The sequence below is a fragment of the Acomys minous genome (assembly GCF_964271855.1).
Source record: "Acomys minous genome assembly, chromosome: 9".
Taxonomy (NCBI): domain Eukaryota; kingdom Metazoa; phylum Chordata; class Mammalia; order Rodentia; family Muridae; genus Acomys; species Acomys minous.
In genome coordinates, this window is record NC_140490.1 from 20,919,977 (window position 1) to 20,992,065 (window position 72,089).

General features: G+C 45.6%; 1 protein-coding gene and 1 long non-coding RNA gene across 6 annotated transcripts in view; both read right to left on the bottom strand.

Moving 5' to 3' along the window:
- Positions 1-1,144: 1,144 nt before the first annotated feature.
- On the bottom strand, positions 1,145-45,671 carry LOC311604782. The gene is made up of 3 exons (XR_014781676.1): positions 45,479-45,671; positions 43,415-43,578; positions 1,145-1,187 (listed from the first exon to the last, which is right to left on the bottom strand). It is a non-coding gene; the product is annotated as an uncharacterized lncRNA (long non-coding RNA).
- A 6,964-nt stretch (positions 45,672-52,635) lies between these two features.
- WNT5A (Wnt family member 5A) overlaps positions 52,636-72,089 on the bottom strand; it is a 22,474-nt gene continuing 3,020 nt past the window's right edge. Inside the window, exons 1-5 of one of the 5 annotated variants that reach the window (XM_084796398.1) lie at positions 70,052-70,755; positions 67,716-67,849; positions 66,242-66,492; positions 61,229-61,521; positions 52,636-57,461 (exon numbers count right to left, since the gene is read on the bottom strand). In XM_084796398.1, the coding sequence (XP_084652524.1) occupies positions 57,003-57,461; positions 61,229-61,521; positions 66,242-66,492; positions 67,716-67,795 (1,083 nt within the window). In that variant the 5' untranslated portion in view covers positions 67,796-67,849; positions 70,052-70,755 and the 3' untranslated portion in view covers positions 52,636-57,002. Of the gene's footprint in view, positions 57,462-61,228; positions 61,522-66,241; positions 66,493-67,715; positions 67,850-68,040; positions 68,226-68,249; positions 68,393-69,819; positions 69,902-70,051; positions 70,756-72,089 lie in introns of those variants that run through there. The other 4 variants (XM_084796399.1, XM_084796396.1, XM_084796400.1 and 1 more) reach the window with 4 other exon arrangements.

Sequence of the window (72,089 nt, forward strand, 5' to 3'; positions counted from 1 at the left end):
CACAGTGACTTCTCTGTTAGTAATCATTCTCAATATAAAAATAAGAAAGAAACAAGCAGCAGAAAGGATTTGGTCTACAGGCATAGGGACACTTTATTCATAAGAAAGTTTTGGAGGCCAGACTACCCAAAGGGCTCTGCATCCTGCCACAGAGACACTTGCTCATCCATGGTTTTTGCTGCTCTATTTTCAATGGAAGGAAGTGGAAACACCTAGATGTCCATCAACAGAAGAACAGATAACGAAAGTGTGGCAGGTATGTGACACATGGGGTATGTGAGCAGATACACACATACATATGAATAATGAAAATTCATATCATATTTCATTCATCTTTTCCTGAAGAATCCAGTGCAATTGAGGAACACTCTTTAGCCTCAAGCTTGGTGAGTAGCTCCAGACCTACAAAGCCAGAAGTCGGCTTTCCCTCTGCCTTGGACAATATGCATGCAAACGGTGAACAATATGAATAATGAAAATGTGGATTGTGGGGGTATATGAACACACATGCACATATCACACACACACACACACACACACACACACACACACACACACACACACACGGAAATTGCATGGATTTGGATATGATTAAGGTGACCCGACCCAGAAAGACAAACATATGTTCTCTTAGACATCTGGATCTTAGCTTGTGTGTGTGTGTGTGTGTGTGTGTGTGTGTGTGTGTGTGTGTATGCGTGCAAGGAAATTATGAGGGGTAAAAATAAGGTATTGAGGAGGGGAGGAAGGCATGTGAGATACATGGGGCAGGAAACCAGAGAAGAGGCTTCTGGGAGTGTAGATGCACAACTGGGGACAGGAGGAGGATGGAGAAAGAAGAAGGGAGGAGAGTTTAATACAGATTTTGATGCAGAAGAACATAATGAAATCTCATACTTGGTTAAACAGACAAGAAAGAAAAGAGAAAGAAGGAAGGAAAAGAGAGAGGAAGAGGAGGGGCTGGAGGGGAGAGAGGAGGGAAAATGGATCTAGCCGTCTAAAGCAACTTCACGTAAGAGTTTGGAATGGTGCCTGATGCTGTCTGCTTCTTTTCTTTTTCTCCTTCCTCTTCCCTTGGTCTTTTCATCCACTCGTTTTAGGTTCATTGTCTCTAAACAAGATAAGTCAACAGAATAAGAAGAGTCTCTTCCTGTTTGGAAGTTCAAAGTCCGGTGTCTTTGGTTCTCCTAAGAATGAGGAAAGGAAAGACGCTCCACGTGAGCACAGACACGGGAAGGACAGTGGCGGGCCCGTCTGTCAGAGCTCATCAGGGTGAGAGATGAACCTGAATGCGGTGTGTCACAGGAAGGGCGCCAAAGCAGAACCGTTCCCACGCTCTCCCAGGCCAGGTGCCATCTGGGAAAGAAGAAACCTCAGGACCAGAGTGTACAAGTGGCTTTTATTCACCTGGTATAACTATCATCTCCGAGGCTAACTTCCTCCTTCTGCTAACCTAGGCTTAGTCCTAAAAGCTTCTAGCCTCCGTGCAATCTAACCTAGGTCTAGACTGTTTCAGCCTCTGAGACTTACTGCTGAATAAGCAATAAGCTCACCCTTACTTGTTCTGAGCTCTGGGCTGGCTGGTTCAACTCAGCTGTTCTGGCTCAAAGTCTTCTTCCAGCTGACTTCTTTAATCTGGCTTCTCTCTTGGCCTGGAATTGCTCTGCTTGGCCTCAAACTAACTCAACAATCTGCTCTAATCTTCTGGCTTTTTATTCTCTGACTCGTTCCATTTTCACTTGAGTTCTCTCTCTGTAGCCCATCTCTCTATTACCGTCCTGGTGAAACTGCCTTTCAGGTAGCTTCCCTTTCCTCTCTCTTCTTGTGAGAGTTGGGAGTATCCTACTCTGTCAAATCTTCTCTGATTTGTCAGCATTTCTGCCACTCACTTGCACATCACTTTTTTCATGTGCATTTTTATATTTTATTTATTTCTTGAGTGTTTCATACAATATATTTTGAGTAGAATCTGTCCGCTCCACTAACTCCTTTCAGATCTTCTTCTATTTCCTACTCACCCAAATTTTTGCTTTCTTAGAAAAAAATAAAACAAACAAACAAACAAAAAGCATAAAAATGCATAGAGGCCATATCATTGACTATCTGTTCATGGGCAAGAGACATCCCTTGTAGTGTGGTTGATATATTCACTGTCACTCCATTGGAGAAAACTAAGTTTTCCTCACCCAGCAGATATCAATTACAAACTATTTCTTGGTTAGTATGTGACTTTGAGCCTAATTCTCCATGCTATGATTTTTGTCTGGATTGAACTTATACAGATTTTGTGCATACCATCATAGTCTTTATGAATTCATAAGTGTATCAGTTCTGTTACATCTGGAAATCTCTGTTTTCTTGGTGACATCACCGGTGGCTCTTACAATCTTTCCAACTCCTGTTCCTCATTGAACCCTGAGCCTTGAGGGGAAAGGAATGCTAAAAATGTCCTATTTATGGCTGAGTACTTCAAAGTTTCTCACTCTCTGCATGCTGTCAAATTGTGGGTCTCTATGGTGATTACCGTCTACTGTAAAAAGAAGCTTCTTTGATGAGAGTTGAGCAATGTTCGCTGTGTGGGTATAACTATATGTCCCTAGGTTACTCCCATAACTTAGGCATCACTTTCAAACATGGGTGTTGCCTTCTACAAACTAACTTTACCTTCATTTGGGATTAAAGCTGTATATCACCACACCTGGATCTAAGCTTTTCTTTACCTGTTACTTGCTCTATACCAGGCTGGCCTTGAACTCAGATCTGCTTGCCTCTGACTCCTGGATTAGAGACGTGTTTGTATTCCAGCTGGATCACACAGACCTAGAGATCTTTGGCTGTCATCTCTTGCCAGCTGGATCACACAGACCTAGAAGGTCTCTGGATGTGATCTCTTGCCATAACAACCATGTGCTGGATCTGAAAAGAGATGAATCCTGAACCCCAGATTCTAAACAAAGGCTCTGAAAAGCAGCAGAGAAAAGGTGACTCCTTGGTGCACAGAGCAGCCCTTACTCTAAACGAACACCTCAAAAATGGCAGGGTGACTCACTTTCTTGGAGCATGGGTGGCTATGAAGGGACTTTGTAGATGCTAACATGGAGTGCCTAAGTGGCTAACTCTATGAACCAGGACCAATAACCAGAGGAGACGAGGGACATGTATGAAGGTGCCAACAAGTCAACAGAGGAATGACCACTGAGGAACAGGGGATGGCTGGCAGCTCTGAGAGATGGCCTATAGAAGGAACTCCTGAGATGGATGACCTATGCCTGCCCCTCCCATGTGTGGAGAATGAGATGCCACCACAGGAGGAGATCTCAAAGTCGATGGAGCTACCTCCATGCAGAGATGACTGGACCAGAAGCCAAGCAATAGTGATGGCTGCTTATAGCTGTTCCTCTGCTGAATCGGAAGAGGCACGGTGCTGAGGACTAAAATGGATAGACAAAAACAAGACAATCAATTCTGCTGGCTAGTTATGGACCTTTAACCCTGTTTCCCAGATGTGTTCAAAGAAGAATTGTCCAAGGGGGAATGCAGGTTCCTTCTGTGAGGACTAGACTCTGTCAACTGGGAACTACTGACTAAGCTTGGGGTGAAAGAATGTTCCTCAATTGCACTGGATTTTTCAGGAACTTTGCACTAATGATGCCCGGGGAGAGAAGGGAAACACAAACATGCTCATCTTACTGCTGGGCAGTCACGTGATCTCTGAGGTCCCCTTGAATTGAGAAAGCTATTCAAAATGAATGATGCCACCAGTAGAATCTTGAACTGGGAAACTGGAATGTTCCACCCAGCTTTGTGTGGGAGTGACGCAAGTACTGTAGATAAAGACAGCATGAACAGGACACCAAGCTGAGCTAAAGCTTGCGTCTCACTTTCAAAGACTCGCGTAGGAACGTAGAATGAGCTCTCAGTATAGTTTCTACTTTTCACAGGGGGGTGAGGTGCTGCTGGCCCCCTGAGCTCAGCTGTGTGTGTGTAAGATATCAGGCTCCAGAGAAGGATAATCAAAAAAGACAGCAACTAGGGAACGTGCGAGCCATACAGCAGGCACACAATAATTGCCTGAATTTTCTCTTACACAGTAGGAGCTGTGTTTTCCAACACGAAGGCAGTCTACAATCAATCTAAGATAATTATTTTCAAGGTTTTCAAGGTACATACAGTTTAATGTGTGGTTTGTTTTTGTAAATTGATCTTGGACCTTCCTAAGAATTGTAGAAAGAGCTTTCTTGAAATGCAGGTTTCAAGACACAGCATTGGACGGAATGCGGCATCTCTAGGGCTGGCAGCTGGGAAACTGTATGCTACCACAATTCCCACACCCACTGAAACGCCAGACTCCAGCTGCACAGGTGCTTACGATCTCTCTAGCTCTTCACCCCCTCCATGAGCCCTTTCCTGACCACAATATTTAATACATATCCATCTTTCACCCAACTCCTGTGTCCCTCACCTCCCTCCTACTTCCCCACAATCGTCTTCAGTTGCCCTGTCATTGGTATATTTCATTCTTCTTTTCTTATCCACCCATCCAGGATGTCAACTTTACAAGGGGAAAGCACCTTGCTTTGTTCACTGTCACTTCTCAGAGTCCAGGCCAGTGCCTGGCACACAATGGGCACTAGGTAAATATTTTTAGAATATTATTTGCTGTATTCTATGCTCTTTTTTAATTCAGAGAACCCCAACAAAAAAGTCAAAGAGGTAAGAAAGGGACCAGTTGTGGCAGGCTATGCAGTGGCATGGTTAAAAAAAAACAACAAAAGACAAAATCTACTAATCTGGAAAATATCAATATGGAGACCCTGTGATCTTTCAAGAGAATAAAGGAAGTTAATAGTTCAAATATCCTTTAAACATGGCCATTTTCTCTACTAATCTACAGAGTCAGTGCTCAGCAGCACGCAGAGACATGGCTTAAACCCAGCGATGGAGGGCCTAAGCCTCCTGTCTTAGACCATCCGCAACTCTGTCCCTCTTCTTAAGGCTTTGGTCAGCCTGCTCCAAAGCTGATACCTTCCATGGCCCCACTGGGCACCACCCTCCTTTCCTTCAACAACAAAGAAAGGGTGTGGTTTCAAGCATCTGGACATGGGGTGGAGGGTGAGGGGCTGTGACTTCACAGAAGAGATACATCGTTATTTTCTTGTGCCAGGATCATGTTTCATTTAGCCGACTCGGCTCCACATCTACACAGCATCCCTCGGGCAAATAACACAATTAAACAAATGGAGAGGAGATTTAGTAACAACAAATTCCACGAAGCTGCTCATTGTTTCACATGCTGTTTTAAAATTCTACGAGCATTTAGAAGGCTCAATCTCCCTGTATCTCATGGGGACACACATTGTATGGAAACTGCTATTTAAAAAAAATGGAGACTTGAAAACACACACACACACACTCATGTTTTAGGAGGAGACATTTTTCACAATCCAATAAATAAATAAATAACTATTATAAAAATAGACTTAGGATATGTATGGAAACATTCAGACCAAAATGGGAAAGAAATGAAAGAAATCAAGTCTGAGACAGGAAGCATACAAATCACCAGGAAAAGAATTGTGTGCTAGACTAGAAGTATTGACTAGGGGACCAAGGACCTGGATGGTTCTCTCAATTGTACCAAGCATGCCATGCGTACTTGTAGCCTAGGATGCCGACTTCCGGGAGCATCTACCGCAGGAAACATGTTTAAATCTCATTGTTGCCGTTATGACCGTCTCCGAGCATCACGTGTGTTGCTGTTTACTTCCTGCTTTCTTTCAAGTCCACTGTCTTCATTCGGACCCAGCCACACACTATTCATTATAGTCCCTGGAGCTTGTACATCTCCCACAATAAATACATTTACTGAAAAAGGAAACTAATTAATATTAAAGGAAGGCCAGAATCACTGGTCTTAAAATAGAATGCACATCAGAAAAAAAAAAAAGTTAAGTATAAGGGACTCCTGCTTTTGGTCATAGCAGACAAGTTTGCTTCAGACTACATCTTTTGCCAAGAACAACTTTAGACACTGGATTAAACACATAAAATATAAGAAAAGAAAGACAAAGAGCCTCTGTCTGAAGACATTCAAGAGACACTAAGGCAACTAGGGCTAAAAGATCCGAGAGGAGAGAAACACAGAGATAAATCTAGCCAACAGGACTGCCGATTGGTAAACGTTACAGGACGCGAGGTCTCAAGAGTCAACCATTATGAAAGAAGAACTGGTATTTGGAGTCAAGGAGGGAGCCTGGTAGGGGTCCAAGTACCGCCATGGAAAGAAAAAGCATGAGAAATGAGGGTTAAGTTGAAACAACTCAACAAGGACCAAAACCCAATTTCTAAACCAGCTCAAAGCCGAATGAAATATGGTGACCTACTAGTGCTGAAAACACTGGACAGAGGTCCATGTTAGTGTAATTTCTCAAGGAGACGCTAACAGGAACCAGAGATTCATATTGGCTTTATACTTAGATTGTTTCCATCTTTGATTTAAAAAAAAAATACCAAACAGTCCAGAAGACCTAACCGAACAACCCAAACTAAGGGAAAAAAACATGCAGAGCCATGTGTGACCTAGTTATTAGGTACAAATTTCAAACATCCATGATTAATAAGTTCAAGAAAGCAGACAAAAAATTTAGAAGAACTAGAACTTTCTCATCAAGGGAGGAAGGAAGGAAGGAAGGAAGGACGGGAAGAGACAAGCAAGGGAATAACAGTTGAGATGTAATCTGAATAAATTACTAGAAAAGAAAGAAAGAAAGAAAGAAAGAAAGAAAGAAAGAAAGAAAAGAAACATAGAAAAAGTCCAGAGTTGAAAGTTAGTACCTGACAATAAGAACTCACTAAATGGAGCTTAAGGCAGACTAGAAGATATGTGAAGAAAATACAGACCAGAGAAGACTAAGTGTGGAGACAGAGAAAAAGTAGATTGAAATGGCACAATGAAAGTTCTAACGTGTGTATTTGGAAATCCTGAAGGAGAAACAGGAAGGAACTAAGCAAGTTCAATAGTTAGATAGTTATTAGATGAGTCCAAAGACATCAAGTTAAAGATTCAAAAATATTTACAACCTCAAATAGGATAAAGAAAACCACAAGACAGATGATAGGCAAACTGCTTAAAACAAAGACAAAAAAAAAAAAAATCAAAATCGTGCAAGCAGCCAAAGAAAAGAAACAGGGTACCTTCAAGTGAGCAGGAGTAATAGGGAAGCTGGCTTTTAAACAAAAAGGAACAAGGCTGAGAAACAACAAAGTGACATCTTCAACATGCTGAGAGCCGACCACTGCCAACTTAGAACTCTTTCTCAGTGAGAACAGCCTTCAGAAATGTCTTCAGAGGGGGAAAAAAAAGAAACATTTTCAAACAAACAAAACCTGAGAGGATTAATATCCAACAGGCATTCGCTGAAAGAAATGGCAAAGGGAGGCCTCGGAGACAAAGGAAAACAGACCAAGTGCAAACATGAAATGAAGAAAAGAACAAGACAGTACAATGTCCATGCATTTTGGGTAAAATTAAATAAATGTTGGCTCCACAAGTTCTCACGCCACCATGTAATATATATATATATATATATATATATATATATATATATATATTTTTTTTTTTTATTTTTTTTTTTTTTTAATGGCAGCATCAAGTAGGTAGAATGGTGTGACAGAAGAGGGAGGCACACGGGAGACACGGCTGACTGAGGGGCAACATTAGTTAGGGGGGAGTAAGAAGGCTAATGCAGATCCCACTATAATAAGCCAAGGGTGTATGTTTTTCAGCTCTAGTAAAATCACTGAAGAAGTAGGAAAAAAAAAGTCAACCAAACAGGCCAGTAAGGGGGAAAAAATGAGAACAACAAATGTATTCAAAAGAGAAGCAAAGGAAGAAAATTCAACAGAAAATATTGTGAAACTATAAGAAAATTGTCAGGTAGTAGTTTGAATTTACTAAATACTCTCTTCCTAAATACAAAATATGCAAACTTTTTACTTTAAGTACATGCTACTTAAAAGGAGATTATCTTTAAAAAAAAAAAACAACTTGAAAATGAAAAGATGAAAGAAAAAGAACATGATGCAAGCACTGGCCAAAAGAAAGGAAAGAAGGAAAGAAAAAAAAAAGATGAGCAGCTAATACCATACCAAGTAGATGCTTAAAGAGGAAGCTTTTTTGAAGGCAGAGAGGCGTGTTGATAACAATGAAAGAAAGGTCTTTGGGAAGATGCAAGGCTTCTAAAGGGATGTACTTAACGTGATGGCTATTCTTGGTTGCCAATTTGACTATATGTGGAACCAACTAACATACAAAAATGGTTTTGTTTTGGTTTGGTTTGGTTTGGTTTTGCCTAACTTGAATTAGGTAGAGCCACTTCTAATCCAGATCTTTGAAATAGGAAGAGACATGCTCTAATCCAGATCTTGATCTGGAAAAACACACATTTAATCTGGGGCACACCATCTGCTGAAAGACAGGAAGAAAGAAGCTTTTTCTCCTTGCCTGTTGGACTTTGCCTTGCTAGCAAGTCCACTTCTCCTCTGGCATTAGAGCCTACTTCTTAGGGACTCCAGTGTATGCTGAAGACCAGGTGAGGCATCCGGCCCTGTGGACTGCACAATGACTGGATTTGGAGGCTTTCTGTTCATAGCCAGCCACTGTTGGATTAGCTGGACCAAGACCTGTAAGTCATTCCACTAAGGCCCCTCTCCATGTATACAGAAGGGTTCATTCTGTAAGTTCTGTTACTCTAGAGAACCCTGAATAATACACTGAATAACAGTGCCTAAAAGACACCCAAAGCAAACATTGGTCAAGGTAAAATCTACAGAAGGCAAATTGGAAATTATACTGAGAGAGCTGGGCATTCTTCTTCAATAACTAATACCATCAATGGGAAAACACTTCAGTCAGGATTTGATTTGTATGTGAACATATATGCATATATGAGTCATGCCATGACTTCAAGGCAACATTACAGCAACTGCTGATGTTCCTGTAAGATGGCATTACCTAGTGGCGTCACACCAGACCTTGTATAAAAAGGGCACTCTGTGGACACACTCAGTCCTAACGCGACTTGATGAGCCTGGATGGATGGGAAGGGCGGTTTTCCTTTTCTGGTGAATAGGGGAGAGGGAGGGGGGAGATGGAGGAAGGGTGAGACTGGGAGGAGAGGAGGGACGGGGCTATGACCAGTATGTAAAGTGAACAAACAAACAAACAAAGAGGGCACTCTGTGATGTGTACACCATGATAAAAATCACTACAGATGCTTTCATTGCCAATGGCGTTTAGAGAAATTCTCCAAACACATCTTCCTGGCTTAACAATATGTGATCTCATACACACTTGACCTGACAATTATGGAAACATATTTTTCTACTATACGTTGAACATTAAAACTGACACATTCATTGGCAAAATCTGAACAAGCATCAGCAAACTGAAACCGAAGAGTGCTTATTAGCTTTCTTCTGTGCTGATGACATATTATCACAAACCCTGAGACTAAAACAATGCAAGTGTATTATCTTACTGATAGCCAGGCTACAAGCACAGGATGGAAAAAACAAAATTTAAAATAAGATAATTCCATTTACAAGAATGTAAAAAAAAAAAAAAACCACCTAAATGCGCAGAGAAAAGTTGAAGCAAGGAATATAAAAGCTGTGCATTGCAAATGACAAAACATTCTTGGAAGAAATTAAACAGTATCAAGTAGATAAAAAGGCACATCTTTTTTATCTAGAGTAGATGTTGTTAAACTCGGCACACTCCCCAAATTCATCTTTGGTTTCAGCACAGTCCCTATCAAACTTGCAACTGCATGTTTCCATAAATTAAAAAGTAGATCTTAGAATTTACATGGAAACGTAGAAAGAACTCAGCTGAAAACAACCCCTGCGGAGAATGAACAAAACTGAAATACTCTTATGTTCTAACTTCTAAACCTACACAAAGTTACACAAATTGGAGCAGTGTGGTACCTGCATTAATGATAGTCATATATATCAGCAGAACCCTGGAGTCCTTCTATGATCAATAGACTGTCAGTAAGATTGTCAGCCCCACCTGTCTTAGTTACTTTTCTACTGCTGTGACAAAACACCATGATCAAAGCAACTTAGAAAGCATTTAACTTGGTGACTCACAGTTCCAGATGGTTAGAATTCATGGCTGTCATGGCAGGACACATGGCAGCAGGCAGGCAGGCATGGAGCTTGACTAGGAGCTGAGAGCTTACCTCTGATCCTCAAGCCTGAGGCAGAGAACAAGCTAACTGGGAATGGCACGGGATATTGGAACATTAAAGCCTACTGCCAGGGACTCACCTTCTCCAAGGCCATGCCTCCTAAATGTTCCCAAATCATTCTACCAACTGGGAACCAAACATTCAAGTATGTGAGCCTATGGGGCTATTTCCATTCAAACCACCACACTCCCAGGCGGAGAAAATAATAGTCTTCCAGTTGTGTTGGGACAATTAAATATCAACTTACGAAAGGATGAATTTGGACTGTACCCCTACATCACACAAAAATTAATTCAAGTGAGTCTCAAAAGAACTTTTTAAAAGCTAGATCTAAAGAACTGTTTCGGGTTGTTGTTGTTGTTGTTGTTGTTGTTGTTGTTGTTGTTGTAGTTTGAGACAAAGTCTCTCATAATACAAGCTGGCTTCAAACATAATAAGCTGCTTTAGCTGATCTTAAATTCCTAATCCTCTCACCTTGGCTTCCCAAGTTCTGGGTTACAGGCAAGCACTACCACACCCAGCTTAGATTAACTGAACTCTAAAGAAGAACATATAGTTGTAATTCATTGTGGCCATGCAGTAGGTACGGTTTCTTAAATATGACACAAATGCATGAGGAAACAAACCAACAACAACAACAACAGCAGAACAAAACCCTGGGAAAGGGCCTAGCATTCAGAACACAGAGAGGATCTTACAATTAAAGTCTGAAAAAAAAATTCCTTCTCAAGTCTCTGATGGGATTGAAGACCAGGCAGCCTAGTTTTACAATGAAGCTTAGTTGTTTAGGGGTTAAGATGTTTTTAGGTCTAGATAGATGTTTTAAGTTGATAATGACAAGATGTGATGGAGATTGATTTACATTCAGAATTTTAGATGCACCAGGATAGGCTGCCAAATACAAATAGCCAAAATACTAAGAATGTAACATGCATATAATTCCTGATTCTGTCATGGTTCTTCTTGCTACAGATAGTTTATTGCATATATATGTAATAATATAAATGTATATGTAAAAAATAAAAAACATTTTAAAACATCTGAAAAATGGCCTAGTTTTTCAAAAAATTAATAAGGACTTTGAATAAACATTTATTTAAATGAAATAAACAAATGACAAGCACATACTTGAAAAACTTCCCCAAACCATTAATCATAAAGATAATGTAGGATTGGTAAATGGTAAAAGCTGAACAACAGGCTCATGTAACAAACTTGAAAGTTTAGAAGAAAGCCTAGAGGCATTAATAACTCATTATAAAAAATATTTATATATTAGATAACAATAACACCAAAAAAAAATCAGTGAATTAACTTCAATTCCTCTGGTATATATACTATATTAAGAACTTGTATGTCAGCTTAGGAAACAATTATCAATCATATGTATTTAATGGGTACAATATCTGACAACATATTTTGTAAATGGACCTACAAGGAGAAAAAGTGATGCTATATTTATTCCATAGTGACAGGAAATACAACTTAAATTCAATAAAAGTTTTTAAAAATTAAAAATCTACCAGGCAAGATATGGTGATACATTTGTGGTGGGTAGAGAGACAGAGGCAGGAGAATTGCAAGTTCAAAGACGGCCTTGGCCACACCACCTTTGTAGGAGGAACAGGGCCTGCCGCTGAGCAGGAACAAAGCCTGTTGCTAATAACCTGCACATGTGGCTGGGCTTCTGCATAAAGGCCACCTGAGATCTGCCTCAGCATGCCCAGTGACAGATGAGAATAGCTAGACACAAGCCAATGAGGAGGAGCCACAGCAGCAGCGTGAGCCAATGGGATGCTGGACTGAGGGAATAAAGGGGCATCCTCTTCCTGGAATAAAGGAGTCCGCTTTTGCCACTTGGCTGACACTCAGAGTCTGTGTCATTGACTCTACACCAACTAACCCCTAGGGCCTGGGTTCAAGTACACCTTATGAGACTTACCCAGCTGAGAACCACACTGGAACAGTAGTGTCACAAATGCTAAGGGAGTAACCAATTTTTCTTATTTTATTTTATTTTATTTTATTTTACCAATCTTTCTAATTGAATTTAATACCAGCTCAAGAAGACAGAATTCAAGCCTGGGAACACTAATGGGGCCAAGAACAGGTGGCTTGGTAAGTCATGGGCCTTAAGAGTGAACTACTACAATTATTCTAAAAAATATATAGTATTAAACTTACTCCCCTATTTTAAGTCAACACCTAACAAGTTATACCCATAGACAGACATCTCCCAACCCTCAGAGAAGTTTCTTTTTGCAGTAGATGACAATTAACATGGAGATTTACAACTGGCCAACATGCGGAGAGAGTAAGAGACTGCTGAGTGCTCAGAAATGGTCCACCTATATCACACACACACACACACACACACACACACACACACACACACACACACACACACACACTCCCAAGAGTCAGGGATCATCACAGAAGAAAGACGAGAAAGATTCTAGGGGCCAGAGGCAGTAGATAACTACAGCAAAGCGGATTTTTAAAACACAACAAGCCAGTAGCACATATAAATTCACAGCAGATGTGACGACATGCACAAAACCAAGCCAGGCAAAGTCGTCCCTATATGAAGGAGGGAAGTGGTCACAAAGTCTTACCTCTGTCTGAGAAGCTATTGGTAATTGATGGTTGCTGGAAGAGGGGGAGCCAGGCAGCGTTTCTCAAGGAGATGGCCCCTGAGAGGCTGCCCAGGATGCAGTGGATGGGGCGATACCCATGCACCTACAAGCAACACTAAATAAACTCACTGTTTGTTTCTGTCTTTTAATCTGATTGGGAAGGAATAGCACAGTAGGGGTAGGGACTGGGGAGGAATCGGAGAGGAAGGAATAGGAAGATGAGCTTGATCAAAGCACATCATAAGCAAAGCACTAAACTCTCAAACAATAAAAATAAAACCTGCCAATTGATAAAGTAAAACCTCAATGAGATCTAACCCCATATCTACAAGAAGCATGAACTGTGCACCTGACAAAAATATACACATATGTTAGAGTTATTTTTATAAAACCGTGTTTGCTTATCAATTTCTCTCTTAACCCCACTATCACATCAATAACTGAGGCTCTATTTTATTATTTAAGCGAAATTCACAGCACAAGAACTGTCTGTGCTGTCATTGCTCTGTTCTTTACCCTCGAAGCTAATTTGGCTTCCTCCCAGCCTACATCCCAGCAGTACTTGCGCTTTGTGGCTTCCCTGCTCCAGCTCCATTCCTGGTGTCTCTTGGACCTCCCTCATGCCTGGATCCCCTACGTCCTTGTCATTAAGTTCTAGTGAGATCCTACTGTCTTCTGTGACTCTGAGCCTGTGTTCTCATCTTTCCTGGTTAGTGAAGAAACACCAAGGAGGCCCTCAGGCATTGTCACCACACCTAGACTGCTTCTTAATGTACAAGGTCTGAAAAGGAAGTAAATCACATTCTCACGAAGCTGTGGGACACAGTGAGACATCTTAGCATCCTTGACATCTATGTTTTTGCCTGCTGACCCTCCACGACTTGCTGATCAGTGATGCTTTCCCATCAGTGAAAGCTCTGAATGGGCTCTAGCTTAGGAACGGTTTCTAACCCATGCAACGAAAGCGTCAGTACCCATACCACCATCGGCCACGCCCTCTGCCACCTGTTGGCTCATGGTCTCTAAATTTCACCTTCTATGGCTCTCTCTTAGCTCATTCTTCACCAGCCACATGGTTCTTGTTGGTAATCTTCAGCCACATTAACCATGGCTCTGCCTCAGGACCTTCACACTTGCTGTTCCTTCCCCCGAGACTCTCCACATTAGATATCCATGGCTGATTCCCTCCCGATCGCCACTCAGAATTCATCTCGGTAAGGAATCATTCCATAGCACCCTTTAAAGACGGTTCCTTCCCTCATCCCAACCCCACATTTGTGGCTGTGCCTGTTTGCTGCCTTATTCTTTGTTATAGCCTCTCCCCTATTTGAAAACAGTGCCCCACTTCTTTACGGCAGTGAGAAGGGGAGACTGCTGGACGTGAAACTCAAGAGACAGTTTAGCCAAGAACTTGAAAATGTAATACCCGCTTCTAGCTTTGGAGTGGGAACCAAGCCTGTGGTTACAGCTCTCTTAGTAACAAAGCCTTTTTCATGCTCACTGGCTGGACAAAGCCCGGATGATAGGCAAGCTGCTAAGATGAGATTGCTGTTTATCTGTCAAACCACACCATTCGTTCCAATTCCTCCCTCCTAGTTCTGGAGGCTTCTCTGATTCACTGGGGATGGTGGGGGTGGACTCTTTGCTCTGCCTCTCTCTCTGGGAGTGGAGGAGTACAACCGTCCATTCAGCAAATATTTATCCATTGCTATTTATGCACCAGACAACACGCCATGTGCCAGGAACAGAAGTGAAGCTCAGACAGGAACAACAGGAGGGGAAGAGCCAGCCAGGCCAGCATCCTGGTCAAGCCTCGGAGCCCTGATGCACAGCATCCGGCCTGATCTTGACAGGTGTCGGGTTGCTGCCAGGAATGCACAGGGAAGTACACTGTGCGGATTTGCAATCTTATGCTCTTTACTTCTAATCGGCAGAGACTTGACACTGTGTCTTTCGTGTCACTTTTACTCTCCACTACATGGCTTAACTGAGAGGAAGCAAGGTCCAGGAAGGAAAGAAGCCTGAACTTGGAATGCCTAAGAGTAGTTGTGCCAGGGCGCAGGGGCCTCTGGGTACAGATCAGGAGATGGGTGGGTACCTCTCCTGAGAACTTCTCTCCATTAGCCCACGTCTGGCTTAAATCAGAGGGGCTCCGAAGATGGTCCTCTGACTGCCAGGCCCTGGTGCCTTTAGGCTCAGTGACAGGTACTCTGGTTAAGTCATCTGAGACCTTAATACCGTAAGAAGGTAGGAACCATTTAAGCCCATTTTGCAGAAACGTTCGCACTAAAGTAAAATATGTTACCAAGATTCTATAGGTGAGATCTGAGTTTGGAATTTGAATTCAAACCCAGATATGTCTGACCCTAAACTCCTCAAATAAAATCCAAAGTCCCTCTGAAGACACCGAACTTTTCTGGAAGACTTTAGGATCACATTCTTTTGAGGAGGAATCTAATGCCTCAATGAGCCTTGGACTAAACTTAGAGCAAACTGACTAAAATAAAGTGTGGTAGAGAAATCCAGGACCCAACTGGAACTCACAGTGAGTGACAGATGTTTGGTAAATCACCACACGCATATTCGTTCATTCTTTGCGTCTCTCTGTGTCTGTCTCTAACACACACACACACACACACACACACACACACACACACACACACACACACACACACTGTTTTCTACATTAAACCAACTACCATTCATTCCTGCTAATGCATCTATCTGTATGTTGCCCAAGAAGCTCACCTGATCAAGGCTGGGTTTAGCAGATGACATCATTCTGAGTTTGTCAGCATGCCTGGCAGGTTATTTGAGAACTGGTTGTTCCAAGACGACTTTAGTCACATGTCTGAAGCTAGGCTAGGGTTCAACCTGGGGACAAGCAGCAAGTCACCCTTTGCCTATTCGTCTGATCCAATGATGTTATAAAAAGAAAGGGGGTGAGCAGGATCCAAGTACATTATATGCATGTATGAAATTGTCATGAAATCCATTCTTCTACACTATTGAAACACTCTTAAGAAAATATCCTAAGAGAAAGGAAGTAGATGAGAGCTCCACAGTCCAAGCTAAAAAAAATTAGCATTCCGTTGCTTCTATTCCAGTAGCAGATTCAAGTTGCAAGCCAGCTCAGCCTCAAGGAGCAGACAGACAGACAGACAGCCTCTAGTAGGTGGAGCCAAGAAATCATAGCAAACTAGACACATCTCATTTCTCACGTTCTCACTTCTCTAAGGCAGCTAACAGGACCACTCCTCCGCAACCAGGCAGCTTCCCATACCCAAGTTCCACCAGACAACCTTTCTGATGTCACCAATTCCCCTTTAACTTGGACTGGCAGGAACAGTTCCTTGGGATGGTTGTTTTCTCTGTAAATATGCACATACCTTCACTACCCTTTCCTAGTGGAGTTCCTACTGTTGACCTGTCATTTGGAATTAGTCATAACAAAAGACGGGAGACTCCATAATTGCGGATAAGGAAGGCATAGATCTCTGAAACAGGCAACATCACAAGCCATCCCCAAGTCATACGTGTTCTACTGGAAGAATTCTACAGACACTCATACCAGCTAAACCTACGGCCTCTACCTCACCCAGCCAAAGTCTACCCTTTATCTCCTAGCCACCATGTGCCCTCCTCCTGCCAGCTCCCAATGTCCTTCTCATCCCACCTCCATGTTGCGTGTGCTCCTAATTTGTACTTGCTGTGCCTACTGGCTAGAGCCAACATTCTACCCTCTCTTTTCCATCCCCCGAGATCCACTGGCCCTTAACAACTTGGAGTCTCAGATTTTCACACATGCAGTCATTCAACAAGTATTTGCTGGCCCATCAGGCCCAAGGGCTGCCTCAGAACTAGGGCTACACCCAGAACCTTCTCACGGAACTGTCACTCTTGTGCAAACTCCCCAGATCCCAAATCCCTGTGTCTGCTTGTCCTCGCAGACGTGTGTGTGTGTGTGTGTGTGTGTGTGTGTGTGTGTGTGCGTGTGTGTGTGCAGTCACTGTGTATACTGTTTATAAATGTGCATAGAAATATTCAGACCTACACACATGTCCTTTCGCAGCATAGATTACACTTGCTTCCCATGATTTGTCCATGAATTTTTCTTTCACATGAAACTGAAAGCTCTCCACACTCTGAGACCACGCCTCCTTATTCCTTTATTATGATTCTATCACCCAGAACTCTCCTTACTTTGAAATTCAAATAAACATTTGTTGAAATGACAAATGAGTGAGCACTGGAAGGAAAAGGGCTCTTGGACTGTATTTAGCTCATCCATTTCCTTCATCTTGCAAATGAGAAAACTTAAGAGCCAGGAAGAGAAAAACTACTTCTCGTGACTCCATCACTTCTACATTTACAATAGAGTGGCCCAGTCTCAGGGTCAGTGAAAGGGTGCAGTCCACATTCTCAGTCTAGTTTCTAAGTTTAAGAAACTTCAATTGTCTTTTTGTTAAACTGACATTTGGAGACTGACAAGGTGGTTCAGCCAGTAAAAGTACTTGACACCAAGCGTGGTGATCTGACTTCAGACCCTGGGACCCTCATGGTAGGAGGAAAAAAGTTGTATTATGACCTCTATAGTCACACAGCCACACAGCCACACAGCCACACAGCCACACAGCCACACAGCCACACAGCCACACAGCCACACAGCCACACAGCCACACAGCCACACAGCCACACAGCCACACAGTCGTATCCTCCCTCCACCCCCTCCCTCTCCTCTCTCTCTCTCTCTCTCTCTCTCTCTCTCTCTCTCTCTCTCTGTCATACACATACACACACTCCCCACAAATATAATAAAAATTTAAAAAGCAACAGAAACTTTTTAAATTAATAAAATGCATTTCATCAAAAGTGAGCAAGAAACTAGACTCTCGAACCAAATGGGATAGACACAGAATAAAATTTCAGCACAGTTTGACCTTGGACAGGCCATTTCTCTTCACCTCTAAGTTTCACATTTTGTACCTATGCAGTGGCGTTGCCCTGGCGATGTATTGGCAAACTGTAGGGGAAAAAAAAATGACACAAGGCAGACACAGAACCTGACCCTCAGCGCACTCCACAGACACATCAGCTGGTCTTTTGCTGCTCCTTGAAATCAGAGCCAGTGGATGCATTGGCAAGTGCATCGGTGAGTGCTTAACGATTCAAATCTAACCATAATTATGTTCAGGAGCATCCCACAACTGTTATTAGTGACAGCAAGCCTCCCTTGTCAGCTGCAGATGAAACAGCACCTTCTGCTCAGGGATTTGGGGTGTACTCTTACTTTTGACCACGGGATTTACCTGTAAGAATTAAAGCATTAGTGGGTCCTAAGCACACAGAAAGGAGCACATTCCAAAGTATGACAGCAAGCCCCACACCTCAGGGTGACGTGAAGGCCTTTACTTCTATGCAGAGCCTGCTCCGAATGGTCAGAAGATGTTCCTCTCCCGAGGCCGGGTGAGCCTCTTCAACCATCTTTCTTTTTTGCTCCCCTCCCACCTCTGCCCCCCCCCCCAGCATAAAAAATGGAAATGTAAAGGTTAGAAGACTACAGTTAAGAACGATTTTAAACAAGATTCTACAGCATCTGTAAGAACCCCTTTTATCTTCTGCATCTTCACTTTTATTGCCTGGACTTTTATGAGCTGTGTGCTTGAATTTGACCCAAACCCTGGGTGCCACACTCCGAATCATATGGAACATGTTCCTCTGAGTCAGGCTTGGATCCCATGTGTCAAACCCTTCTTCCTGCCACAAAGTCAACATAAAGGATAGAAAACAATGCCGCATCCAGGTCCTGATCTGAGGAAAGGTGATCTCACCACCGTCTGTGGGAATGAAGTGCAGGTCAGGAGCAGAGTCATTCTCACTGCATTTTCTGGAATCATCTTTAATGCCGGTGAGCACACAGCCTTAACCTTACTATTTCTGTGCGAGGAGGTGGGATTTTTCCCATGGTTCCTGTCGCCTCTAATAACCTTTAGGTACCAGCCATGGCCACAGGCCTGAGTTTAGACCATGCGTTTGGCTCATGTTCTCTGAGCAACATGAATTGGTTTTTCGGCATCTCAAAAATCAAACACCTACCCTTTCAACGCATTCTCAAATTCAGAATAAATTCTTCTTCCATAGTATCAAATAGCTTATGTGTGGTGGTGTTGAAAATAAAATCCAAAGTTTCACATAAGCTAGGCAAATGCTCTACCTCTAAGCTACATCCTCAACCCCAAAGAATATTCTAATGGAAACATTTTTAAACTAGCAGGAAGTCAAAGAAGGTGTTGAAGCAAGATCAAGAGCCACAATAATTCTGCTCTTTTTGTATGTGATTAAGTAAAACTTGCCAAGTAAAACAGTGACATTCATATTCATATTTTCTGTGTGTGTATATACGTGTGTATGTGTATGTATATATGTGTATGTGTATGTATATATGTGTATTTCTGTGATATTGTGGTGTGTGGTATAGTGTGTGATGCCTATGTGTGTATGTTATGCATGCATTTGTGTGAATATATGTGTGTGTGTGTGTATTGTGGTGCATGTGGTATGGTGTGTGTATGTATGTGTATTGTGGAATGTCGTGTGTGGTATGTGTATGTGTGTATGTGTGTGTGTGTGTATGGTATATTTTTCCCCATCACTCTTTACCCTGACATTTGAGATGAATTCTTTCACTAAACCCCAAGGTACTATGACCGCTAGGTGAGCTAGCCAATGAGATTCAGGGACACGCCGGTCTCCCTGCCCCCTCTTCCCACCCCACCCCACAATGCTGGGGTCCAAGCTTGCAGGGCCAGGTTTTTATGCGGGTTCTGGGGATTTGAACTCTGCTCTTCGGTGAGTGATCTCTTCAGAATTCCCTTCTTGAAGGAATTGGGTAGGGTTTTTTGTTGTTCTTGTTTTGTTGTGTTTGTTTTATTTAACCAAAAGTTAACTAAGAGCCATTGACTCTGGCTTAAGCCTATGTATTTCAGGATGGTGCTGCCAAAAGTGACCCAAACTCGGACACAATGGTTGGTGTGTAATGTGAGAAACAAGGGTTGGAGAACACAGGTGGAGAACACGGGTGGGGGCATTGAGAACAGTGGAGGGGCATCCAGGACAAATTGAAAGAAAGGGCTGGAGGTTATGCTGAAAAGATGTTACAGTAAAAGTATGAAGGGAAAAAATTTCAATGACATGCTTTAAAAAATAAAAAAAAGCAATCCTCTAAACAGTACAGGCAGCCACTGAGGTATCCGGCAATAAGCAGCCAAGCTCACATGGACTGGATTTCCCCACTCACTTCTAACCTTACAGGTCCTTGCCCATCTCACATCAAAGAGCAGTCCCATCCCACTTTCTCCTGTCCTTCCTAAGCAGCCTGCCCCACTGCCTGGTAAACACCTGTAGAGTTTGGCTTTTCCTGGGTTCTCCGGGCATGGGTCACCCTGGTGCTATTGACTCACAGCGTGGATTTCCTGAGACCATGTGGGTCTGACACCTGATCACTGACCCTCACCCACTGGGGAGAGGGGGTTGGGAGAGTCATCTGGCACCTTGTAAAGGAGGAGGATGGGGTGGGTACTGGGTACATTGGTTGTTTTCCCCCTGGCTTAGTAGCATTCTCTTCAGGTGCTCTTTTTGTAAATAGGAACTAGGGGCAGTATATTGTCATTTCCACAGAGCCTAGAATTGTAGGAGTGTGTGTGTGTGTGTGTGTGTGTGTGTGTGTGTCAGTGAACTCTATAACTGCTTTAAACTAAGACAGAATGAAATAATGAGGAAAAAACAGGATAATGAGACACTAGATTTAAAAAAAACCAAACTTATAAATTTGGGGAGGCTCTCAGCCCTTGAGGAAGCATCTCTGAGCATCCTGGGCTTTCCTGGCAGCTGATATAGCCCAGCCAGCAGTTCGTGGGGGAACAATGGCTATCCCCTTGGGTTCAAGTAAGTGGCAGGCCTGCCTCTCCTTCCATAGTACCCCCTTGGGTTATTGCAGGGATGCAGGTGAGCTAGGACGGCGCTTCCTGGGGAGGCAGTTGTGGTGTGAAGACTAATGACATGTGAACAGCCAAGAAGAAGTGGGAGTTGGCAAGGATGGGCTTCACTACTTGTAAAAATGAATTCCACAAGATAAAAACAGCTGTGCTGGTAGGGATTGACTTGGAATGCTGCCCTTGGGTAAGGAGGTAGTGCCTGGAGACAAGGGGTTATTAGAGGTGATGGGTACCAGGGGGACTTATCCCAGCTTATCACACAAAAAAATAATGTCTTTGAAAATACCAAATTAACGACTGCTTCACAGCTGCTTAGTGTATTTAGTAAACAAAGGTCCAAAAGTCTGCCATGTGCCACACAGGCACTGGCTGGTCAGCAGGCTGTCCAAGACCACAGGCAGAAGAAAAGCAAAGCTCCAGACTGGAAGCAGAGACTGCAGTCAGTCCTAATGCCTTGAGGTAGAGCGCCTTTGCCTGCAAGCCTAGTACTTACAGAGCAAAGGCAAAAGACCATGAAGTCAAGGTGAGCCTGGGCTATGCATGCCAACTCCGTCTGAAGACACAAAACCAGAAAACTTCCCTGCCTAAACTCCTGGCTTTCCTTTTAAAAAGTAAATATACTCTTTAAATAAAAATTTCATTATTGATGACTTGGAAACTTGAATTCTAGAAATAAAAACTAAGCTGCATCTAACTAAACTAGTTAAGTACAGCTACTACTAATTTGTTGGTATTTTACCACAGCTTTAAGTCTTTCTCAGTTTAGTTTCCTCCTTTTCTTGCTTTGGTGAATACCTGCACCACATTGGGTGGTAGTAGCACACGTCTTTAATCCAGCACTCACTTGGGAGGCAGAGGCAAACAGATCTCTGTGGGCTCAAGGCCAGCTTGATCTACAGAGAAAGTCCCAGGACAACTAGGGCTACACAGAGAAACCTTGTCTCAAAAAACGAAGAAGAAGAAGAAGAAGAAGAAGAAGAGGAGGAGGAGGAGGAGGAGGAGGAGGAGGAGGAGGACTCAAACTGTAGAAAACACAATTTTAAATAGTCATTTCTTCTGATCACAAAAGTATTCATATTTTATGTTTGCTTTAGAAATGCTCTTGGGTATAGAATAAGCATCACCTATGACTTTCCAACTTTCACTACCACCTGTATTTTGAAAGAAACTCTACCAGATCACTGCTTTACAAATAGGAGTTATAGTAAATACATTGAAAGAATCAAGAAAATAGTGTCCACTTTTTAAGGTTTTATTAGAGTGTGTGTGTGTGTGTGTGTGTGCAACCGCACGTGTTATATATACATGTGTGCTGGTGACTGTGGAAGCCAGAAGACATCAGGTTCTCTGGAACTGGGGTTCCAGTTAGGAGCTGTCTAACATGAGTGCTGGCAACTCAACTTCCAACCTTTGAAAAGGCACAAGTGCTAGCCGGGCGGTGGTGGCACACGCCTTCAATCCCAACAATTGGGAGGCAGAGGCAGACAGATTGCTGTGAGTTCGAGACCAGCCTGGTCTACAAAGTGAGTCCAGGACAGCCAAGGCTATGCAGAGAAACCCTGTCTCGAAAAACCAAAAAACAAAAAACAAAAAAGAAAGAAAGAAAAAAAGAAAAGCCAAGGCACAAGTGCTCTTAACCTCTAAGCCATGTTTCCAACACCGTGTCATTATTGTTTTGAACGTGTCGCATTCAATTACTAAAGTTTCTAAAAAGCTATTCTCAATGACAATTCTTCTACAGGTGTGGTTTATGCTTACTGAGCACACATCAAAGGACATAAAATGATTTCATCCTCTGAATGAACACTAAAAGTTCATGAATGGGAGGTGTTGTTTCTAATTTGTAATCTATTTGTTTAATTTTTTTTCCACTGGGGGTCCACTCTATGCCAGGAACCATTGAGGTTCTGAAACACAGAGGAGAGAGATCTCTAGTTACTGTTTTTCTGTACAGAGTTTAGATTATTTCCCAGGGATACATCTGTGACAGTAAAAATGTCAGAGCTGGGAAATGGTTCAGTGTTTAACTGCTTGCTGCCTAAGCCTGAGGGCTGGAGTTGAGGTGATCCAAAGGCAAGCTGGCTACCCAAACAATCCACACTGATGATCCCTGGGTACAGCTATGAGATCTATCTCCAGAGGAAAATGTTTACAACCATGAGCCTCTCAGCACCACAGCCCAGAGAGCTCTGCAGCAGGTAAGTGAACTTGCAGTGAGTAACTTCCTGTAACTCACTTCCTGTATGACATGTGGACCACCATCTTGCTCAGTGTCAAGTCCCTCAATTTGCTGTGCTTTGCTTCCAAGGTGAACCAGTGTGTTACTTAGGCCTTCCTACTTAGGCCAACAGGAAATGGAGACGGGGGGGGGGGGGGGGGGGCTGGAGAGATGGCTCAGAGGTTAAGCACACTGGCTGCTCTTCCAGAAGTCCTGAGTTCAAGTCCCAGCAACCACATGGTGGCTCACAACCATCTATAATATGATCTGGCCTGATGTACATGCAGACAGAGCACTGTATACATAATAATAAAGAAATAAATCTTTAAAAAAGAGAAATGGAGATGGACGCAGAGCTAGTTTTGTGTGTAAGAATATGTACATGAGCTACTGTGTGTGTGCTTTGGTGTGTAGGTACTGAGTGGGAGAGCATGAGAGTGGGGGGTGGGTTTCTCTTATATAACCAAATACCTAGCTCTATCGAACAAAGGAAATTTGTTGTAGCTTTTTATAAGAGGGAGGAGAGGAAGGGAGGAAGCAAGGCTACAATATGAGTGCCCACCTCCATGGATAAGGTGGGTTGTAACCAAGGAAGACCCCTGAGATCAGCCTCTGCCTTCCACACCCATGGACACTGCTGTGTATGCATACACATTTGCCTGTACACCACACAAGATAAAATAATTTGACGTGTTACACTAAAGGAGCTGACAGAGTTTGGTTTTACTCCCAAATATGCAGGATAAAAATGACCTCATCTATCACACATAGTGCGTTTCCAACAACATATGAGTTTGGGAGATGGGTAATCATTTGTGGGAAAGATAAAAAAAAAAAATCGAAGTTCTAAGAGATATGCCCTTTCAAAACCCATCAGATGTAGAGAAAACCCTCAGCAACTTCAGTTATAGATGTGAGACGCAGCTGTGTACCCAACCCCAGAACCATGCTGTTCTAATCCTGGGTCTCTCTCTCTTTCATTCGGGAGGAGCTTTGGGAAAGTTCTACAGCCTTTGTGTGCCTTTGTTTCTTTATTTATAAAGTGAACATAATAACTGAAACTATCTCAAAAAGCTACAGAATAGTGCCTAAGCCAGAAATCACACAGCTCAATTAGAATGGCCATGTGGAATTTGACCGTGCTCCAGTGAGTATATGGACAACACAGAATGAACTTGGTTTGTTTTGGGTTTGGTTTTTGTATTTCCCTCCTTCTTCTTTTTTTTGGGAGAGATCACAGAGGAAGGGAGCAGACATGGGAAGGCTGTGAGATGAACACGATAGGGTGCATGATGGGAGATTCCCAAGTAATCAACTAAAAAGAATATCTGTTAGCATCTCTTAAGCACTCAGTAGGTCATTTTTAGAATAGAGTTTAATTCCTGACCCTTTTGACAGTCAGTCCATCTACAAAGCAAAATAAATCTAAATATCAGACTTCAAAAAATTATTTCAATTTTTTTTTTCATTCAGAAAAACATTAGAACACTAGGCTGGCAAGCCAGCAAGCTTGAGCTGTCCCTTGTTGTTTGGGGGCTTTGATGGTACAACAGAACTCAGGGTCTTGCTGGTGTGTTAAGCAAGAGCTCCACCACTGAGCTCCAGCCCAGGGCTTCAAGCTTCCCACCTCCCCACCCCACCCCCATCACTTACTACTTAGCCCAGTCTTCCTGTAGGTCCTAGCAGTTCAAGTCCTTCATGGCCTGGGGATGATGGAATGTTCTCTACATCCTTAGATTAAATGTGACCCCACAATGCACAGAACACAGTGGGAGAAATACCCTGTGTGGGGTGCTTTTCTGAAAAAAAAAAAAAACCTCTAAATTAAATTATCTGAAACTTTCAGTGCCATTCACTTGAAGGAAAAATGCCCAAATCCAGACAGAATTGGCCTTTGGGGTCACACAACACATACCCACATGCACATAGCCGACAGAAGGCGGATTTCGGCGGTGACTCCTGAAGTCCCTTCATTGGTGATTAATGACATGGGAAACAAGCCAGCAGGTACTGACACTAAGAGAGAAAGCTATTTTAAACATCTCCTTTTCTAATTAAATATTTCTTCTCAAAGCATTTGCAAACTAAAAATAGTTTTGATCTGTCCACCGGGGGCCACAGAAAGTCAACATGGAGTTTAATTAGATTGCTTCAAGCAAAAATGCTATTCCCCAAGCTTTGTGACAGGAGTGCTCTAGGCCTCAGGTCCAACTTACCTGTGCACCATGTCTGCTCAAGTGGAAGACTGTGTTTGTTCACTTGGGTTTTTTTTTTAATTAATTAAATTCTGACTCTAAAGAAGACTGAGAGAGAAGCATTTACAATAGATTTCACATTTATAACTAGTCCACTAAGGTCTTAAAAACCCATAGTTGGTGATCAAGAACGAATTTAATGATTTAAAACAGAGAATGTTTGGTATGCTTGCGCCCAAACACAGCATGACATGGAAGCCAGTCGTATGTTCCAGGTGCCTCTGCCCCCACAGAATACAGCCACCGAACACATCACACAATGCCCTCCCTCATGGCTTCACTTCAACTACTAATGTCAATTTTTGTCAACCAACTAGTGGGCAGCTCATTAAATTGGTGGTGGCACCCTACACTCTCAGTATTTGAGCAATGTCCTATAGACGAATGACTAAAGTGTCTCCAGTGAACCTGCTACCAGGAGCATCCTGACAACCTTTCCTTCTATCTCAGCATCCCTTTATTTGTTCATCTCTTCATTCAACCAAGTAGGTAAGTCATCAGCCAGGGTCCTCATCCTAATGGGACGACTGAGAAACTCTAAACACACTCAGTTCTCAAACAGAACTGAAGACTCGAGCTGTGGTTCTCAGCCTTCCTAATGCCGAGATCCTTAGGTTGTGGTGATTTCACACACACACACACACACACCATAAAATTATTTTCATTGCTACCTCATAACTGTAACTTGGCTACTGTTATGGATTGTAACTTAAAATCTGATTTGTAGACTATGTGATATGCAACCCCTAAAGGGGTTGTGACCCACAGGTTGAGAATTGCTGTTCTAGATTTATACAGCTGTGCTGACCTCATCACATTTGAAGACACACTTCACTACTGTTTGTTTTTTATCTTTGCCAATGGGACAGAACATGGTTATCTCAGGATGTTTCATTTGTGGGTTATTTTATTACTAAGAAGATTGGGCATTTTTCCCCCAAATATTTGTTGATTAAGTGCATCTATTTCTTGAGGAATCTGCCTAGATCTATTACCATGAACACATACATATACGCATGCATAAACTCAGATAGGCAGACATACCACAGGTCCCTTACACCAATGGTTCTCAACCTTCCTATGCTGAGGCTCTTTAATACAGTTCTTCATAGTTTAGTGACCCCTAACCATAAAATTATTTTCACCGCTACTTCATAACTGTAATCTCGCTGCTGTTATAAATTGTTATGCAAATATTTTTGGTGATAAAAATTTGCCAAAGTGGTCACTACCCATGAGCTGAGAACCACTGCTCCAGATGGTTTTCAGTTGGGATTCCTTGTCCTTGTAATTAGAACATTCTATGTATTCTGTGCTTTGCCGGGAAATAATTCTGCAAAGTTATGGTTATTCATAATTTTCCTCTTGTGGATGAAGGCCTGAACTGAAATTTTATCTTAATGATTACAAATCAGCTTTATCTTTGTATCACTGTCTCTGTTGCATGTCTGGAGGTGTTACAGCCTCTAAGCTATGTCTTTTAAATGTTCATCAATCTTTTTTTTTCCTTCAAGTCTGACTCATGTTCGATTCTGAAATAAAATGAAACATGGGTTCTATTTATATTTTTCCTCGAATTCAATAAGTTGCTTGAATTTTTCTTAAATACAAATGGTTCCACTGATGTCCAGAGAGACAACCCAAAAGGGGCCTCACTCGTCAGTCCACAGAATCCAGTGACCGCCAATGGAATGACCACAAGGCAATAAACAGGCTCCATCATAAATTACAAAGCAGAGAGCCAAATATTTTCCCTCTGAGAGTATTTTTAAGAAAACCGTTTTGTCCCAAAGCTCTTGCAGAGGGACAAATGCCATCGGCGAAGCACAGAGATATTTTCTGACAGCCACAGTAAGAAGTGCTCTGGGTTAAACTAGATGTAATAGATGATACAAGTCCAGGATAGGAATGAAAGGTTGGTCTTCATTTTTAAAGATCAAGAGCAAGTTTCCTCATGAAAACATTTAAATATCAATGTAGTCGGCTGGCAGCTCCCTGAGCTAGGGCAAAACATCTATGGCCCTACCATGGCTGAAGAAGACTTGAGGGAGCCATGGCTCACAGCCTTTGCTTAGAAGTTTCTGGGCTTAGAAAACAAAACCTATGGACAAATAAGGTTGTTTGAGCTAAAGTCAGACTGCTAGCTTGAGGTCTAGGGACTCTTTCTGACTAATCTTTGGATGTCCTGTCACCACTAGTCTCTTCCCTTTGTTTCTTGTTCCTGTATTTATTCCTGGTTCTCTAAAACAAGATGGCCCGTGTTTGAGAGATGTCCAACCAGCACCATGTATACACCCTATTTTCAGGCATATAAGACAACTTTTTAATCCCCCCCCCAGAAAAATCTGTGCCAATTTCGGGGGTCGTCTTATATGCCAGGTACTTACCTGCAGCTTGCTTCTCCTTGCTTCATATGTCCAGTGCATATGGTGGGGGGGGTGCTACAGCCAATTCCTTGCTCTGTGCGGGGAGTGTGAAGGAGGGAGGAGCAAGCTGCGAACATCTTCCTGTACCCCGAGAAGGAGACCGTGAGCTTGGATTGGCTCTCCACCAGAACCCACCCATTCAACTCAGAGGGCTGCCCATCTTCAGGTTAAGTGTGCAGCACACTTTAAAGGGACAGTGTAGGCTGGTACTGGTCATCTGCCAGCATTTAATAAAGTGCCTGGCTACCTGTGTGGAGAGGGGTAGTCTTATATGGTGAGTATTCCATATATTTTAAGTGGAAAAGTTGGGAGTCGTCTTATATGCCCAGTTATTTTATACGCTGGAAAATGCAGTAGATATTCTTCTTCTTTCCTTCATCCCTCAGGTATTTAAAGGGCTTTTTTCTCTCTACCAGAACTCTCAAAAAAAAAAAAAAAGTGGGACACATTGATGAACTACGGATCCCATGGGGCTTATATTCTATACTGAGGTGAGTCCAAATTGGTCCCACTGGATAGTCCAATAGCAACAGATGAGTTCTATAATTTAAGGACTTTTACAGTCAGATGATATTTGTGAGATATAAAATTTTAATATCTTAGGGTTACAAATAAAGTTTTACTGGAACATAGTCCTGTCCACTTGTGTACATAGTGTCTACTTGTCTGCTTCCACAGAGGAGTAACAGAGGTGAACAGTGTGACAGAGGCTGTATTCTTTATGAAAACACTGAAAAGTTTTACTATTCTAGTAGACAACAGATGAAATAGGCAAAAAAGACAGTGAGAGAATAGCTGACAGTAGGGAGCACATGATTGGGATAAAAAGATGAGAAAGTACCAGTGATAGGAGTCAAGGAAGCCATTTCCTGAAATATGAAAGTTAAACTGAGACCCACAGGAAGACAAAGGGCCATTGGGGAAAATGTAGTCTGTAGTGATAGCAAGGACTAAGGACCCTAAAGAGGCATCCAGAAAACCACCTCATGCTTGGGAAGGAAGGAAGTGCTGAGTACAGCCCAATCAGCCACCTGAGGTGTTGTTAACAGGTCCTATTGGAGTAAGGCAGAGCATGGAACAGGGCAGAGTCCAGTCCAGTGTTCCTGTAACAAGACGGAGGGGGCCCAGACAATTCACAGGCTAGATCTGGCTGGAAAGATGGGGATGATCCTGCAAGAGTGGTGGTATAAAACATAGACAGAAAATAGAGGCAAGTTCGGTTCTGGAAGTGAAGCCCATAAGTCATTGTGTTGGGTTGGATAAGACGATAAGGAGGTATCAAGGGTGGAAGCCAGCTTCTCTGTTTAAATGGGGGGAAGTGGCACCTCTGCACAGCCAGAAGAATTTGGAGGAGTTATTTACACAGGAGAGGAGAGAGAAGACTTTGTCTTTCAGGTGTTCAAGGAAAGATGACAAAGAGGAGAATTGAATCTAAGGGTCAGGAACTCCACAGAGAGGCAATAGGAAACTTGACCAACCTACCTACTGAGGCCATATACTATAGAGGATTCACCCTGCTGGTCCTTCTCATGAACTAAAACACTTGCTGTCCGCAGGCCTAGGGTGTCTATGAGTTGGCAGCAGTGGACATGCCATTGTTCCCTGACCACCATCCCCACCCCTGAGCCTGGCACACAATCATCGGGTCCTTTGGCAAACATTTGGTCCTTTTAGTCCCATTATCTCAAGTCACATGAGTCAATTAGTGCATACCGTCTCCAGGCATTGTGCCACTGCATAGACAAGGTTCCTAAGGGAAAGATGAGTTTTCATGACAAGAGGTCACTGCGCCTCATTATGTGGTGCTCATGAAACTTGTTTCCTGCCCAACTTGAAGCAACCTTATGCTGTGGGAACAAGTCTATACTTTCAACAGGAGAATTCAGCTTGTCAGTGGCCAGGGACTAGGGAGATGTGAGGGCGCTGCAGATTCCTATGAGTGGTTTGGGGGTTACCAGAAGTCCAGTAGGAAGCAACACTGGCAGCACCAAATCCCCATCTTCCTGGCATGCTCTACCTTGCAGTACAGGAGCACAAATGACCCAATTGTGCACCTCTCTACTCTTGCTTCAAGGACCCTGCCCCACCACCCACCAAAATCAGTTGTTATCCATCTCTCAGTGTCCTGTGTTGAACCAAAGACATGAACCCCTTACGTCTACACAAGAAGCAATGGGAGTAGGGCTTGGCTCTCATCAGGCCATCGTGAAGATGAGAAGAGCCCACACGCCAGAGGACTAAGTACCCTCCTTGAGGATAACAAACACTCCACAAATGACACACCTCTATGTGTAATTACAAGCACCTACTGTGTGGCAGACCCAACTCTGGGGGCAGTCAACTTCTTTACAGTCTCCAGGGGTCCGAGGGATCTTATCAGCCTACTCTTTGAAGGACAAATTGCCGTAAGCCTCCCCCAGCTGTTACCAGGTGGAGCTGTATCCAGACCTTGTAGTCTGGCTCTAGATGTGTGAACCCCTCTTTGTCCAGTTGTCCTTTCTGCACCTGTGTATGGAGGGATTAATATACGGGCCTTGGGAGGACATGCCTGGAAAGGAGGGGTTTGGTCTGTTGTGTTGTTTTGTTTTCTGAGTGGGAGGACCCTTCTCAGGCTTGGCTCCCCACAGCCCAGAGGGTGGTCTGGCCTACTCACTGTAAAGGCTCTTGTTTCCACTGAGACTACAGGACTAGGCTCAGCTGGGAGTGACTAAGCTTCAGAGCACATCCTTGGGCTTCATCCTTGCGGTGGCTTTTCTCTTCCTGGGGGTGTGTAGCATGCAGAGACCCCTTCTTCCAGTGCCCTTCCCAATGCTGTTCACTCAGGCTCCCACATTTGCCATATACTTAGAGAAGTGACAGAGCCAGACCTGCAGGTGGCTCCTAGCTTTGGGGGCAGCAATACACTCACCACGCATCTATCAAAGCAAAATGCTAGGCCTGTACTTTTCTACTTCATGTCTCCCTTTTAGCTTTTCTGCCCAGAACAAAAAGGGGAGCTATTCAGTTCTGTTCTCTCCCACTCTCATACATTTACAGAACCAACTCCGCTATCACAGGGCACGCATGAGTACCCCTCCCCCTCCCAGCCACCTGAGAAGGAGCACAGATGACAAGGGACTGCAGGCAGGCGGTTGAAAGGCATAGGACTGTGAGCCAGGGGACCCCAGGGTCACAGAGTCTTCATCTGAGGTAGGTAGGGAAGCTGAGCATTGTTCATAGGGAAGGAAACTGGTCACAATACTTAAGCCCTATAACCGTACATGTAACTTGCTGAGGATAGGGGAGATGGCTCAGAGGATAAAAACACTTGCTGTGTAGGCAGGAGAACCTCAGTTCAGCTTCCACATAAAAAGCTGGGCATGGTGCAGACATCTGTAGCCCCAGAGCTAAGGGGTAAGGACTGAAAAGGAAGATCTCTAGGACTTGCTGGCTCCCAGACTAGCTGAAAAATAGTGATGTTTAGGTTCACCGAGAGACCCTGTCTCAAGGGAATAATGTACACACATACCACACACACACACACACACACACACACACACACACACACACACACACTACTCTTTGCATCACTCAGCGCTGTTAGTAGTATTATTGTTATTGTAGGAATGAAGGGATAGAGAGAGAGGAGCAGAGTACTTTTCCCAGTGTTGCATAGTCAACTGGTAGATGAGGTGGGATCTGAGACCAGACAGAATCTCTGTCCTTACACAATACGCTCTAGCTTCTTCATGGTGGTCCAAAATGATGGCACAGCTTGCCCTCTGTATCCAGAGCTCTGGCTGAAGCTCTCTTGACTGTACCCTTAACAATAAGCTATACTGAATTTAGCACTCAAGACTTGTTGGTCTGATTTATACTCAGTGTACTAGGAGGTACCAAAGGCCATGGAGGCTTCTCTCCTCCTCCAAAACGTCCTGTCTACCAGTCTGGTACACACACAACATTGCAAGGGCCTGGATGGAGCTCCTGTACTAACCCTTGAGGCCAAGCTTAAAGGGCTAGGAGCTAAGTGAGCAGTGTATCCTCTGTTTAGTGTGTGAAAGGCCTTGGGTTCAACTCTGAACACCGTAAGAAATAAACACCAACAAAGCAGATTCAACTTAAATGGCTTAATTGGCCAGACTTGACTTTTCTAATCTGGTTTCTGGAGTCTTCTCTCAGCTACCCCTGGGTACTAGGTTCTCTCTTACCACTGGTCTTTTGTCCTGCTTTCTTCCTGCCTGAAGATTTCTTATGCCCTCTTTTGTGACTTAGCCTTCTATCCTCAAGCCTGGATTAGACTGTCATATTTTAGGCTTGCATACCTCACTCAAAGTGAGGCAGGTAAGCATAGGAAATAGTTTATCTTGGATCATTAAGATCACACACACACACACACACACCCTTTTGTAATGTATTTGGCAGCATAGCTCCTTTTCCTGCACATGCACTCTATGTACAACCCCTCTTTGAAAAAATGTGCTAGCCGTCCCCTGGATGAGGAGGCCTGGTAGCACTCAGAGGAAGGATAGCAGGCCACCAAGAAGAGACTTGATACCCTATGAGCGTATACATGGGGAGGAGGTTCCCCTCAGTCACAGTCATAGGGGAGAGGAGTAAGGGGAAAATGAAAGGGAGGGAAGAATGGAAGGATACAAGGAATGGGATAATAATTGAGATGTAATATGAATAAATTAATAAAATATATTTTAAAAATAAAAAAAATTAAAGAAAAAATGTGCTAGCAAACCTCAAAACCCTCCAGTGTCCCATGCTTTAACAGTGATATGAGTTTCCCTGCTCCTGATAACAATTATAGTTAGACAGTTTCTAGTCAGATGTATTCCACTTTATCTGGGTATAAAGAATAGAAGGGCCCATTCGGCCCAACCTAGTTTTGAGTGCATGTGCAGTAAGTCAAAACGGCATCCTCTAGTAACCTTTTCAGGGGAGTTCCCTATTTGCCATCTTATACTTATGCATAGCTGAGTGTGTATATGATAAAAATCAGATGCCTCATGGGAAGGGACCTGCGCTGTATAGAAATAATTACATAGCCCAAACTGATCAAAATCAAAATAGGGAGCTACACAAACAACATCCCCTTAGAAACTGGCCCCTCCTCTCTTACACTCCAGAAAAGGAGGCCCCGAGCCCTAGCCTGGGGCTCTTGAGTCCCGACTCATGTGGCCCACTGTCAGGCTTGACAGATGTGCCTCTTTTAATGTGCACTAGCCCTTTGCTCCACATAAATTTATCTTGCTTCTTTTGCAAATCTGTATGAGCCTTTGTTTTCAGTTCTTTGGCTAAGAGGCCAAGAACCTGGAAACACCCAAGCCAGACACCAACCACCACACATGGTACATTTCCTGTGAAACAGCACTTCCCAAAGTATAGTTCCTTAACCCCGGAGAGCCCTACTCCAAAGGCTTAGAGAATCACAAAGATCAGAAGTACCATTAAGTTGTCAAATATTAAGAAAATACAAGTCTTACCTAGAGTCCCAGTGGGATGCCCTCACATCTGTCCCAAACTCCTCGTAAGTGAAGACTTTCACGGGACCTGCCTTTTGGGCTAGTGCCCAACTATAAGTGAATATATACCATGTGAGTCTTTCTGCTTCTGGGGTAACTCATTCAGTATGATCATTTCTAGTTCCAACTTTTGGGATTTCCTTGTTTTTAATAGCTGAGTAGTGGAGAGCAGGGACTGACTCTGACATGAACTCTGGTGCCCCATATTTGACGACTTCCTCTTGATGGGGAGGCCTGGTGGCACTCAAAGAAAGAATAAGCAGGCTACCAAGATGAGACTCGATACCCTATGACCATATAGTGGGGGAGGAGGTCCCCCTCCATCAGTAACCTAGGGGAGGGGAATAGGGTGAAAGTGGGACAGAGGGAGGAACTGGAGGGTACAAGTGATAGGATAATAATTTAGTTGTAATCTGAATAAATTAATAAAAGGAAAAGGAAATGCAAGTCAGGTCATAGTTGGTGCTCAGTGGGTGTTCATGGGGGCGGAGGAGATGATGGTTCAGCAGATAAAGGGCCTGCTGTAAAATCATGAGGACCCAAGTTCAGTTCCCCAGTACCCACTTAAGAGTCAAGTGTAGAAGTCAGCCTCTGGAACCCAGCTCTGAGGGAAAGGAGACAGACAGATCCCAGGGCTCTTCATAGCTTTTGCCCAAGTATGAACCTCAGGGCTAACTCTGGTAAGGCAGGGTTTATTCAAAATGCACATTGCTGTTTGGAGCCATCCTTGGTGCTTTGGCTCATTCATGAACATTCATTCTTTTTTAATTTTATTTTTTTATTTTTTTATTTGTGTATATAGTATGTGCATACACCTCTGTGTGTGGGTTCATGTAACCCTGTGTCCACATATCGATGCCAGAAGTTATTATTGAGTGTCTCTTAACTTCTCTTCACCATCATTTTTGAAGACAAAAATCTTTCACCTAAACTGGAGATTGAATAGTCTGACTCCAAGGACCAATGTGTACTAAAATGTATAACTTCCCACTGAGCCCTCATTTCTCTCTCTCTCTCTCTCTCTCTCTCTCTCTCTCTCTCTCTATATATATATATATATATATATATATATATATATATATACATATATATATATTTATATTTATATTTATATATATATTTATATATATTTAACAGCTACATCCTGGACACATCAGAAAGGTGGCTTAGAAGCTAACTCTGGACAGTGGAGCTAACTACCTGTGGGAAAGAACATGGCACTTGGCAGAGTCCTTGGTATGGCCTGGGCACTGAAACTACAGCTTCAAACAATTCCAGGTTGCTCCTCCTCGCCCTGTGTTCAAGAGACCTTTGAGTCAACCCTTTCAGGCTTCTGGTAAGAAAGCCTCTTTCCCTCCCCACTTCCCATGCCATCCTCTTCCCAGTGCCTGTCCCGACCCAAACCACACACTCAGCCCGGGCTTGCTCTAGGCGCACTAGTGGTATTAGTGACACCAGCAACCACACCCCATGCTATTCCAAATGATTGGCTGCAAGTCAGGGGCTTCATGCATTCTCTCCCACTGTACCCTAACTAAACCCTCAAACTGTAATAATGTTTCTACATTATAGACAAGGAAATCAAAAGAGAGCAGACTTCATGGTCATTGATCTAAAACTCAAACCCAGAACAAAACAGTTTTACTCCCTAAGCCCCTAGCCCACCAGAATCCCAGAACCACCAAACACCTCTAGACTCTAGATGTGAGCATCTTTTCTCCTAAACAAAGTGGATCTAGAAGGTTGAAACTGGGGTGGAGAGGTAGATTTCAGACATGGTACCTGTTTACTCATGACAGCCAGAGACTGTGGTTTCAATTTAGTTCACATGGCCTGCAGCCGTAGCTCCAAATCTAGTTTTTTCAAATGAATTATCCAACAATACTTTCACATATTAACACAAGCAGCCACAGGGGGGTCATCTGTAGCTACCCACCCCTGGAGATCAGAGGGCTTTCAGAATAGAGGAAACTGTATGGGTTTGGGGGTTTATGAAGTTTTTAAAAATCTTCCTCCATTAGGAATATCTCCTCCTCTGAGAAATCCTGGCTTACTATTCAGTTCTAGGCTAACAGCCCATGAGCTCAGCAAAGCAATGGCAAGAAAGGCTAAGTTGGAGCCCCCGACCTGCCCCAGGGTCCAAGGAAGACACAGTCCTCCATCTAAGTCCGCCTTGCAGTGGCATGCAGGGAGAGAGAGAACTGGGAACGGGGAACACAGAGATCAACTTGACACAACCTCTATAGGGAGAGGTCACATTGTCCACCCCCACAGCCAGGAGCCACCAAGAACACTGGGGCTGTCACTCATCTGGACTGAGATGAGCTTTGTGACATCCAGCCACTCTCAAAAACAAATAAACAAACAATGAAAAAAAAACATGTGTTGTGTGCTAATAATCATTTTTATATTAAACATGTGATTATTTTTGCTACATTAGGCTAAATAAAGTTCTTAGGTCAATTTCTTTTGCTACTTATTAGAGGCTGCTAGCAGAAATTTAAAGCACACAGATGGCTGGCGCTGTACTTGTAGGTGGCAGCGCCGTCCTGGAAAAAAGGGCAGAGTCAGCAATAGGGCCAGACTTTAGATACAGTCAACACCTTGATGTTTCTTCCTCCACCCCAAACCCAGCCAGGAGGATGAACCGAGCTTCGTCCTCCTGGAAGGCTGCCCCTCCCTCCACCTAGAGCTCACCAAGGCTCTCCAGTCCAGGTGCCATCAAGCCCAAGGCCAGGCCTCTTTCCCTTCCTGGCCACCCTGGTTGATTCACAGCACTGTCCTGACCTTAACAAGTGACCCCTGGGAGCCGTTTCCGTCTCCTTTCATGCCTTCCGCCTTCCTGGCATGCCAAGGCCCCAGGGAGAGAACTCCCACTTCTGCCCCCACTCTTCGTGGTCTTTCCCTTCAGAACTCTGTGCGTAATTGTTCTTTGCCCTCCTCTTTAATGAGCTACTGGCTCCTGGGTGCAGGGTACATGGGCCCAGACTTGCTCCTGTCTGAAGCTGCTTACTGCCCAGCCACACCCACCTCGCCCTAGCACTAATGCTCAACAGATGTGAAGCCAGAGTCTAGCCTCACACCCAGAGCTGCTGCACACCTGCCAGTCTCCAACAGGAGCAGCAAGTGCTCCTGGGAGCTCCTTGCTGGTGTCATCTTATTGGGCGACTCGTGCTCTGCCTCCGTGGACTCACTTGCTGATCCAGGCTTCCCTTTCATCCATCCTCTGTGTCTCGTCCTTTACCATATTTGTCGATAGAGGTACAGGAAACCCCTACTCTGAGGGTACTCGATGCTCACAGGAGTGCTAAAGCAATTCAGCAACCCTGGGTAGCCTCATTAGAAAAAGAAACTAGAGGCTACATAGGCTGAGGACCTTGTTCAGCATCACTAGCCTGGCTCTGAAGCCATGGGGCTTGTCTGGATGCTTTCGGACCATATTGTGTCCCAAGAGCACAGATGGACAAAGTTTTGAACCCCAGTGTTGCTTCCAGTCTGTGACTTTATGCAAGGTATTGTGTTTTTTTTTTTTTTAAGAGCAACTTGTTACAAAACACATAATTCCCTTCAGGTCCGACATTTTTATTTTTCAGAATATAAGGGTCTCGACGTCAGGACTGGGCCTCAAGATAGGAGGGAGAACATTGGAGATGCAATACATGATATGGAAAGCTAAATGTGGTGGTGCCTTTGAGATGGCTCAGCCATTAGAGGTTAGGCTCACATATTCAGGGGGAGGAGGTCCCCCTCAGACACAGACTTAGGGGAGGGGAGGGGAGTAGGGGGGAAGTGGGAGGAAGGGAGGAATGGGAGGATACATGGGATGGGCTAACAACTGAGATGTAATATGTATAAATTAATAAAAATGTATTTAAAAAAAAAAAGAGGTTAGGCTCACAACCCAAAATATAAGCTGTTGTCTTTTTTAAAATAGACATATCTTTACATATTTATGAAGTGCCATATGATTCCTCCTTTGTGTATACATTGCTTCTCCTCTTTTGGGGATTTTTGTTTTTGTTTTTGTTTTGTTGTTGCTGGTTGGTTGGTCGGTTGGTTTTTTGAGACAGGATTCCTCTGTGTAACCCTGCCTGTTCTGGAGCTCACTCTGTGGACCAGGCTCCAAGCTGAACTCACAGAAATCTGCCTGTCTCTGACTCCAGAGTGCTTGGGGTTATAGGTGTGTGCTGCCACTGTCCAGCTCCTGTGTATATTGCTTTTCAGCCTTTTGGCTAAGATAAAGTATTAATTTACATATGCATAGAGTAATGATCAACTCAGAGTGATTAACCTATCACCTTAAACTCTATTGTTTCTTTCTCTACAGTGAGTGCATCAGATTCCCAGATCTGCTTTGAGATATGTAATGTACGACGTTCTAGCACACTCACCCGGCTGGGCCCGGAACACACGAACATACCCTTCCTAGCCAAGAGAAACAGGCACCTGCTGCCTGACCAACCCTCCCCACTCCCTATTCCGCTTAGACCCTGGCAACTACGGTTTCTCCCAATTTCTACCCCGCCCCCCCAAAAATCTCTGATTTCACATGAATGAGGCCATGCAGTTTGTCTCATGGCTCCAGACTTATTTCATCCACTGTGATGTCCTTGCGGCCTATTGTAAAAGACAGGAGTTTGTGTTTTGTTATGTTTAGAGAGTATTATATTGTGAGTACTTAGCCCCCATGTTTCTTTTACCCAGCTCCCGTGGCTGCACACCTAGGCTGTCTCCTTGTCCTGACACCAGCTCCCTAACAAAGGTATCTATTGGTAGTGGCAAGTCCTCTGCTTCACTGTGGACTCTTAAGAGTATGGGAAGAGTGTCTGGGCCGTTCTCTGTCTCCCTGCCTAAGTATCTGGCGATGGTCTGTAAGGGCACAGGGTATATGACAGACAGCAAGACAGATTTAGAAGGATGGAGGTCTTCTTTCATTCCAATGAGTTGGATGTTGGTGTCCCTCCAAAATTGCTATACTAACAGACCAACCTGCCTATTGATGGTATTTGAAGATGGCGCTTTTGGGATCATAAAGGTGTGGCCCCTGTGATGAGGTTAGCGGCCTTATAAAAAAGAAACATCTATGTCCCATAGGAGAACGGCCATCTACACGTTAGGAAGCCCTCTCCAGAAACAAACCCTGCTTGCACGCACATGGTCTCAGGCTTCCTGCCTCTTAAAATGGGAGAAAGCGCTTCCTCTGTTCAAGGCCCTAGTCCATGGTCTTCTGTTAAGGAAGCCAAAGCTCAGAAGGTGTGGAAGGATGCTGCACAGGGAGCCACGATAATGCCAAGCCCAAGACTCCTCACAGGGACCCCCTGTTAGCTAAAGCAGCCACCGGCCTCCTGCCACCAGGCTAGGGCCCAATCAGCCTAGACACTGACCATGCACGATGCTCTGCGTGTGGTCATCACACCCCATGGAGCCTAGACTATTTCACCAAACCACCCCTTTGCTGTCAGACTACTCTGGGACACAAGACAAGTGATGATAGCCTCAACAAAACTCCAACACCAGGTGCTGAGATGTAGAGAGAGCTCATCGGCAGAGCACTTGCCTAGTGGGTTCAAGGCGCTTCGCTGGCTCCATGCACCACAAAAATCAACAAATAACAAATAAACACAGTGGGTACAAATGCAACCAGCAGAGACCAAAAGGCAGAGATAATCTGTTGCTTGCTCCCCAGGGTCAAGGGCTGGTCTGAAGAAAGAAGCCTTTTGTGAGAGCCCCTTGCCGCAGCTCATGCTGCATTTGCTCAGCTGTGACCAGTCTTTCCCTTCCTAGGTCACATCAGAGCTGCTTTTCCTTGTCATTAAAATTCTTTGTGAACCACATTTTAAGGGCAGAATAATATTTTACCATTGGCTTGTGCCATAATTTATTTAGCCATTTCCCTATTGTTAGACATGTAGGCAGTTTCTGGTATCACACAGCCATAAATAATGCTGCCATGAACATGCTGCTACATAAATTTTTATGCACCCACCTATCCCTGATTGTTTCCTTATGAGGGATCCGGAGCAGTAGGAAGACCTGGGTAACTGCATGAGTGCCTTTATGGCTCGTGCCCCACACTGAGTGGCAGCTAAATATGAATATCCATTTCACCGTGTGCCTACCAGCACTGAGTATTATCCCTTTTTAATCTCTTGGTGATGCATCATGGCACGCTTTTGTGAATTACCTTGGCTATGTACATGAGGAGTCATAGACACATAGGTTTTGATAAACTGGTAGCTGGCAACACAGTTGGAGCAGAGATCTGAACTGCATAGCTTCATAGACCAGATCCTTCCATATGAAACAAATGCCACTCCTCTGGGGGCAGGTCTGGGCAAAGAGTTCCTCCCAGGAGGCTTCATATTTATTCTTTAATCCTGTAAAGCAATGCTACGCCTGGGTCTGTATGCAGGAAAACTGAGGCTGGGAGAGGGTTTGCAATTGAGCCTGAGCAATTCCATTTGCTGTTGCAGCCAGGCCATACACTAAGGCCCCATCTGCAGGAGAACTGATGACAGGCATGCAGGCAGTGCCGGCCTATTCTCGCTCCTTCTCTCCCTCCCTCCCTTCCTCCCTCCCTCAAACCCCTCTTTCCCCTTTACTTCCTTGCTCCCTCCTTTCTTCCTTTCTGTTTTCTTCCTTCCTTCCTCCCTCCCTCCTGTCTGTCTGATTTTATTCAATTCATATCTCAATCATAGCCCCCTCCTTCCTCTCCTCCAAGATCCACTCTCTCTCCTTCTTCCCTCATCCACCTTCCTATACTCCTCAAACAAGGGGGAGTCATCCCCACCCTAGCACATCAAGGTGAGGCACCCTGGCCACAGGAAAGTGATCAAAAGGCACGCAACAGAGTCCTTGTCAGAGACAGCCCCAGCTCCCCTTACTAGAGGACCCACATGAAGACCAAACTGCCCATTGGCTACATCTGTGTAGCAGGCTTAGGTCCAGTCCATGCATGGTCCTTGATTGGTGCTTCAGTCTCCGCAAGCTCCCCTGGACCCAGGTAGGCTGGCTCTGTTGGTCTTCTTGTGGGGTTCTGTAGGGTCCTTCTATTGCCCCCATACACACACACACACACACACACACACACACACACACACACACACACACCACAAGACTACCTGCACTCAGCCCAATGTTTGTCTGTGAGTCTCAGCATCTGTTTCAATCCACTGCTGGGTGGAGCTTCTCAGAGGACAGCTATGCTAGGCCCCCATCTGCAAGCATAGCAGAGAATCCTTACTAGTGTCAGGGGTCGGCTCTCTCCCATTGGTTGGGCATTCCCTCAACCTCTGCTCTACCTTTATCTCTGCACATCTTGTAAGCAAGGTACATTTTGGTTGGAAGCTTTTGTGGGTGGGTTGGTGTTCCCCTCCCTCTACTAGGAGTCCTGTCTAGGTAGAGGGTGTCCTCTTCAGGGTCCATGGCCTAAACTACTAGGAGTCTCAGCTAGAGTCACCCCATATGCTCCCAGTAACCTAGCCTATCTTAGGTCTCCTGCCTGTCACAGAGATGCCCCTTCCCCGTACCCATGATTTCTCTTCTCTCTGCAAGCCCTCTGGTCCTCCCACTCCTGCTCTTCCTAGGTGTGATCTGCACCCTCATTTATCTCCGTGCTCCCTCTCCTACCCTGTTCCCTCTCTTCCACTGCTTCTGTTGGCTGTCTATTCTATTTCCCCTTCTGAGTGAGATTTAAGCACCACCACCACCCTTGGGCCCTCCGTGTGACTTATCTTCTTTGGGTCTGTGAATTGTAGTATGGTTATCGTGTATTATAAGGCTATAATCCACTTAGAAGTGAGTATGTACCATGTGTGTCTTTCTGGGTCTGGTTTACCTCACTCAGGATTATCTTATCTAGTTTCATCCATTTGCCTGCAAATTACATGATGTCCTTGTTTTCAATAGCTGAGTATTATTCCGTTGTGTAAATGTACCACAGTTTCTTTTTCCATTCTTCAGTTAAGAGACATCTGGGTTGTTTCCAGTTTCTGGCTATTATAAATAAGGCTGCTATGAACATAGTTGAGCAAGTGTCCTTGTTGTATAGTGGAACATCTTTTGGGTATATGCCCAGGAGTGGTATAACTGGGTCTTGAGGTAGAGCAATTCCCAGTTTTCTGAGAAAGCACCAGATTGATTTCCAAAGTACAAGTTTACACTCCTACCAGCAATGGAGGAATGTTCCCCTTTCTCCACATCCTATCCATGCTTGCTTATTTTCAAGTGCTTGTAGTAATGAGGATGGAGCACAGGCCAGTCAAGTGCTTTACCATGGTGCTGTATCTCACACAGGACAAAGTAACCTCAAACAATCTGCTTATTTCACTACATCCTGAAGAATTGCTCCCCATAATATAGGAGGAGACCTGGTACAGCTCTTACCTAAGTTATAGTTATATAAAACAATAAGGATTCACAAACAGTCCTACAAATTTGTATGCACCAAGTTTCTTAAGATGTACATAAAAATTAAATCTAAAACATTTCCAGTAAAGGATAAGTTTGTATTAAAGGGAGCATCATCCACAGAATGAAAAAACTCCATATTTTAGGACATAAATGACTTATGAGCTTCCCAGTTAGTCTGCCACACAAATAGGATTACTGAATATACCAAGACGTTTAAACCCTGGCACAGAGAAAAACAAAGAATGAACTCCCTGAAATCATTTGGCATTGCCACACAGCAGTAGATTGGAGTGATTTAAAGTTGCCTACAATACACCAGTTTCTATTCAGACGATATAAATCTTTTTGTCTTTTAAAGTTACATTCAGAGGATACAAAAGACAGACGCCAGGATAGACTGGGCAGAACGGCCTGTTGGCAACACTTAGGAAGGGCCCAACAGTGGAGAATGAACAGGAGATGGCTGCCATCGGCTTTGGTTGGGTTTTGTTTTGTTTGTTTATCATCCAGACAGCTGGACAAATAGAACCCTCAAAACAAAGCAATAATATTATCTTCACTGCACTAATATAATCCTCATAGTCAGTTAAGAGAAAAGACTCAGACTACAGGGACTGAAAACGTCAAGACGCAAAGCAGTTGAATGACCAGACTGGAAAAGGTGAGTCTCAAGAGCCAGCTTTGGGCTGTACACTTTAGCATGAAGATAGACTGTGTTAAGTTTCCCTTCAGAAAGATGCCAAGTGAACAAACGAGTGGGTAGCAATCATTTGCATCATCGTGCCATTGGGAAAAGTCATCTTAGAAAGAGGACAGCTTTTTCCCCCACCAAGGCGGAAGCTTAGGCATTGGCTGAAGACACATCATGCTGTTAGGAGCACTGGCTGCCCTTTGCCACCATTGTGGAAAGCTGTCTACCATCCTCTCCTTGGCCACTGTTATCTTGAAACCAGACCAGCTGTGCTTGCCCACAAACAAGCACCACAAGACTGCAGCCCATTACTCTAATAGGAGGGGAGGGTCATCAAATCCTCACCTGAGACTGCAACAAATCAGCCATTTTAGCAGTGTGTGATTATGCCCAGCTGTGTACAGACTCACACGGTACTAGTAGGTGTGCTCAGCTCAGGGTTACATGTGCCCCAGAACATCAAAGAATGTGGTCCAACTTTATATCACCAGAGCCAAAGATTAGAGAGCCCTGTCGGCTAGCATATATAAGAGCTGGTGGAAAGCTAGATGATAGGACTAACTCTATCTATGCAGCTATGGGGTGGCTATCACCCATGGGCTCTTGGGTGGCATTCTTCAACTGATGTCATTGTCTGTGGGAGATATCCCATGTTCTTCTAAATAATCTTCCCTGTTCCTATATGTAAGTCCAACAAACTTATTGGTTTACTAAACTGGGGTGGTCTTTGGTCTGTCACTGTTGCCCAGTCTTGAGGGAACAGACATTTACTTGTGTCTCCCCCAAAAGAGTCACATAACACTTGGTACCTAAACAGGGCAGGGTGGAACCAAAGGTGGGTTTTGGAAGAGCCATCACAATGCCCCTGGTGCGAGTAGAAAGGCATGTGGTGTGAAGCTACGCTACATGAGGGTGAAGCGTAGACCACCTGGGTCTCCCTGGGTGGCATAGACCACCTTCTTGATATACAGAAGCTGTTGTGCCGCCTCTGCGACAGGGGAGAAGACACTCACTTGAAGCTGTTGCGTGTGAAGCTGCAGTGTGCCTGGTGGGAATCCCACGGGGACATCTTCTTCTATGTTGTATAAGACGTTGATTAATGTGGTCTGCCAGGACAACGTGGAAACATTTTAAGAGCCCCCAAAATGGCTGAGGACCAGAGGACATATTGTAATCCCTGGAAGTAGCACAAGGGGAAAGGGATCATTAGAACTGTAGAAGAAGCCGTCCTACCCCTGCTACAGGTGATAAGACTGCAACTGAAGCTTAGCTTTCCTCCCAGAAAGAGCTTGCTATCATAAGGAAGCAATTTTGAGACAAGAGGCCAGCTGGTACCATCCACCATATTAGCCTATGAATTGGTAAGTAAATTGGATAAAGGAGACGATGAGGTGGAGAGGTTTTTGTTTGCTCTTTCTTACAGCTAGGGTGCGACAAAAGAAAGAGGCTCCAAACAAATCTGTGCTAAGTAGCCCTTTCTAGGATCCAAAACCTTTGAGTCCGTAGGAACCAGGAGGAAAAAAGGTAGTAGTGATAGTGAGTGGGCAAAGCAGGAGAGAGCACAGAGGCACCCAGTGTAGTGCCCAGTTCCCCAAGGCCAGCTAGAACTCTTTGCAGGAACGTGAATAAGGAAGAGAGTTCGGCAGAGACTGGTATGGGCTTCTGTGACTTTGCCAAGACCCCTAGTGGGTCATGATCTTTATGAGGTGGGAAAGGCTCTGGTGGATCTGAGTGACTTAGACCAGCATGTAAATCAGGTTTGTAAAGTACTAAAGCAATCAAAGAGGGGATGAGAAAAAGAAAAAGCAGACGTAGGGGGCTGGCCAGGTCACTTGAAAGCAAATGTGGCAAGATTGGTGTGGAGCCAGGCCTCCTAGGGAAAAGCTGACAGAGAGCCAAGCGCTGTATTTGTGAGTTTCTGAAAGGCTTTAAAGCCTGAACAGTTCACCAAAGAAGTGCAGGTGATCTCTGCTGCCAGCTGCCAGGAAGGAAGCCGCTCTCATGGGTAGGCCCTGGACCAACTGCTTCCCTAGCAGGGAGGCCAGGCCACCTGCAGGCATAACCATGCAGAGTGACAGAGAGTTCCCCATCAGCTGCAGAACTGATTGGTCCATCTCTACTATGTGTAGGCAGATGCAGGGTCCAGGCCCTACTTGGGTCCTAGTGGCCTGCAGGGACATAAGGAGAAGTGAGCCTTAACAATGGGTGTGCAGACAAGGGGTACAGGTGAAGAAAGGACTGGCCTTGTCCTACAGGAGATAGAGTTCACATCTCCCACAGGACGATCACATAACACATGCCAATCGTTACTTCACAAACCCTGTGCATCTTTATATTTTAAAAGGCTGGTGTTGTGTAAAAGCAATTCTCAGTCAACGAAACCAAACACTAATTTTTGCCACTTAGAGCTAATGACTAGGGAACACCGCACTGATTTTTCTTTATAAATACACAAGACCAAATTTACCTGTTCATTTCCGTTCTAAAGCAAGAGATCAAAGCTGAGTGCAAAAAGAGGATGAAGACCCTTGGTTACCACCAAGTCAGATGCCTGACACCACCCTGGAATACCCTCATAGTCACAGGATTAAGTAGAAAAGTCTTCACTTATGACACCACACAACCAACAAACACTGATGGGTAAGGGAAAGACCTTCAAAGTGACTCCCTGAAAAAGAAAAGAAACTCTGGAACAAAAGATCTTCCTGGTCCCTAGAACTTCACAAATAACACAATAAGAGTGACATTGTCAAAAGAGATGGATTTGCAAATCATTAAAATTCCATTCCTCCCTCTGACTCAGAACCCATCAGTATGTTTTTTCAGCAAGCTATCATGTTGTTCAGAGGGCACACTGTGGCTCACCTCCTTCTCTCCACTTGCCCTGGAACTTGTGATGGCCTTGCTACAAATGTGGCAACTTCAGACTCTCCAAGTGGCACTGTATCCAGTCTTTGCGTTTCTGCGCCTGGCTTATTTCAGTTAGCTTCATTTCCTCCAGACACATTTGCATCCCCTCCCACAGCAAGACCGCCTTCTGCCTCAAGACTGACTTAGTGTTTCATTGCCGTACCTACCCCTCCTCCATGGTCTGTCCATCCGATGCTACACACTGAGGTTGCCTCTGTGTCTTCTTCACTCTTTTCAATAGTCTTAGCAACAATATAAATATGAACTGGGCGTGAAAGAGCAGCAGGTATTTCTTCAGGCACTTGCATTTGACTCAGTAGCGGGATGGATATGTGACGGGCTAGTTGAAGGAACTAGCCCTTTGAAACCGAGCTGGAGCCCCCATGCTCCGATGTCTGCTGATTTGACAATAGGTGCACATGTGAGCCAATCAATCCTTCACTAGGAACTTGTGTGTATTCAGTGAGAACCAATGACTGCCTATCAGGCGCCCATGGGCCATTATCATCTTGAGATCAGAGCAGCTGTGATTACCTACAAGTTACCCTCCCAGTAACTGAACCTAGTAACATTCTCTAGAAGAAGGAGGTGGCAGAGGGTGGGAGTGTTGCTGCATTCTAGGTCTGCGGTGTCCGGATGGGGACTCCTATAGCTATGCTGTTATTGGTTAGTTTTGTGCCTACTGAGCCCCTGGTTTGTGGCTCCAAGCACTGAAGAGCGGAGTGCTCAACTGAGCTAGCTCTCCACAGCTGGTGATGGCTGTTGGTGATGAGGCTGTGTTAGATGCTTCGCCTAATTAATTGCGCAGAGTAGGAAACACCGGCTTAGTTTAGTAAACCAGGAATTTGATACGCAGAGATGGAAAATGGCATGCCTGAGGTCACAGGATGAGGCAGGGCGGGAATCCAAATGCAAACTGAGTCTGTGACACACATAACTACTCCACACTTACACACATGGGCGTGAAACTTTGATAGGGGATAAAAATAAAAATGGGCCGGTCCCATCTCTCAGGCATCAGCTCTGTTTTAGTTACAAAGCCAAAACAGAAAGCAAAGCCAGAGGCAGGACCCACACTATCAATTCCGCCTACCCATGTAGACTGCTGGCCAGCGGGCTTGGCGAGCCGCTCGAACAGTCCTGGCTCAAGGCAGGCCTGTGGTCGCACATGTTTTATTGCATGCCGAAACGCTAAAGATTGCTCAGCCTCCAAGAACAAAAGTGATTGCAGGGCAAAGAAGGAAGGGAGGCTAGAGACTGCCCCTCCTGGCTCTGAGGGTGGACACCGCGCCTGGCGAGTTGCCTTCTGCCTGCATAGCACCACACCGCACCCCACTTCAGGGAGGCCCCATTGCCTGGGAAATGTCTCCACGGTCTGGGCTCCCACGCCCAGGGGATCCTCCATCTTTAACAGTTAGGGCCAGCCATTCAAATCACATTACACTGTAAGTGGTTCTACAAATTGTCAGCCCTAATGAAATTTAGCAAGAAGCAACGGGAGAGGTGCAAACAGTTAGAACTGGTTTCTTGGGTTTCCGAGACCCAAATTCAAGTGGTTGAAGCTTCTCATGGAAAAACGCGGGGAGCGTGGATTTCCTGTTATCACAGGGGCACCCTCTTAGGGTTCTTTCTTTCCCAGTGCCCCACCCCAAATGGTATTGAGTCAGTATCCTTTCCCACAAGACAGAGTCCTGGTGATTTCTTTAACTAGCAAAAGATATGGTTGGTAGAGGCCTCCCCCCGCCCGCCCCCAGGGAAAATGTGGAGGGGAAGAATAAAGTTGAAGAGCCTGGGCTGCAACATGGATTATGGATTTCAGGAGAGAGCCCAAGAAAGGAAACCCACTCACCTGCCAGCAATCCCTCCAGGAAACCAGCCTGTTAGGCAGGACCTGTGCTCTATACACTGCAAACAGCCTGGAGATAGATGGCAAGCTGTAAGCAGGCTGCTCATCATCCTATTCCTAATCCACCGTTCATCTGGTCTCCATATCGGACAGGGCAGGTGCAGTCCCTCCCTGCTTGCGGATTACAGCAGAAGACTTACCACTTAGTGTTTATTGCATGGTCACCTTGTCCAGGCCAGTCACCTGCACACAAGTCTTCCTGGGAAATCCTCTGGAGCTTATTGCGCATTGGATGGGACTTGCCTCTTTCACAGGTAAGGGAGAGAGAAGGGGGTGAGGGACGAGGGGTAGATCCCAAGAAGACCAAGAAATGGGCTAACACTGTGTGGGTGTTTTCAAAACTCAGAATTTCATAGTGTGTGTGTGTATGTGTGTGTGTGTGTGTGTGTGTGTGTGTGTGTGTGTGTGTGTGTGAGTGAGAGAGAGAGAGAGAGAGAGAGAGAGAGAGAGAGAGAGAGAGGGAGAGGGAGAGAGAGAGAGCCTGATCTTGAGCCTGGAAGGGCAAGGTGAGGCTAAGGCACGTGGACAGGCTGACAGAAGGACAAAAGGACTAGGGCCAACCAATTCAGTCCCCGTTCCATTTGCTTCTTCGATCACGTTCTGGTCTCCCACCTCAGAATACGATCACCTCTGGATGTGTGACTTGCTGAAGGAGAACCCAAATGCTTCTCTTTCCAAACAGCTGTGCACATGTTGAAGAATGAGGACCCAGAGAAGACCCATGATTTGCCCAGAGCCACAGAGCAAAATGGCAGATGGTGGTGAGCCAGAATGCAGGCCAAATGGCGTGGGTCCAGGACCCTGATGCACCTTGCTTCATGTGCAGAGGAAAAGTCCCTGCCTGCCGCTCATGGCTCCCTCCAATGGCAGAAGAGGGAGCAACAGCCAGGTGACCACTACTGGACTAGAGTTCTTGTAAAATGTCAAGCTGTGAGAGTGTCTGGTCTTGCAGTGTTCTCCCCAGGCCCGGGAAGCCTGGGCATACTAAATGGGAGCTACTAGGGTCCAGGAGCCTGTGCTGTGGTCCCTAGGCTTACAAATGAGAAAGCTAAAGCCAGGAGGGAGCCAAGGGTCTGGCCAAGGAGCACAGCGGCTACCTGCAGCTCATGCCAGGGATGCTAGGGCCAGGGCTGTGGGCCTGTTGGGTTCACTTCCTGCTAACCTAGTCTCCGACTTCTCAGCCTCCATCCTGCCCTGTGGAGCTGGTGAACCTATATCCTGCCAAATGGTGGGTGGTTGCTCCTGAAACAGGAGAAAGCCTTCAGAAGGTATTCCTGCGCACACTGAGTCATTGAGTGGAGCACACTGAGTTGCTGAACCCTGACGATGGGAAAAGGCTTTTTTTTTCTCAGATGCCTGTGATGGTCATAGTAAGAGCACTTGCTAGGTATCAGGTAACAGGAGCCACAGTCCCCACCATCACCCATAACACTGTCACAGTTTCCTATATTACAGATGAGAACATTTAAACTCAGAGAGGTTCAGTAAGTGGCCAAAGGATGCATAGCTCATGAGAAAAGCTTGGAACCAGGGTTGTGTTTGTTTGTTTGCTTGTGTGTGGGGATGGTTATTATTGTTTTCCTTTCCTTTTGCTTTTAGCTGCAAGCTTTGACCTTCCCTCTGTACCGTGCTTGTGGTGGGTGTGTGGGAGTAAGTGAGTCATTCCCCAAGTCTTTGAATCTCAGCAGGCCTCAAGCCAGCTAATGCAATGAGAGCAACAGAGTCTAGGTCTTAAAAGGTCTCAGAGAGCTCAGACTGCTTCCCTGGAGATGGAGGATCACACACCACAGTAGACAGCCCTGGCCTCTCTGCAGGACCTGCAACAGAGCCCTAAAAGCCTCCTTCTCCACTGGGCACCAGTCCACCAAGGCAGACTTGGATGGGCTCGTTCTCGAGTCTGACCATGCTGCTCCTATCTAGGGTAAGCAGACATCCTGAAGAGACCTCCAGGAAAACTCATCAGGGGCCTATGTTCCTGGAAGATCAGGCGGGATACCAGTATGTTCCCTGGACTCACCTGGTCTGCATCTTCTTCTGGATAGAGGACCCACATGGAGTCTGAGGACACAGTGGTGGCCTTTAAGAAGGAAGTATCCGGAGAACCAGTGTATTGGACAAGTGAAATTCCTAATCCCAAATCTCAGAGACTTACAGTCGAAATTCATAAGGAAACCACAGAGAATGCCTGGTGGATGCATGCCCCTCCTACCCAGCTCCGCAGGGTGAGTCAGGGACCTAGGCCTCTCCACACTGGGGCTCCTGCTGGTATTCAGGGTGGGTGACAGAAAGACACAGAAAGAACTCACAGTGACTTTTCAAAACCTCAGGCTCCAATCTCCTAATCCCACCTTCCTGAACTATACAACACTCCCAATCCCCCCCACTGGACAGAACGAGTCTGGTCATACTTGTGGGGACTCTGACAAAGCAGTGTCCCATTAGATGGTCGTCTTCCGGTAACCTGCCAACCTGCGGCAGGAGGAGAGAAGAAGGTGGATGGGGTCGGCAAGGGTCAGCTTTAAGTCCTCAAAATTATCCATTCCCTCATCTACCAATCAGAGTCAAAAAATACCAACTCGGGTGGTCCTTAAGAGCCTTAAACCAACCATTGAGATGTAACAAGAATAAATTAATGAAAAAATTAAAAAAAAAAAAAAGAGTCAAACCAAAGGAAAGAAGGAACCATTAGTGCCAGACAAGAATAAATGTTATCAGGCACAGTAGCACCACCCCGTGATCATAGACTTCTACCTTGGGAGTTGGAGGCAGGAGGACAGCCAGTTTGGGGCTAGCCCAGCCTACATAGTGGAGAGACACTGACTTGACAGGTCAAGTCAGAGAAAAGAAAGAAAAGGACAGAAAGGGGAGAAGTGGGGGGCAGTAAAAAAAAAATTACCTTCCAATGGCACACTTACATTTTTACTTCCCAATTTGTACAAATAAGACTGGTCCAGGAGACTCACATTCCACCGAAGGGGGCTCAGCTGCAGGCTTCTTTCCTGCCTGCACTCGGGTTGCTGCACTGCCCTATCCTACATTAAGGATGCTGTGAGTTCTCCGAAGGAGGAGGGTCCTTCCTGGCCAGGAGTGCTTCCTGCCTGCCATCAGGTTGATGGGAAGTACTTTAGGTGTCTCGGCTCACTCAGCTACTGTCACACCCCAGAGCGCCTATTAATTGAGCGGGATGGGGGAGGGTCGTCGGGCTGGCTAGGACAATATCACTGGTGCTTTAAGGTTTTTGTTTTTCAACGAATTCCACCTTTTTAGTAGGTTGTGAGGCCGCCTTGGGAGGGGGTGGGGGTGGGGTTAGGTCACATCATTTAAATATTAACTCTAATTGGGTGGTTGCTTTTGTCCCCTGCTCCACATGAGATCATCAAGATGATGATACTGTAGGTGAGGGGCAGAGCCAAACCTGGGATGGGAAAGCCTCTACACACACACACACACACACGCACACGCACACGCACACGCACACACACATGCACACACTCACACAAAGCATTTATGGAGTTGCTACAACATGTCAGATTTGTGTTTGCACAGAAAGCCTGGGGTTTTTCTTACTTTTCACTTTCATCCTCATTGGCAAGTATCTAAACACACACTTTTATGTTGCCTTCACTCTCAGGCGCTCCCCACCCCAGGAGATCTAACAATGTCTGGAGACAAAAATCTCATTGCCATGCATGGGAGAGTGATGCTGTCAAGTCTGGTGTAGCACCAATGTGCTAGAGAGAGCTGCATACGAGAATCACCTGGACCAGAAAAACAAACAAACAGACCAAACCAAACCAACCAAACAACAACAAAAAAAACGATCACCATGCAGAGGTGAAGAGCCCCTGAGGAAGGCGGATACTCTGTTCAAAACAAAACAAACAAAAAACAAGGCGGGGGGCGGCCACTGGAGTGGCAGTTGCCTGCACCTGCTGTACAAGTGCCCAGCCTCGATTCTTCCTGACTTTCAAGCCAGAAACCTAAATGTTAATGCGAAACGATGTCTCTTTTAAAAGTCCACACTTAATCTGCATACCTTAAAAAAATTCTATGCACGTTAAACAAAACAAATCTGGAGGCACCAAAATCAGGGTGTAGTGAGTAGGAGCCAGGACTGTAGTCTTCTTGCCTGGAGAAAGGCCCCTCCCCACAGGGAGCAAGTATTAACATTACCTCTTAAAGGAACCCGCCGCCGCCGGCTTAGGCAGTCCCTCGCCTTATCTGCTCCCCTCCCAGGCAACATTTGTGGTGCTATGAGTATGTCATGGAATCCTGCTTATGTGGGAGCTAAGTAAACCTGTCCTCTCCCATTTGAAGTACAAGGGGTTCAGCATCACAAAGCCATCCCTCAGCTGTGCCAGGTGGCAAAGCAAATGTCACTGTTTAAACCTGAGACCTCCCCCCCTCCCACCCCCCACCCCACCCCCACCCCCCCCACCCCCGCCTTGTTAGCCCCATATCTGTTCTTAGGAAGAAAGACGACTTGCAGGATCCCCAGTGTCTACACAGAAACATCTACAGGGATTTATCTCGCTCTTGGGTCCACACACAAGCATCAGTACCCCTCTGTGGTCTGATCCCCCCCCCCCAAGTTCTCCAAGTGCCCAGAACCTCAGCCCCACATCAGAAGCTGCATTTTCCCACTGGGAGTGAGGTTCTTCCCCCAGGCACTTGTCTAATGTTCCAACTATCAAGGGAGGCAGCCTTGGCCATGGAGTAGGTGGAGGCCAGGAGCACTGGTAAACCTGAAAGGAACAGATTTCCTCCAGCCAGCCAGCCACCCAGCCGGACCTTCCAGTGGTGCTGGGGTGAGGGGACCCCTAGCTAAGAAACCACAGTCTTTGTGTAATGAATGAAGCGACCGACAGAACATTCCGGTTGGTTCCAACTGCTCTTGATCTCACACACCACTTCATTTCTCCCTTCGGCTCATTCTCCACCCACCCCCACCCCCACCCCCACCCCCACCCCGTTGTTTTGTTTTGCTTTGTTTTTCATATAATCCCTTTTCTCCATTCTAAATGTCTACAGGGGAGAATCCTTTAGCACAACTCTTACATCTCAGCCTCAGCAAAGCAAGTAAGAAAAAGGAGCAGTTGACCAGAGGCCAGCGAGAGATCAGCATTAATGTACAAAATGAATCCTTGAGGTTCGAACATAATGGTCTTTCATGCCAGAAATAGAAGTGTTTTCTTTCTTTCTTTCTTTCTTTCTTTTTTCTTTCTTTTTTCTTTTCTCCCCCCCCCCCCACCCCAGAAGTTCTAAGCCATAATCTAAGCCCACATCAGACTCAGATGAACTCAGGCCCTCCCTGCTGAACACACACACACACACACACACACACACACACACACAGAGAGACACACACACAGACACACACACACACACACACACACACACACACACAGAGGAGCATGCTGGATTTCATAAAATGATTTTAATAGAAAAGTACAAGATATGAACAAAAATAAATAATCTTTATCTCCTTTCTAGCTCAGCAAATTGAAGACTGTATAAAAATTCGTCTAACAGGTCAGTCCCTCCTTCCTTTGAAAACACTGTGAGAGCTTTTATTCAATTTAGATTGGCTCACACCAACCTTTAGTGACATCTGCTTTATAAAGTTGGCTAACAAGGTGTTTCCCTAACATAGAACATCATCAAATCATCAGAACTAAGTGTAAACTCCATGGTAACAGGCAAATTAGAGGATCCCTTTATACGTTTTAATTCGTATGTCTCTAAATGTCTCTGCGACTTAAAAAAACAAACTAACAAACAAAACAAACAAAAAACCCATCATCTCAACTTTAACAACATCGCATCTTGTTTACCAGTCCTCAAAGAGAGGGAAAACTAGAAAATGTGTTTCAAGAAAATAAATATTTCAAAGTATGCTTTACAGTAACAGTGCAGTGCCATAGAGCTGTGCCTACGTGCTTGTTTGCATTAAATATTTACTCGAAGTTACAAGCAACTGTGCTATCCCCGTTCTCTACCTATATTTCAGACCAAACAGTTTTTACAGGTGGTGTGCACTAGTGACCACTCTGGTCAGCTAAGTCAGCTCTTGTCCACAGGCTGCGTCATCCTGCTCTCCGGCTAGATCTGAAGGTTCCAGTGGCTTGAATAATGTTGCAGAAAAAAATACATTGGAAATGGCTATTGGGGAAATCCTTGGAGAAAAGTATGTGGACAGGCAGCTGCTCTCACAGGAAGTGGCAGCCCCGGAAGGTCAAAAAGCACAAAGAAACAGGGCTGCAACAATACAGCCTTGACCTGGAGCCCGATACTGACCAGTGGTTGTGCTTGCCACTGCCTGAATATAAATGTTTCATTGATGTTCCTGTACTGGGAAGGTCTTGAATGCGCTCCAGGATGGGAAGAAAAAAAAAGATGCTGACATTGCTACATTGAGTATATGTTTTAGCAATAAAAAACACTGGTCAATATACAACTGAAGAAAAACTGAAACAGATGTGACTCCTAGAACCACAAGTGTTTGAATTTGCCCAGAAATGCTATTTTAAACACTCTATATGTTGGTCTACTGTTTTTTGTGGAATAATGCATTCTTGGTTTCCTTTAAAGGTTTCAATATGTTACAAGGTTATCCGGAAAGAGAAAGAAAGAAAGAAAGAAAGAAAGAAAGAAAGAAAGAAAAGAAAAGAAAAAGGCAAAGGGCTAGCTAATGTATCTATCAGTCTACACAGTCCTAGCCAGATTCTGGTATACATTTCCAGAAAGCAGAAGGCCTTCTATTAATTGCACATCACACAAGGAACCTTTAGTTTCTTTCTTGCAAGGAACCCTTGCTTTTTTTTTCCATAAAGACTGCCTTCAAGTGGAACACAGAGATGCCCCGCAAGACCCAAGGTGACAGAGAGGCACAACAGTCGCAGTGGTAAACACAACGATACATACAGGCATGCACATATACATGCATGTGTGTGTGTGTGTATAAGCTAAAAATCCAGTCATGGATGAAAGCATGAGCCTTTTTGGTTCATCTCTGGGATGTTACAATAGCAACACACTCTAAAACAATTAAGTTGCGTGCATAATGCTAAAAGAATGCGAGCAATCCTGTGACCAGCTTTAAGCCATCTGCTTGATTTCTGTCTCTCTTTTTGAAGAAACATATAGGAAACAAGAATTCTACTTTTGTTCTGTTACGTATAGAGCTATTTTGAGACTTCCAAAGAGTTCGGTTTGGGTAAAAAAAATTGTCCACTTTTCTTTTATTTGAACACGTAGCTGCCCAAAGCTTTCTCTTGTGGCTTCTCCTAAAAATATTTCTCCACATGAATTAGCTGAAGGACAACTGAAACCTCTTACCAATATACAAGTAACATTTTATTTTATATTCTATCTTCCATTGGCATAAGCCTTTCAATGTTTTTTTTAAACCAGTGAAATATACAAATCACACAAGACAGAAATATGTACATTAAAAGTACAGAATAAAGGCCTCAGAGGATATACAAAATATCTGAATGATGCGTAGAATATCTTACATTAAATAGTTTTTTTTTAAAGCTAGGATTGTTAAACTCCACTCTGCTCATAAACATGAATCACTAAAACAAAAACAAAAACAAAAAAACCATAATCTGATTTAGAAAAAAAAAAAGAGTACTTCATGGTTTTTGTAGAATAAAAACCAAAAAAGTGACATTTTAAACTAAATTAGTGCTTTTTTTTTTCATTTCAAGATCTTTTGCTTGCAATTCACTGTAGCTAAAGGGGAAACGAATATTTTTGAGCAATAAGTTAAGAGCCACAGGACTGAGGTGACCAGAAGGCTACCAAGCCCATGAAGGGAGACATAGGTCTTTTCTAACATTGAAAAACAATATCAGGCCACGAAAACGACACAGCAGATGTCACTTTGGAAAGACAGGTGCCCTTACTTTAACACATTGTTTAAACTAGCTATCTCTGTGGTGAGCAGGTTTGCTTCAGGATTTCAGATCAGTCCCATCAGTCAGACAGGCCCAAGTCCTCACTGAGAAATGAGCTGAGCAAATGGAGATGCTGCTGAGGCTTCTGGCCTCTGGAGGCCTCTCAAACCTCTCAAGGCCCATGGCTGTGACAAGCCACAGTGCTCTCCCCACAAAGAATACCAAAGAAGGTGGAGAACTAGGCGGGTGGGCAGGAAACAGAAAGGCCACTTTCTAACCCACATACATTTCGGGACACCAGCCCTGAATGCTTCTTCAGAGTCTAGCTTGCTTCCTGGTGTTCCTGGAAGGACCCTGTGGAGTCACAGGCCAATGTCAAGACTCAAACCTTTTGGGAAAAAAAAGAAATCTCAATTGGACTGCTATGAAGTACAACAGTACTCCAGGCAGAGAGTGAGACCAGGGCTGTGCTGAGATATAAGTATTTCTATATTTATATATGTATATTTATATATATATATGTTATGTACAAGAGACTGAGATATCAGGCACCATTAAACCATATCCCCTCTTTTATAAATGCAACTGTCCAAATACACGAGGAACAGTTTTAGCGTACACCTGCAGGATAATAGGAAAAGCACAAATGGGTAGTCTAAACACAGGACTATAACAGCCAAACAGCCTCGACACCTCTTTGGACTCCTTGGGGCCAAGTAATATCAGCAAAACACATGAAGTTACTGTACCTCCAAAGGAAAGCCTGAGAGGACAGACAATCCCCGAGTAGCGCTTGCTGAGCCTAGTGAGCATCCCCCAGGAGCTGCGTTTTGTTAGCATAGCCAGCACAGAGTCCAGAGAGGGCCTGGGGTCAAGTAGGAAGGTGGCTGCCACTGTCTCCTCAAAGAGGCATTCTGCCCTTCTGCAGTGCTCAGCTACATGGGATTTCCTTGTTGCCTGGGTAGACGGTCTGCAAGTGAGAGATTCATGGGCAATTTTTCATTTTTAAAGAAAATAAAAATGGCTTTCAAAACAAGATTTTTTTTTTTTTTGAGTCAAAAATCTCTTCTCAGACATCAAGTCTGGTATTCAGAATCAGGTGGGTTAACACCATAAGATTATGGCCACGATGTAGGACATTTCAAGTTTTCTCATTTCTGGGGACTTCCCTCCCCCAGCCCACCAGCTCCCCAAGTTTCATGAAATGTTAGAACAAGGCACATCCATAAATGGATCTGTGGATGGGATACAGTAGCCAACATGATATACCTACTTATGAAGATAGAAGATCCTAAAAAAAAAAAAATCTTCCTTAAAGCACAAAAAGCAAGCTGGTAACTTCTGGAATGGGGCGTGTCTTGTAGCCTGTATTTTTGGCACATATGTATAGTTAACATATCTATATTTGAGATCCTTTGTCTTGTACGAGAGCATCTACAATTCGCTTTGGTCACAGGAACTGAGTCACCCATGGGCCCATACCACTCTTTCACCTGGATTACCACCCATCCCATTGAACTCCACAGTTGAGGAGAAAATGGTTCCCATACCTTCTTAGATGGGAGCCCCAACTGCACAGCTAAATTCAGATATGTGTTATTTCCCCCTTTATCCTGTAGCATCAGAAGAGAAGCTTTGTACTAACTTTGCAAAGATCCGCAAAATAAATATTTTTCTTAGTTTCCCCCGCTATTGCCAAACATTAATTATAATATTAATAATAAACCACAGAGTTCTTAGATGGTAAAAGAAAAAAAAATATACATGGTTCCAGCTGCAATTCTTGGGGGGGGGGAGGGGAGTAAAAAGAACCAGAAGCACTGTACTTTCTATAAATAAGTGGGTCCTGGGAGTGGGGCTGGGTGATGGGCAGGCACACCACTATTTGCACACGAACTGATCCACAATCTCCGTGCACTTCTTGCATTTGACGTAGCAGCACCAGTGAAACTTGCAGTGACAGCGTTCGGTCTGCACCGTCTTAAACTGGTCATAGCCGCGACCACAGCACATGAGCTCGCAGCCGTCCATGCCCTCCGAGGTCTTGTTGCACAGGCGGCCCTGCGTGCCCAGCGAGCCCGTGCTCTCGTTGCGCACGCAGTAGTCTGGACTCGGGTCGATGTAGACCAGGTCCTGCGTGGTCGGGGAGTTGAAGCGGCTGTTGACCTGCACCAGCTTGCCCCGGCTGTTCAGCCTCATGGCTGCTGCGCTGTCATACTTCTCCTTGAGGGCATCGCCCACCTTCCGGAAGTCCGCCAGCTGCAGCCAGCACGTCTTGAGGCTACATGAGCCGGACACCCCATGGCACTTACAGGCTACATCTGCCAGGTTGTATACCGTCTGTAGGAGGAAAGAGGGAAGGTTACAGAAGGGCACACATCCCTGGAGGGGCTGAGATGCAGAGGCGGGCAAGGTGAACAAAGCTGTCCTTGGCTCTCTAGAAGAGGTGGCCGCGTCCCTTGGCAGAATCAGGGGCCGTGTTAGCTCTTCATCCCACTGGAAATATTGTGGGATCCCTTTGAAGCTCTACAACTTCTGTTTCATAATTCCGTCTACAACTATCACAGTCGGATGGGAACAGCAGCAACGAAACATTCCAGTGACCTCCACTTTTGCGGGAGGGCAATGTTGCCAGCAAAATGAGAACCCCATTCTTGCCTGTCTTTCCTCAGTGTAGACCCATACCCAAGCCTCTGAGGGGTGTGCTGCTAGCTTTCTCTGTGAAGACTATGGGGTGCCCCCTCTAGAAATGAGTTCCTGTCAAACTACTGGGAAATAGGGGAGTGCCGGGATTTGAACCCCCAACAGTAGGACACCAAAGATGTGCAATGACTTGGTACGTGCTGAGTTGGGAAGGGTCGGTCCGCCCCTAGAGAGATCAGGGTTTCAATCTTCACCCATCCTACCATGCTACTGTGTCCCCCTCCATGGTCAGGACAGATCTGACACCTGTGATGTCATCCAATCAGACCAGCAGCTTTTTAGCATGTGCAGAAATAGATGACAGCACAGTGACACAGCAAGAGAGCTCACACAGCCAGGCTGCAGGGGAACTTGGTCTGGGTCTCAGTTATGCCCACTAATATTTCCTCTACAGTCTCTCCTCTGTCCTGTCCCACCCTAGGTATCGAGGACCACCTTGCAGCTATGGACATAAGATGGCTGACTCTGCCGTTGAACTTAGGCAACTGGCTGTTCCTTTTCTAAGCCTGTTTGCCACCTGTGGATGGTACCAACTTCCTAGTGCCGTTGGGAGGATAAAATGGAGGGAGGCAGGGAAGCACTGGTCACTCCAAACCCACTCAGTAAGCCTGATCTTTCTCCAGGGTGATGGGGCCATGGCCCTGGGCTTTTGCCCAGTCACCTCAGGCCTCCCAGGAGCAGGGCTCATAGGTCTGGCCCCACAGCACTGTGCCCAGTGGAGGTGGTGGTTGCCTATTTATAGTCCTGGCTGCCCACAGTTCCTCATGCCAGCGACCTTCCCGAGTCATCATGGTGTGGCAGTGCTGCCCGGGGCTTGTCTATAACCCAGGGCTTCTTCTACCCAAACAACCACCTTCCTCCTCCAAGGACTCACTAGGAACTTTCTTTTAACAGAGGTCACGGTATACTCTCTTGCCATAAAGACTTTCAGTCTGAGCAAGGTTTTGCAAATATATTTAACCTTTGCTCCCTTTTAAGGAAAACCTAATGCTAACGCCCTGCAGAAATGTTAATATGATTTCCTGGCATAGCGTACAGCTTTCTAAGGTACCTTGGAGAAGGGCTGCTTCCTTCTCTCAGCTCATTGCTCCCATGACAGGACAGGACCAAATAAGCGACACATTTGAAGATGCAATGTCAGTATGGAGGGCAACAAAAATGGAAAAGGCACTTCTTCAACTGCTCCGAGTGTCCCTTGTGCCACTTGGAAATGCATGTCCCTCTCCTGACAATACCCCTCAGGATTTCTCTCTCAGAAAGAAGTGAGAAGGAAGTTCCAAAGATGCCTCTCCCCCTTCCCCCTCCCCCCCCCCCCACTTCTGGTTGGATGTGCCAGTCAGATCTGACACAGAGGAGGAATGAGGATGGCAGGAGGGTGGGAACCTGGAAACGAGCTCCTAGGGGTGTCCAGAAAATAGAGCCACATGCCTCCCTTGCAGTCACATGTGGGCTCAGAGCAAGCACAGCCTAGAAAGAGGGACCATCCCTGAGTTGGAGGGTCCGAGTCTGTGTCCCCTCAGGGAAACAACAAGCAAAAGCTCATGGTACTTAGACCTTCCCTGACAGGCTCAAACGTTTAACAGCCACTAGCCACTCTGACAGGAAGTTAGCTGGGATGATCTCCATGACCTTTGACTTCCCCATGTCCTATTATTCTGCAATGTTTAATACTCAACCTATCGTTTATCAAGCACTGACTACTGGCTGACCTTAAGCTAAAATCTGAGCTTGAACCAAAGGAAACATTGTTGCAAGTCAGATTTCTTACAGCAGACCCTAACCCTGACCTCACTAGTCTTCAGGAGGACTCCAAGTGGCAGTCACTACCACCACCACTGGGAGGTGTGGAAATGTGGAAACTGAGGCTCAGAAACTAAGAGAGGGGTACCTGATTTAAAGGCAGCATCTCCACTCACCACCTCTCAGCCTTCAGCTCTGGTGCGTGTGTTTAAAGCCAGTTAACTCAGGCTTCAAACACAGACCCGCCTCGTTTCTTATACAGCCACGCAGAGGTCCTCTTGGCCTCAGTTTCCCTATCTGTAACATGAGGGTGTGGGGACAGGGCACTCTGAGGCTCCCTCTAGTCCTCTGAGTTCTGCTCTGTGATTATCTTCCTTTTTCCCTCACCCCAAAATACAGAAGAGTGAAATCTCTGACCAGAAAGTTCCTGGCACCTACCTTGGGTTCTGTGAAAAAAAAAATAATGGCCCTGGTTTTCAATGCTGCCAAAGTTAAGAAACATTTTCACCCCTTCATTTTAAAGCAGCCATAAAGTGCCATGTGTTTAACCGCAGGGGGAAAAGGGGGCCTTTTAAAATATCTTGGAGTAGCTTTTCATATCCCCACCAGGGGAAGGCAAGAGCAGGGACCAGGAGGCTCAGGAAGGCTGGTGACAATTTGTTGCTTTCTCTTCTCTCTAGAGTCACCCTGGACTGGCCTGCTGGTCAGGCTTGAGAGTTAAAACTTCAGTCCTTTCCCTTAAAAAGGCCCTTTGGAAAAACTCTCAGCTCATCAGGTCCACTACATAATGCCAAAAGACGAAAAAAGAAAAGCGTCCAATGCTGGGGGTGAGGCCTTGCTCGGTGCTTTCCAAACTGAAAACCAGCCACAAATGGGGGACCTCTGCTATCCACCTAGTGGGTACTAAAAGAAGCTCCTCAGAAAACAGCTGGAGCTCCAGGAACCAGAGTCCATCACTGCGGATCATTCAGCCCCCTGGAGGGGCAGAGTTTCCGGAATGTGTGCCTTTGTCCAAAGAGGCCCAAGAAAGAGGAAGTGACTTAAGGAAAAAACAAACCTTTAATCCCAGGACTCACTGGGGAGGCAGAGGCAGGTGAATCTCTGAGTTGGAGGCCCTCAAGGGCTACTTAGAGAAACCCTGTTTTGACACCCCCTCCAAAAGACAGGCAGACAGGAAGGAAGGAAGGAAGGAAGGAAGGAAGGAACGAAGGAAGGAACGAAGGAAGGAACGAAGGAAAGAAGGAAGGACAAAGAGCCCAAGAATGGCTGAGGCAGAGGAGGACAGAAAAAGCCAAGCCAAGCATACAGAGACCTGAACTGAGTGAAGGTAACAGGAGAGCCCAGTGAGTGCTCGCACTCCCCCCCTTCCTCCCTCCCTCCCTCCCTCTCTCTCTCTCTCTCTCTCTCTGTCTCTCTCTGTCTCTCTCTGTCTCTGTCTCTCTCTCTCTCTCTCTCTCTCTCTCTCTCTCTCTCTCTCTCTCTCTCTCTCTCTCTCTCTCTCTCTCTCTCTCTCCCCCCCACCCCTCCCACCTCCCTCCCTCTCCTCCCTCTCTCAAGAGCGCACACCTGGAGGGGGATGGGGATGGGGCGGGGCTGGTAATAAGAAGTAACGGGGTGGGGGTGGGGGGCTGTGGCAGCTGTAGCACGGGGACCGTGGCACTCACCCTACGGCCTGCTTCATTGTTGTGCAGGTTCATGAGGATGCGCGCGCTCTCATAGGAGCCCTTGGCGTGGATTCGTTCCCGTTCTCGTGCGTCCACGAATTCCTTAGCGAAGCGGTAGCCATAGTCGATGTTGTCCCCGCAGCCGCCCCACAGCCAGTCCCGAGGCAGGTCCTTGGGGCGAGCAGCACGGCTGCAGCCACAGGTGGACAGCTCGCCCTCCCGGCAGGCGCGGCTCATGGCATTCACCACCCCAGCTGCGCTCACTGCATATGTGAAGGCCGTCTCTCGGCTGCCTGCGGGCAAGGATGAGGGGGGTCACTAGATTGCCAGCTGCGTACAGTGGCCTATATCTTGCTCTCTGTGAGTTTGTGTGTGTGTGTGTGTGTGTGTGTGTGTGTGTGTGTGTGTGTGTGTGTGTCTGTGTGTGTGTGTGTGTGTGTGTGTCTGTGTGTGTGTGTGTATGGTGGGGGTGGGGGTGCCACTAAGGCCTCCAGCACACTGACTTGTGCAGGCTGAAGAAGGCTGAAAGAGCCTCAACACACACCAATGCTTGGAGAGGTAGGGGCCCCCAGCACATCAGGCCTTGGACCCAGTTGTGGGGCTGAAAGAAACCATACGTCAAAACACAGAGCAAACAGTCCTCAGGCCCACTGAGGGCCAAGAAAACCTGGACTGCAGCATCTGAGGAGAGAAGGGGAGCCCCAACACATAGGGAACCTGGATGATTTGGTAAAGGAGAGAGAAGACACCCAACATGCCAATGCTGCTACTGGAGTGAACAGGCAAAGATGAAAGTCAAGCTGACACCCCACCCTGAGACCCACTCCAAAAGGCACACCCAGGCCCTAGGCTCCCCTTGAGGCAAGCTCAGAAGGATGGATCTAGTCACAAAGAGCAGCAAGAAATTACAAAGGAGGAAGGGATACCTGCATTGGCTGAGACGGTCTGAACCTAGTCAAGACTTAATACTGCTGGATTGATTTTCACTAACTAACCCCTTTTGAAGATATTCAAAACATCTTATTTCCAAAAATGTACATGAAAGAAGTCGTTGAAGGAAAGTCAGAACGGGCCTAGACGATTTTTTTTTAACCCTTGTTCTAATGTTGATATTATTTTTGTCTTGAGCAGAATATAATTCACTAGGCTTAGAAGCCTCTGTGACTCCCAGGTCCCCACCCTCAGCCAGACATTGCCCTGAGGGCCACAGTTACTTTTTGCCTGGTAACTCTCCTTCTGCAGCAATAATCTCTCCTCCCCTATGGGCTCTCCATTCTTTACCATCCTGCACAACAGTTGCAAACCTGCCCTGGAACTTCTCATGTGGGTTAAGTTTTGAGCGGTTAAGTTTAAAACGGTCCTCCTGGTTGGTTTTGGTACCACAGCTACTAGTTCCTCCCCATCCCTGACTCTCCTGCCCTATCTCCCTACCCTAGCCTTGGCCTCAAACTGCTGAGATGACAATGGATAGAAGAAGCAAACAGACTTAGGGGAAATGGGGGGTTGGGGTGGGGAATAGAAAGTGTTCCTTCCTCAAACTGGTAAAGATGATCTCCCCAGAAAACACTGTTAATTGAAGACTGTTTTTTAAGTTCTGCTTGCATACAGAGAAGCAGCCTGGCACACAGACTGCACTGTGAGCGAGAAGGGGTTAACGTTTCAGCCCAGCTGAAGGAAGCTGGGCCTGCATTTGGAGGAAAGATGGGGGCCTCACTTTCAAAATCAACTGTAAAATAAGGGTATTGAAACTGAGGCCCTCGAAATAAAGGTCCCTTCTGATGCTAAAAGTCCCTGTACCAGACTGGGTTTCTCATACATTTAGAAAGCAGCCTGCTAGCAAATCTTTATGGAGCAAGGGCAGCACAAAGACAGCTGACCTCAGCAGGACCCAGCCAGGCCCCAAGGAAGTCTATGCAGGGCTCTGGTGCCTGCCCCTCTCTGGGAATAACTGTCCCACAGCTCCATAAGCCCATACATGATCCCCCCCCCCCCAGGAAGGACTATGGCTTCAAGTCACACAGACTCTTCTCTCTTGCACAAAAAAACCCAAATAATAATAATAATAATAATAATAATAATAATAATAATAATAATAATAATAATAACAACTACTTCAGGGGTATGCTGGCAGTTGGCAGGAGGATCCAACCAGAAAGTTCCAGTGGGGCTGTACATCTGTCTAGTCCAACTTAGGCAGCAGAGTACATATATCGGGGGAGTGGAAATAAATGAGGAGAGCAGATGGATTGGAGGAAGTTATCTGAAGATTAACACTGATCATACAGAAAACCTTGTGGCCTGAGTAGGAGAGGTGTGGAATAAAAGTGCTGTGAGTAGGGAAGAGGAGGTAAAGTGATCCTCTGAGGACAGAGGGGCCCACCCGCCCTCCACACACACACCCCCAGACAGTGTCCTTTGACTACACAGAGCAGAAGGGGCTTTTATACAAAACACAAATTGCACAGCCTTTTCTCATAGGTCTAGTTCAATCACTTCCATTTTCACCCAGAATACAGAACCTGGTAGGAATCTCTAAGCTAATTGGTGACTTGTTGGAGAAACAGCAGTTTGAAAAGTGCCATTTGGTCCCCGGAGGCCTGTGCGCCCACCGCCTATCCAGTCATCCTGCCTGCTCATTTGGTTAAGTTTACCTCTGCATGAAACCAATGCTGAGCTGGATCCTCACATCCCTTAAAATGGTGCCTTCCTGACATCTTTTCACAGTGTCGAAACAAAGACAAGGGAGAGACAAAAGCTGGGAGGAAAGGGGAGCGCGATGAAAAATGAGAATGTTTCCAAAATGAAGCCTGGGCCCTTCAGGAGATTGCTGTGCGCAGAGCCTCCAGGGCAACTGGCACCTTAGAAAAATGAGCAAAGAAAGGGGTCAGAGGTGGCAGGCAAGAGCTTCTCAGACACTGGCCCCACACAGGGTCAGGCTCTCACAGACAATTGTCATTCCCCACATCCCTGAGGTACTGAGGGTTTTAGGGTGACCTGGGTACACCTTAGGCACCAAAGGTGTTTTCAAAGGTCCCTAAGCTCACGGACTTTAAGCAAAGCCTGAGTTAGGAAAAAGAAGGTACAGACATTTTTCCATTCTGTTCCATTCTCATCCCGAGAAAAAGCTCATTCTAATTTTCCTATTCTCCTTCTCTTCTTTCAAATATTAAGGAAAAAACAAAACAAAACAAAAAGGCCTCTTGAGAGTCACACCTAATCTGCCAGGTGGCTTTCTGCTCTGGGACAACCAGGGACTTGGGAACCTCTGGCCAGTGAAGATGCAACTTGTGCTTCCTGGGGCATCAGATGACCAGCTCACAGCATGGTCACTCTCCTGCCTCCCTCAGGCTATGAGGAGGGTAGAACTCACACAAGCCCCACCACCTAGTCCCTACCATGGAGAACCACACAGTCAAGAACCAAAGAGGGTACAACTAAATATAGGCCTTTGGAGTAAGTGTTCCAATCAGGCCTGAAGGAGACAAACACTTCGAACCATGGGCTACCATTGCTCAGAGCCCCTCAGCAAATGAGAGCTTAGTCCACTCTTGCCCAGGCTAGGCCTCGTGTTGAGGCTCAGGAAAGGATGTTGAACCAAAGCTGTGTCCAAATGAGTTCCTAGCAAAGCATCTTCCTCTGGCTCTTTCTAACCCCTGTCCCATGGCCTAAATGGCAGCTGAGGCACATATGAGGGGGACACACAGATACTTGACATTTCCTTAGAGTTTAGAAGGTTTTTAGCTCCTCTCTGGAAGTGTCAGAGGTAGAAATAAGTCTTCACTATGTCCCCATGTCACTTTATCCAGGGACCATTTCTAGTTCCTGAGGCTTCGGTACTCCAGGCTGACCCCAGAATATACATTAGCGCATTTTAATCATTGACAGAAAGGACAAAGCCCGTGAACCCTGCAGGCTGGGGCTAAGGCTGTACTCCCACTGGATTATGGGAGTGGCTTCTAAAACTGTGTTCCTTTAGTTTATGAATTCCCCTTGCTCAAGCATCCACTGACCACTCTTTTTTTTGTTCTCAATGAATGCACTTTTTTTTAAGGGTTTTCTTTCAGAAGTATTTTATCCATCTGTGATGGATATTAAGCCAACTTTTTATCTCCAGTCAGTATAAACAGTTAATTGCCTTTGATAAATTGCTTCTTACTTTTGGAGTCACTGCAGTCGTATTAATTATAAGGGCTTGTTTGCAGGAAACTAAAGAGGCCTACAATATTCACAGTAGAAAACACACACAGGGCCCATCTGTCAAGTAGGACCCTAGTCTATTGCAGAAAACCACAGGCAAACTGATTTTTCAATTTCTTTTTCTTTTGGTTCAGTTTAAATGTTATCTCATCCCTGAGTGGAGCAACAAATTCAGCAACATACATATTTAAAATTAAAACTCAAACTGTAAGCAAAACACTTCAAAGTTGGTTGAAAGCCCGAGTGTGTAATTTTTTGCCGATTGTCAAAAGAAAAAAAAACACACACATAAATTGTATCACTTCTTATTAAAATTCTTTCTGGGACTAAAAATAAAGCTTTTAACTTTATATATCTCTCTAGCCTCAGGAAATGTCTATATTAGGAAAATTAAAACCTTACTGTCGGCATTGCCAGCGTTCTGAAAGATGACAACTTGGGCCATTTGGATTGTGGCTTAAGACACTTATAACCATCCAAAAGGGTTTTTAGATATAAAAGAGCTTAAACGGCTCAGCATTGCCCCCCCCCCTCGCATCTACTTTTGATAAATCAAAGCAAGTGTCCTGACTCTGCTTTAGATAAAATGCATTTCGCAGAAATTAAGTGTTGCAGGGCAGTGTAGGCTTCTGTGATGATGCCCTTCCAATTGGTTCAGCAAGTTAGAAACTCACCATCAGAGAGAGGTGGGGGATCATGAGAAAAAATCCTCAAGCCATCACCCCAAGCTGTAAAAATGGCCCCTCATCAAGATTCAAGCAAACCGAAAGGCCAGCGCAGGACAAAGTTGATGAGCATCACAAGGGGTTTCCTTACCTATTTGCATCACCCTGCCAAAGACAGAGGTGTTGTCCACTGTGCTGCAGTTCCATCTCCGATGTCGAAACTGGTACTGGCACTCTTTGATGCCTGTCTTTGCACCTTCTCCAATGTACTGCATGTGGTCCTGATACAAGTGGCAGAGTTTTTTCTGTCCTTGAGAAAGTCCTGCCAGTTGGCTGCAGAGAGGCTGTGCACCTATGATATAGACTTCTGACATCTGAACAGGGTTATTCATACCTAGCGACCTGCAAAGGGGAGGGGGAGATGTGCATTCAAGATTTACGTGAACTCTAGAGGTAGCTACCCGCCTCCCCAAAAGCATGTCAGTGGTAAAGAGCTTGAAGCATACAGATGCCTTTCTCTCCTGTTTGTCTGCATGACAAAGTATGAGAAGGGCTTCATAGAACTCCTCTGTTTAAACTCCGAAGAAAACAGAGGTATTGTGTAGTCCCCACTCGGCCATCTGGCTTCCTCTGTTAGTGTTCTCACTGCCTTCTTAGCCAGCCACTGGGTACCTGAACCAAGATTTCTGAGATTCTCTGAGAAAAGGGGGGAAATGTTTTTTGTTTTTTGTTTCCAGAGACCAGCCACTGACTTTAGTGAAAATGACTCGGTGCCCACAAAGTGGATGGATCTGTTTCAAAAATTCAGGAACATCAAAAGGAGAGACAATTAGGCAGTGGGAGGCAGCAGTACCTTCCATGAATGGATGTACAGAGGAATGTCTATACAGACCGACAAAAGTCCCCCATGTTTTCAGACACATTAAAAGAGAGTGAATGTGAAGGATCCAAGACAGGAAATCCAGGGACCAGAAGTCACATTTGACAGTCAGAAAAGCAAAACCAAACAAAAAGCCATGCTATGCCTTTACCAGTGAGAAAATATCCAGAACGCCATCACATACAACTCCCTGGATATATTCCAGTCCAGAGAGAGACCGTCATTTAGGGACATTTGACTACTTCAAGTTCACCTCTTTTTGATCAAATTTCAAGTAGCAAACACTTCTCTACTTGGGTTTAGCTGTCTTCTAGGACTCTGCTACCTCAGACATTGTGGATGAATAACCCCAGATGACAGAAAAGTAAAAAGGGAACGCATTTTAATTTTACCTGGAGGTGGCAAATAGTAAACTTTCTAGATAGGCTTGCAGTTATTTGAGAAGTGTATTTATTTCTCCCTTATTACACAACATACTACAAGCCCATGTCTCAACAAGGGCTTCATAGAAAAGCGCTGAGATTTATATATTCGGATTCCCCCCATGAATCTGAGTGTATAATTTACAAAATTAGCAGGTTACAAGACAATTCGTATTTTAAAAGCACATAGAAAATATATGCATCTATTAGATAAATGTAATTGCACCCATGCTCGCTCTTCAACTTTCAACACTGTAGCATAATGCAAGAGTACTTAAAAAAAAAAAAAAAAAGCAAAGAATAGGCACACAGAATCAACTTACCACCAAGAATTAGCTTCTATTACAACCTGGGCAAAGGAGAAAAATGTGGCCAAAGCCATTAGGAAGAATTTGGAAGACATGGCACCTCCAGCCGTCCCCAAAGCCACTCCCGGGCTTAATATTCCAATGGGCTTCTGGAGAGGAAAGAAAGGAGCAGATGTTTATTGCCTTCAGATAATTTTCAAGCATACAAGTTTAAACAACGGAAACATCCGAGGTCTCTTAAGTTTACTGTTGATTGACTGCGCTTCTCCCCGTGAGTTTTTTTGATGGCAAGATATAAGGCAGTTTCTTTTTCCAAATTAATCCACCCACGCAACCTCACCAGGAAATCTTATTTCGCTGGGATTCTGCGCGCGGGGCACGCCAGCGATTACAAACATGTCTCAATGCTGTTGAGTCAAAGCCCTGGTGCCAGGCTTCCTGCGACTTCCAGTCCCGCACCCCCTCGCTTCCTTCTAGCTTCCCGATGCGCTCAGTCCCTCCTAGGGAATTCACTCGGGTACCCGCCGCCACCCTCGTCCTCCCTCGGACCTGGGCCGAAGCAACAAGTGGAGCCAGAATTAATTCCATGGGCGAGAGGAGCGCGAAGGCGAGTGGAGCGCACTGCCGGAGGCTGCCGAGGAGGCGGGGTGGCCGGCGCGGGGGTGGGGGTGGGGGCAGGACGCGGGAGGGAAGGGCAGGGGGTGGGGGCGAGGCCCCAGGGACCAGCGCGCGCGCGAGTGCCCAGCTGGGAAATGCAGCTCCGAATTAACATCGTATGTTTCATAATCAGTTTACGGGACCGATTTTGGGAAAGCCACTTCCAGATGGGGAAGAGCAGCCTGGGTTTCCTTTAGGATCTGCTTCAGCCAGTTTGGGGCGGGGTGTAGACGGAGTTGAGGGTAAAGGATAATGAATGGGAAGAGAGGTCCGCTCTTCCACCCTAGGGAATCCGGAAAACCTGCCTCCTCCTGCCAGCGGCCTCAGCTCAGTCTGAGAGGAGTGATACGTCCCGTGTAGAAAGAAGGTTCCGGCTTCAGTTCTTTTATAAGAGGGTCTTTCCCTTGGCCTGCCCTTCTCTCGGACCCCATTATTCTGACTTTTTTTTTTCTCTCCCTCTGGCCCCCACGTCCAGCAGCTGCTGGGAGTAAGGGGGCGAAAACCACAAAGGGCCTGGTGTTTCTCTTGGAGCTGTCCCCCCATGATTTCCTCGCACCACTGCGAGCCTGTGTCTTGAAGTACACTGCCACCAGGCCTCCGTCTAGCCTTTCTAGCTCAAGTCGGGCTCAGGTCACTTAGTTCCAAAAGGTTGGCAAACGGGCCGGGCCGAGGCAACAGGTTCCCCCAGCGGAGCCAGCTCCTAAGCATCAGAAGTGAAGTAAGTGTCCCTGGCCTCCAAGGCGCAGGGAGCCAAGTAGAGAAGTTTCCTTCCTGAAGATAGTCGGGGGCAGACATTTCTGCTGCTGCTCCCACTGGTGACTTCTCCACCTGCAGGCGGCGGCGGAGAGAGAAGGGTGTGGGTAGGAGGAGCAGGTTTCCAGCGTTCCCTTTCACAGCTCTGATAAGTGTAACTCTGTGACGCCCGCAGCCCCCGAGGGAGCCCCTTCCTTTGGAAAAGCAAGAAAAGTGAACCTCCAGCAGGCGAAGGTCCTGCCGAGCGAAACCAGTTCAGTAAAAGGAGTGAAGGGAACCCCCGGTCGGCTGTAGAAAGTTAAAGGGCCCTGGAGCACGCGGTAGCTTTCCCTTGTGAGCCACCCCTTTGGCTTCGACACCTTCGGGCTCCTGGTAGAGGAAATGCTTATGTGCTTCCCAGGGCCAGCTAGCCAGATCTCGGAGCCTCCGCCCCTGTCGTCCCCCAAAGCACCGCAAAGCTGGGAAAGCATCCTGGAGAATGGAAATCTGGAGTTTCCCCAGTCTAAGAGAAAGAGAGAAGGTTCAGTCTCCTTCCCTACCCCCGCCTGAAGTGTCAAGTTTCCTCCAGGGGAGGGGTGGGCTTCGGGGTCTTTCTTTGCGCGCGGCCCAGGCTGCAAAGGCTGGAGTCCCCAGTGGAAACTAAAACCATGCACTAACGTGAGTGCGCGCGCACAAACACTCATCCACACACACTCTCGTGTACACTTACACACACGTGTGCACAGACACACACGTTCCGAGGGGCTCCAGCTCACAGATCGCGGCGGGCCTCACTCACTTTTGGAGCTTCACGGCGGGCGGGGCGCGCGGGGCGGGGCGCGGGTGGTAGAGAAATTGATAACAGATTCGGCGGATTACAGGGAATCTCTTTGTTAGAGCCGAAACCACACAAACCGAACCCTCTCCTAGCCCGACGCCCCCAGGGCAAATCCACCATTTACCAGAACTTCGGCCAACTGCTAGTTTCCTCAACTCCGGTCTCCTCAGTTTCTGAGTAAGCGTGTCCCAAGGAGATGAACAGGGGAAACCCCGAGAGCAGCGTCTGCCTTGGACTCCTTGCACTTGCCTGGAACACCTCGGTTTTCTTCCAATCTGTTGCAGTCCCACAAATTTGAGCGATTCAGGGATTCACAGAGAACTCACTAACGAACACTTCCACTCTAGACGGTAAAGCGTCCACCCGGTTTACGAGGGATCGGAAGCGAAGAAGACTGTGTGAAAGAGAACTTTCGAGAGACTGCCGCAGCAGGGCTAAAACTAAAGTTCTGGTCAGAATTATCCAGAGATCCAGCCAACTGTTTTTCATCGGAGGCTTGGGAAAGCAGATTGAGAAGACGGAGCATCTGTCCTCCTCGCGCGCCTGCAGAGGAGGCTGCGGGCTTTTAAGAGGTGCAGCGCATGGGTGGGTGAGGTGAAGGAAAAGCATTTGCAGGTCTCTGAAGCCGAAGCAGCTGGACCTCGCTGCTGCTGATTCCCCAAAAGCGAACCCCCAAAGCCTTCAGGACGGACTAGATGAAAGGTGCATGCTGGAATGCTACTCTAAGGTGCCAACGCGAGGAAAAGGGAAGTTGGTGGGAAAAGAGGAACTCCCCCGGTCTAGGTAGCTACAGGAGGCGTGCAAAAGCGTCCAGCTCCTAAGTGCAGAAACAGCGGCCCCTTAATGGGGCGAGGGGGGGGGGGGACGACACGACAGTGGCCCTACCTCACTCCCTGGTCATTTCCTTCTGCTAGAAGCTACATTTAGGGCCCAAGTTTGGGAGTGGAAATAATGAGTGATGCCAACTAGGCGGAAGAAGAAAGTGACCCAGGCTCCTGGTGGCGAAAAGGAAGATGGGAAACTCCCAGAAGGTCTCCGTTCTTGACGAGGTGGAAACTAAACTCTGTTCCCCAGTCTGCTCTTTCTCCGAACCAAGTAGAAGGGTGGAGAAACTTGCCGGAGGAAAACTTGGGTGCAGGCAGAAACTTGGTTCCTGGGTTTCAAGAACAGCAGAGAGAAGGCGGTGAAGAAATGGCCAGTAGAGTGGCTGCTTATGGGGGAGTAGACAAAGGAAGCGTTGCTCCCCACCATTCAGGCCTGGGCCCAGCGGAGCTATAGCTGCCCTGAACCATGAATACGTGTGACCACAGCAATATATGTGCTTGCGTGTGCGTGCGCGCAGCAGGCAGGAATAGCCAGTGAGATAAGCCGGAGGTTGTCTGGGGCTACAGTCAGGGTAAGGTACATGAATAGCTCCTGAGTGACCTACAATCGCCCGGAAGTCGGAGAATAGTGACAATCCAGGAGAAAAACACTCTAGCTCCGTTCTCCTCATTTTCCCGAAGCTCAGCGATGCACCCTAGGGCTCCCCAAAACCAACACACAATTATCTCACCCAACTCAGCACAGACTTTTCTGTCCAAAATTAAGCCGAGTGCCTGCGAGGGAGTGAGAAATTAAAGTCAGTTCAGTCCCCAATCTTTACAGGGGATTTAAAAAAAAAAATAGACAAAGTTTATAGACGAAGAAGACGAAGTCACTAGGTTTTTGTTTGCTTGTTTGTTTGTTTTTGGTTTTTTTTATAAACGAAGAAACAGGCTGAAAGAGGGGAACGCAACAGGTATCCAAGGCCACAGAAAGAATTGGTGAGACAACCAAGGCCACACCCGAGGCCTCTTAAGGTGAAGCTCCCTCTCCAGGGGCCAGAAAGAGTCCGAATCTTTGGTCCAATTGCCCGAGGCCTCTTTGCTGGGTTACACCTAAGGCTGTTTCCTATTCGCAGCTCTACGCAACGCAACACAGATTGTTCCCTGGCCGAGGTCTCAGAGGACTCTCGGAGGGAAAGTAAGGAGTGAGTGGTCGCCAGGGATGTAAGCTGAAGGAAAAGAATTCTGAGGCGCCCTACTTCCAAACGGCCAACAGGGGGCAGCCGGCACCGCGAGGCTGCCTAGAAAGCCCGTGTTAAAGCTCTGAGTTTTGCCGGTGCTTAGCGCACCCCTTGT